The following is a 72,089-nucleotide window of genomic DNA, read 5'->3' on the forward strand; positions in this document are numbered from 1 at the left end:
TCTTGTTAATATAGGATGAATTGAAAAGAGGTGATGTTCCCAAGTCGATACAATGTTGCATGAATGACAAGGGTATTTCGGAAGATAAGAGGCAAGAAAACACATCAATTTATTGATAAAGGAGATGTGGGAAGTGATGAACAAAGACCAAATTAGTAAAGAAATGCTATTTTCTGAAGAATTCATTAGGATTGTGTTAATTTTTTCAAGAACATCACATTGCATGTACCAGCATGGAGATGGGCATGGAATTCAAAATTCTCACATTAAAAATTATATTTCCAAAGTACTCTTTGAGCCTCTCATTATGTAATTAATTTCATAGTGTCTTAACTATTCAATACCTTAAAAAGCATAAAGCTCTGCTTTTCATGATCTAATGGGCACTCTTTGTGACTTCCATCAGATACACATTAGTATGGAAAAAAATATTTGCAATAGGTTGGTCCTTATTTTAGTACTCCCTATAATCCATAATTATTACTCTACGTCTCATATTAATTTATCATTTTCCTTTTTACACATATGTTAAGAAATCATAAATAAGAAGATAGTTTTATCAATTCATCCCTTAAGAACTTCTTGGAAACTTTATAACTAAACAAGTGTAAACACTTTCAAAAAGAATTAATTAAAGGGTAATATGAGAAAAAATCAATTAATACTTTCTTGATTTAGTAAGGTGATCAATTTATATGATACAACTATTTTTAGTATAGTGACCGACTAATATGGAATAGAGGGAGTAAATATTTTTGCCTTTTTTTCATCGTTCAAAATAAGTTAATTGTTCAATGTTCAAGAATAGTTATCAGAAATTTCTTCCATTTTTGTTCTTCATTTACATTTCATAGGTGATAAGTTCAAGAAAAATAATTTTTCATATTTCCATTTCGAAATAAGTGAATTGTGAGGCAATACACACCTATTAAGAAAAAAGGTTTAAGAAATAAATTTAACATCATTTTCCACTTTTGCCTTTTTAGTTATTCACAACTATTCTTGAAATAAATATGAATAAATTAACTCTCTTGAAATTATCACCTAAAAATATAAATTAGAGATAAAAATGGAAGAAATTACCAATAAATCTCTTGAGCTTTGAACAATTAAGTTATTTTGAACTACTTAAAAAAAAAAGACCTAACAGTTCGCTTATTTTAAAATGGAAAGTATATTTATATTTTTTACTTTAATTATTTCTATTTCCAAAACTATTGGACTTTCTCGAATATTATTGTAGCCATTTAATTTAATTTGGCAAGTGGTCGACCCTGTTTTAACTTATCCTAATTCAGTTCAAACCCACCTATTTAGTATTCATTTTATCTCTTTCCCAATTGAACAAGTTGGTACTCAGCTTTCTTTGGTCTTAGGTTCAGTCCTTATTTTAGTCCGTTTCTATTTATTTATTAAATATTTTTTTAATTAATTTTTTTATTTGTTATTTTTGTCAAATTAAGAAAAAATAATTTTTTTATTATTATACCTTCAATTTATTAATATTAAGTTAATATCTTTGAAAAATATGGTGAGTAAATATATTTTGGAACCCATCAATTGATAGAATTAAAATGATAAATTTATTGAATCAATTACTATTTTCTTAATAACTGTGTTAGATCAAAATTTGACAAATAAAAAACAGAGAAAGTATTAAATTTTTGCTTGTATTATAGCCATTTAATTTGGCAAGTGGCGGACCCTATTCTGACTTATTCAAATTCAACCTAACTCATCCGACATTCCTTTAATATACTCCCTTTGTTCCTAATTATTTATTCATTTTTGACTTGACACACATATTAAGAAAATAATTAATGACATAGTGAGTTTATCATTTTACCCCTATTAATTATGAAGTGGATGAAAAGTTCTACATTTTTCAAAGTAATTAGTCATTTAATTGAGGGTATAATAGGTAAAAAAAATTGTCCTTTCATTTCTTGATTTGTCAAAATGGACAAGTAACTAGGGACAACTATAAAAGGAAAAGTGAACAAGTTTTTAGGGACAGAGGGAGTATTTCCTAAAAATTGATTAAGTTGGTCCTTAGATTTTCTTTGATAATAGGTTGGTTCTTATTTTAATAATACGAATCAGTGTTATAATTTTTTTTGCTGGGACTCGTCTTGGTGCTCATTTTGGGGTGAGGCTCTAGTAAAACAATTCGAAACTCAAGTGTAAGGCTTAGTTTTGTAATATTTATGTCTTAAGTGTCCATTTGTGCTCAACGTCCAACGCGTGGGGTTCGCTTAACAGAATATGGAGGATTGATCCTATTCACTGCTAATCGTGCAGTTTTCTCAGCCTAATCTAATTTCACTATTCTATTAGTCAAGGTTTTTGAAGGAAAGTCTACCGAACGTGGGAAAATGGGAGGTTGCGAATTTCTGACCTCCGAGCCAGAACTATCTGGGAGAGAAGCCCATCCCCCACCAATGTGGCCTCGACCCTCTTTTCCAAGAGGCATGTAGTCGTAGGCGGGAACTCTTCTTTTTATCTTATTCTTTGGTCGGTCCAGCTTGTTGTTACATGAGTCTTGCTTCAGCAGATGCATCATATTACTATGTTGATTATCTTGTATACTAATCGAGTCCGCACTCGCCCGAGAACACGTACGTCCTCCCTGTAATTGTCTTGTCTTTGTTATGAGCGATCCGACCTCTAGCCCTTCAATGATGGATTTGTCTTAAAAAAAAACCCGACCTCGGTAGAATTCAAACGGCTGCGTGAAGTTGATGAGCAGGGAAGATGTCTTTTTTCTAGTTGACCGATCTTACACAGATGATGTGTTAAATTCTTTAATTAACATTGTTGACCCTCATCATTCTTGAATAAATGAATGATACTTGATAGTTTCTTAATCTATAGAACTAAGAAGATTGAGAGTAGCTTAAATAACAAGTTGTAGCATAACATCTTTATTACTCCCTCTGTCCCTAATTACTTGTCCATTTTTTCTTTTTTAGTTGTCCCTACTTACTTGTCCATTTTGACAAATCAAGAAAGGACAATTATTTTTTACCTATTATACCCTCAATTAATTACTTTGAAATAGGAAGAATTTCTTGAAAATCTCAAGTTTTTAATTCATCCACTTCATAATTAATAGGGGTAAAATGGTAAACTCACTATGTCAATTATTATTTTCCTAATAGGTGTGTCAATTCAAAAGTAGACAAGTAATTAGGGACATAGGGAGTATTTGGTAACACTGTGAGAGTGATTATATATTACGTAATATTTCTTAAAAAAATACGTAGCAAATTTTACTTTTTCACTTATCATTGGTCTTTATGTTTATGTCATATGTTCTCAAAATTATCATATTTTATCTAGCTATTTGAAAGTAATTTTATTTTTATTCTTGATGGTGTGATGTTTTTATTATAATACTAGTAAGTTTTATGGATTGTGGGGAGGGAGGGGGTAAATTGTATAGTCTGATAATAATATATTTTTAGAAATAGATATTAAATTATTATTTATACTTGTTTACTCATGGTTATATGTTTTGTTTTTTATGATTTTCTTTAATTATGTTTGTAATTATTTCAAATTATTAATATAAATTAAAAGTTTAAATATTCATAGGGCTTACGCCCCACATCTCGATTTATGCTAAGTAAAACGTTCCGCCTTGTAAAACACAGGTACAAACTAAACATTCTAGTGTGATGTAGACATTTTAATTTGGCGAGTTACCCAATTTTGCATGTGCTCTTTTTCCTTTTCAGTAGTTACGGGTCTTGTTTAGATCAAAATTCAAAATAAGGGTTTAATGCCTAAGATTCTTAATTTGATTGCTAAATAAAATTGAGGAACGTCTCTATAAATATCTTTCAAAACATTGAACAACAGAATCAAAACAAATAATAATAATAATAATAATAAATGGAGGCAACAGTATTCAACAACGCAGGGATGTTATTAATGGCCACCTCAAGAAGACCATCTCCAATTCGAGGTCATGATAAGCCATCAGTACTAGTTGTACTATCAAAAGCCTCTCTCTCTCTACTGCTGCCCATATGAAATTACCTCAACATACTATCCGACGTTTAGGTAATTACAAACCTACTACCTGGGATTTTCAATATATTCAATCCCTTAACAATAATTACGCGGTATATTTATTTTATTTTTATGTAGCACACATACATTCTTTTATAACTGCATAATATATATATATATATATATATATATATATATATATATATATATATCAAATGTGTTGTGTATCATTCAGATAATTTTATTAACTTTAATAGGGGGGTAAGTATATGGAGCGGCTTGATGAATTGAAGAAGGAAATGAAGAAGAATTTGATGATGATGGTTGAGGGATCAATACAAGAATTAGGTGCTAAGTTGGAGTGGATTGATAATTTACAAAGGCTTGGAGTGAGTTACCACTTTAACGATGAAATCATGCAAATATTGAAGAGTGTACATGACCAAATTAGTAGTACAGATAATTCATTATACTCTACAGCCTTGAAGTTTAGGCTCTTCAGACAATATGGTTTTCATATCACTCAAGGTACACATATGAGTACGAGGGTTAAACTGTCTAATTTTTTTCATGTGACTAACATTTTTTTTGTGTGTGTGTTGTTAGATATATTCAACAATTTCAAGGACATGAATAATGAGAATGTCAAGCAAAGTATTTGTCATGACACAAAAGGATTGTTAGAATTATATGAAGCATCGTTTCTCTTTACAGAAAATGAAACCTCTTTGAGAAATACGACAAAATCCACATTGACATAGCTAAAGAGTTATATATGTTGATAATAATTGTAATGCAGAAGAGAATATAATGGTGGAATTAGTGGTCCATGCCTTGGAACTTCCAAGACATTGGATGATGCCAAGATCAGAGACAGAGTGGTAGATTAGCATTTACGAGAGAATGTCAAATGCTAATCCTCTTTTGCTAGAGCTTGCTAAATTGGACTTCAACATTGTTCAAGCAACACACCAACAAGATTTGAAAATTCTATCAACGTGAGATATCCTTCAATTCATATATCTTTTTAAGTGAGTTGATAGTATCAAAATTTCAGCGTATAAAAGGTTAAGTTCCTCGTTATATTTATTGTTATGGATGGCTTAAGAGTTAAAACATGTAAAATATAATTTATCAATACATCATATATATTTATTTTCATGTACTCATTCATGTAAAGGTGGTGGAAGAGCACACGTTTGGCAGAGAAGTATTCATTTTCAAGGGATAGACTAGTTGAAGCCTTTTTCTGGTCAGTGGGTTTAGTATTTGAGCCTCAACACAGCCTCTGTCGAAGAATGTTGGCGAAAAATATTTCTTTAATAGTAGTCCTAGATGACATTTATGATGTTTATGGCACTCTTGATGAGTTAGAAATCTTCACTCAGGCCGTTGAAAGGTCAGTTATTAACTTATAATGTTAATAGTTTTTAGTACTAATTCCTTGTCAGCATGTTTTTGCCATGTGGAATTTTGACTTCTTGTAATATAAATTCAGATGGGATATAAAAGCAATGGAGCAGCTTCCAGACTACATGAAAATATGTTACCTTTCACTCTTCAACACTACCAATGAAATGGCCTATCATATTCTCAAACAACAAGGGATTAATGTCCTTCCATACCTCACAAAACAAGTAAAATTACAATCTTTATCAATTCCATTCTTTTATCTTTGAGACAGAATCAGTATTTAAATTTGATCGATTCAACCTTCAAAAGGTTCTTATCATTTAAATTGTTTTACTTTTAAAATTGTGAATCCAGAATTTAATTATATAATTTATGAAACACTATTATATATATTTGAAACAAGTTACTATAAATTAGTGGGCAGATTTATGCAAAGCTTACTTACAAGAAGCAAGATGGTACCACAATGGATATAAGCCAACACTAGAAGAGTACATGAATAATGCATGGATTTCAATTGCAATTCCTTTGGTATTACTCCATGCATTCATCTTTGTCACCAATCCAATAACCTTAGAGGCATTGGAATCCTTAAACAAATTTCCAGACATAATTCGTCGATGTGCTACAATTACTCGTTTCGTTGATGATTTGGGGACATCATCGGTATGTTCTACTACCTTTTTCTCAGATAAAATTCATATGACTTTTTTATTTAATATAACTTAATTTAGATGCGTTTTTTAAAAAAAAAAAAATGTGTTGTTGTTAATTTAGGATGAATTGAAAAGGGGTGATGTTCCCAACTTCGAATTGTGAGGGCGATCCTCCCGGTGAACTGACCGTACCCCAAACCGACACAGGTGAACAAGTAGAGTATACTAGGGCGCTTGAGAGAACCATGTCGAAGGAACTCGACAAAATGACCCCGTAACTTCGGGAGAAGGGGTGCTCTCCTATCTTTTGATTAGGAAAGCGGCACATACCAGGGGTAGCGACTGTTTATTAAAAACACAGGACTCTGCTAAGTGGTAACACGATGTATAGAGTCTGACACCTGCCCGGTGCTGGAAGGTCGGAAGGAGAAGTGTTATAAGCTTTGAATGGAAGCCCCGGTAAACGGCGGCAGTAACTCTAACTGTCCTAGGGTAGCAAGGAAAAGTTGTTACATGAATGAGAAGGGTACTTCGGAAGAAGAGGCAATAAAACACATCAATTTATTGATAAAGGAGATGTGGGAAGTGATGAACAAAGACCGAATTAGGAATGAAGTGCTATTTTCGGAAGAATTCATTAGGATTGTGTTAAATTTTTCAAGAACAACACACTGCATGTACCAGCATGGAGATGGGCATGGAGTTCAAAATTCTCACATTAAAAATTGGATTTCCAAATTACTCTTTCAGCCACTTATTATGTAATAACTAGTATATATATTCGCGCGTTGTGCAGATATTATAAGATATAATAATTTTTAAAATTTAAAAGTAACTAAATACAAATTATTATTGAGTAACAAAAGTACATGTATAATCATATATAGTGTTTTAATTATACATATACAAATAATGCTAATAAAATTTTACCCTAATTTACGTGTAATGGAAGTATATTCTTCAAAGACACTAGACAGTATTCTACAACTTCTCCTTTTTCTAGTATAATGAAGATTAATAGCATATGTGGCGTGTGTTGAATTGATATTTGTGCTAATTAATTAAATTTTATGTTCATAGATCAATCTAAAACCCAGTATTAAAAATATTAACTCTACTTTTAGCTAAAAATCTAAATATAATTTAGAAAGCATGTTGCAACCTTTTTAGCACACTCTTCTCTTGTTCTATCCTGCAAAGTAAGATGATTTTCATTTAATCAGACATAATATCATAAAATAAAGATGTACAAAATAATCAATTTCAATGATCAATTAAAAAAAGATACTATAATTAAATTAATATATACCACATAAAAAAAATTATCCAATTAATATATACCACATAAAAATAAATTATTACAGGGCAAAATAAAATTTGAAAGATGAACAAAACTGATGATCTTCTATTCCTTTGATTTACTATTAGTCTTTCTTTTATTTTATGGATTTTTAGATTTGTTTATCCTTTCTAAATATCTTGTAAATTTTATTCATTAGTAACTACGTTTAACTTAACAATGACAAATAATTTTAGGATTTAACATTAAAAAATTTAAACTAATTGAATATAAATAATTAGATAAAGTTTATAAGTTATAAGCACCACCAAGTATAACATGAAAATAAATATGACAAATCATTTTAAATCAATTCTAATTCAAAATTTCGAAAGCAATAATATCAATTATTATCTTAGATTTAAATATATGAAGAGAGATTTTATATGATGGAATGAAAATCTTAAAATGATTAAAAAATAAAGATCATGAAAAAAATGAAATAATACTTTGCATCATCATCCATTTTTGAAAATCTTCTCAATATGTTAGGGTTCTAAAGAAATAAAAACTACACCACAAATTTAAATTTTGTTGTTTAACTGTTCCTTTATAAATATTTTTTTTCTTCTTTTTTCGTTAATTGTTTTATTTTTATTTATTTTGTATCATGAAATTCTTTAATTTATTTTCTAATCAAATAGTGATGCTTTTTGTTTTTTATAATATTACTTTCTTTTGAAAAAGTTCTGCGTCCAAAAAAAAATTAGATTTTAATAGTTTAAAAGAATCCAATTTGTAAAATAGTAAAAAATAATTCTTTTTAAAAAACCTTTAAAGCAAGGATTTACTATTTTTATTTTTCCAATATTACTTTTTTTTTAAAAATGTCAGCATCCAAAAAAATATTTATAAACGATTTTTTTATCTGTAATATTTTAATAATTTATTTTTTAAAAAAAAGTTGTTGTCTCTGGTCCTACGACTACAATTTGTTTAAACAATAAAATAAAGATAAATAAAAGAGGATTCAAACATGAAACAAACAAATAAAATTAAAAACAAACACAATATTTATTATGAAAATATCAAACAATTAATTGGCAAGTAAAATTATTATGAAAAAGTAAAATTCAAACAATTAACTGGCAAGTTTATCATGCACAGTTGTATTCTACATAAGATTGACCATTGTTGTATAATATTTCATTCCCATTATTATAACAATATACTATTTTGAATAAGTTTCATCTTTAGACCTTGCTTTAAATTTCAAATAGACCCCACATATTCTTGATTTACTTCTTGATAACATGACTCAACCAAATATAAAAAAAGTAATTAGAAGCACTCACTTATACACCTCAGTTTGAATGGAAACATGTCCTGTGACAAACAATCTTTTTTTGTTCATGTCAAATTGGCTTTCAATATGAATCTTGAATTTTAGATAGAAAAAAATATCTAAACGTCAAAGTAAACTTGAAAGAAAGAGGCAATGCCGTATAATTAATTGGAACAATATGGGAGGAAAAACTATAAAGATGCATTTACAATTAAACACTCTATGTCAGTAGAATTACCTTGGTTACTACATTCATTTTGCGTTTTGAGGAGTTCCAAGAAGCCTTCTTAATAACATCCACCTCTGCTACTCACCTCTATTTCATGTCGAAAGTTGCACGAACATTGATGTAGTTAATTAACTAAAAAGAAAAAAGATTTCATAGGATATGAGTTCATGACAAAGTTGAAAAGTTGTAGTTGCCTTGAATTTAAAAGAAAATTTTAAATTTGAAAACTCATACAATAACGAGGGAAGTTGTAACCATCTCCAAAACTGCAAGCATCAATTGAAATTTTAAGTGTTGATCTTTTAATTTATTTTTTTCCATAAAACCATTTAAATATAAAAAAATTTGTATTTTAACTCAAATAAAATAAAAATGCAGATAACTTTCTATGATATAATTTATTAGGATAAAAATATATAGAAAAAATTGTTACTTTTTCCAAATAATTTGGATTAATGATACGCTGAGAAGAGTATTTTTAACGTGTGTTTGTGGTTCCTATTTATACGGTTTTTGTGGTTGTGCTGTCGAAGTAGTTCTTTTTGGCACGGTTGTTGTGAAAAATCCAGAAATATAATATTTTTAAAACAATTTGAAAATTAGATAGATAATTATTTTGGTGTTGACAATTGACATTTGGCGATATATTACAATTGTAAAGGTGTTGACATTTAAATAATTTTAGTTTTACAAATTTGTTTAGACTTAAAACACCCTATTTAGTTTGGATAATTACTTCTTTTTTTTCAAAATAAAAATTAAAACGCACTATTTAGTTAAATGTTTTTTTAATTTTTTTTTATTATTATTATTATTATTATTCTTGTTATTAATATTATTATTAGTTCAATTTTTTTTATCAGTAAAGATAGAACATATAGATTATAGGTTGTGTTTTTCTTAAAACAATAATGATAATAATAACAATAATATTTTTTTATTATTATTATTATTTTTATTTTTATTATTATTATTATTATTATTTGTTTTGCTATAAATAAGGAGGTTGTGAAAAATTAATTTTCCACAAAAAAATTCACACGTTACAACACCAATTTTTAGAATGGTTTTAATATTTTTAACATTTAATTGTGAAAACTTCTTTAAAATTGCTTTAAAAAATAAAAAAAGTATTTTATTAATTGTGATATATATATATAGCAAACTAAAATGAGTGATTAATTGTGAATAGGACACGTGTTTGTTTCAAATTTCCATTTGACACCTGTCAATAGTTGGTTTAATTAATTGTTATTTTAATTATTAAAATGAGTGATTAATTGTGAATAGCACACGTGTTTGTTTAAATTTTTTCATGAATGACGTAAACAGATTGCAAATGGAGTAATTGATATTTTAAAATTTTAAAAATGAAGATTAATTGAGGCGCTGACACGTAAGCGCCATCACCTCTCCTATTATATATATATAGATTTTAATTTTTTTAACATTTAATTGTGAAAACTTCTTTAAAATTGTTTTAAAAAATAAAAAAAAAGTATTTTATTAATTGTCATATATATTACTCCTATTTAGAAGTGAGACTTAGAGGACTAACACTGCATTAAATTACTTGTACAACATGCATAGAATTTTGTACATTAACTTTTGACTGCATTAAATTAGTTGTACAACGTGCAAAAAGAATTGTACAATAACTTTTATAAATGACAATTACAAGGACTAACATTGCAATTATTACTTACTTGGGTCTCATTTTCAAAAAAATTGGTCAAAGTTCCTTCTCTCTCTTACTTTTTAACTTTTTCCCTTTATTTTAACTTTTCCACTTTTTATTTTGTTTTAACCATTATTTCAAATTTTATTATTTTCCGTATCTTTAAATAATTTTAAAAGTATAAAATTTAGCCTAATTCGTCATACTCCTAACATTTGATATTATTTTTCTATCCTATATTAGTTATATAAATTACTAAAAATAATTATTAAAATTATTTATCGATTAACAAAATTAAACTATCATTTTTTTAATTTTCATTACCCTAGCAATTATTTGTTTTAAAGTATAAACAAAATTTGTAAAGTTATAAAAAAAAAAAAATCTTAAAGAGTAAATTAGTAAATTATCATTTTTATTAATAATTTCTTAAAGAATGTGTAAAAAAAAATAAAAAAACTAATACGAAAAGAGTATAAAATCAATTTTTTTTCTCTTCTCAATAGTTTCATAATTTTCTAATTTCGTAAACACTTAAATGTATCTAATATTCTCCAACAAGAAAATATAATAGAAAGACCATCCGTAATCTTCACAAATAATTACATAAGTTTTGTTTCTATTTTCATGTAATCCAAAATCGAAAATCATCCATAAACTCCTACATACATACATACTCTCTCAATTTATATGATATATGTTTATTCTTGAAATTCAAGCTATGTGAAATTTAATTGATATTTTTAAAATATTTGTATTATTATTATATTAACATGATAAGAATTGCAACTTATAGTGTTTGTTCAAAAATATAACCTTCTCACTAAGTTGCAATTCAACCTAAAATATTATTAGTTGCAATTATTGTCATGTTAATATTATAAAAAATATTTTATAGCTTGAATTTCGAGAACAAAAAATAATAAATTAATAGAGAGAATAAAATGAAAAAAATAATTAATTAAACTAAAGTTAAAATTACGTTAAGGGTTAAAAAGAAGCTGAAAAAAGAAGACAATGTCTGATGAGAAAGAAAAAGTAAGAGAAAAGATTAAAATTTAAGGAGAGAAAAAGTAAGAAATTCATATAGGTAAAAAGTAGTCAGTGGGTCCCAGAATATACAAATGGCAGCCAAAGAGGCCCTCATACAACTGACAATAAGTGTGCCTGGTACAAAATAAAATTTTTCTTTATATCTGCATTTCAACATCAGAATTTCAAAGGTCTAAAGACCATCAGAATATTTTACTCTTATTTAGAAATGACAGTTAAAAGGACTAACAGTACATTAAATTAGTTGTACAACGTGCAAAGAATTTTCTACATTAACTTTTAACTTTATTAAATTAGTTGTACACGTGCAAAAAGAATTGTACATTAACTTTATTATTATTACTCATTTTACTCCTTACTAGAGTTGACACTTTAAAGGATGAACACGGCACTACCATGTTGTACACAAAGCATTTCAAATTGTACTATAAAATTAATTGTGCCTCATTAATTGTACACGTGTCTTTCTACATATACAACAACCCACATGAAGAATTACTTTTCTGACTTTTTTCCTCAGTTTCTCTCTATATATTTGTTTTTTTTTCCTATTTTCCTACTTTCCATTCTCCCCTTTTACTCTCTCTTTAGTTAATCTTTGATATTAAATTTTTTATACATCTTTAAAATATTTTGAATTATTAATTATTGTGACTTATAATACTTTGATATTTACGTAGTTTACAAATATATAAATTCCATTTTTAAAAAATTGAAGATACCATGCGCAAATTTTCGATCAAACTTAAACTATTTGATTCTCGAAAAATAAAAAGTGTCACATAAAATGAAACAAACGGAGGATAACTCTCAATTAAATTTATTTCAGTTTTTATTTTCCATTTTTAACATAATTTTCAAGTTGGATTTCTGGGAATTGTATTGTAGACCCATTTAGATTTTACCCTTTTGTTTTAAATTCAAAACAACCCTAAAAAACAAATGGTGATTACAGACAACAAAATTTCAATAATAAAAAATTTAAACGATAAATTCTTCACTATCAGATGACAAAATTTGAAAACCATTAAAAAGAAAAAATGTATAACCATACAGAGATTTAAATAAAAATTTAGAAAGCAATGGAAGAAATCAGTGGTAGGCAAATCAAGAAAATAAAATTTGCCTAAATAGTAGACGTGGTTTGATGAGAAAGAACTATAGTATAGGTATTTATACAAAAGTGAAAGATATTGAATAGCCAATCAGATTGGACCAAGTTTATAGACGCGTGGGGACTTAACACAATTTTTTAATTGGTTCACGGTAGCGAAGATCTCTGTTTGTGATAGTGAACAACAACAATAATAAATATATTTACTGTAGTCTTATAAAGTAGAATCTGAAGATGGTAAAGTGCAAAGAGATCTCATCTCTTCTACTTTAGAGATAAAAAAACTATTTCTCATTAACCCTATTTATCGTTACGATAAAACATTAAAAAATACTACTATATTACTCCTTATTAGAAGTGACACTTTAGAGGACGAACACGGCACTACCAAGTTGTACACAAAGCATTTTAAATAAAAATGAGTTTACGTATTTAAATGATGAAAAATAATAATCTTAATTAGTTAGTTTCCATATCTTAATATATTATTATATTTAAGTTCAGATATCCAGTTACTTTTTGGGACAACTTATATTGGGAAAACAAAAGAATATAAGAAAGTAAATTCAAAAATAAACAAAAAAGAGAATTAACTATGCAAAAAAGATTCAAAAAAATTACACATACAAATTCCTATTTCTTTTAATTTTGCTTGGCTTAAACACAAAAATATTAAAAAGTATATTTCACGTTTTAAATAAATATTACATTCAATATAATAAATTATGTAACATAATAGGAGTTATATTTGTACATTCTTACACTAATAAAGAAATTAATTATAGAAAATGAAGACAATAAAAATAGAGTTATTGAGACAAATATTCTATTATAAGTAAATAGAAAGCAAAGAAATTAACTGTATTTTCAAAATTATAAATTAACGCAATTTTGAAATAACTTGAAAACTCCTGGAAAACAATAAAAATGAAAAATATAAAGACTGCAGCTTCACTTATTAATAAGCAACTTGAAATCTCCTCAAAAACAACAAAAATGAAAATTTTAAAGACTGCAATTTTACACATTAATAAATAATTTATTTTTAATAAAACCAACTGTATTTTCAAAATTATAAATTAACTTTTCATTTTCATGTTCTATCATTTTTGTTAGTAAAAATTGCTCCACCAAACTATGAAAGTATATGTATGTATTTCTTTAAGTAGCATATCAATATCCATCGACTCATTTCATGCTTTTATGTTTTAAAATATTATAGCCCACAAACACAATAAACTACTATTATCAACAAAAAAGTCAGATATGAATTTACATTAACAAATAAATTTTTTGAAGAGTGTTATCAATATAATATAATCAAATTATCTAACAATTACATAGAGGTCTAAAGAGAATAATTTAAAGGGAAAAGGGCTTGATATACCCCTCAGCTTTATCAATTAGAGCTGATATACCCCTCATTATGGTAAACTTTATTATAGATGTCCCAATTTTTTTTCAATACAAAAACTAAATAACAATATAGTGGAAAAAATTTGTGTTAAATTATAATATAGCCACACAAAAAAATTGGTTTTAAAATTTTCTCTTTACAATAATGAACGAAAGAAAAAATTAAAATAAGAATAAGAAACTCAAAAAATGATAATCAAAGACTTCAAAAAATAATTTATGTATAAAAAAGATTAAAATATACCTTGAAATTCGCTAGAAGGATCATATATACCCCTACATGATTTTTTTAAATTTAAAAGTCAAAAATATAAATTTAAAACTATTTTTTTTCACTTCCGTTAAATTAAGGGTATATGTGAGCTCATTTTGTAACGGTAGGGGTATATATGTGAGCCGTTTGTATAACGGTAAGGGTATATATGAGTCACTATCATAACGAGGGTCATATCAGCTCCAAATGACAAAGTTGAGGGTTATATCAGACTCTTTTCCCTAAATTAAATTAAAAAAAATTAAAAACTCAAGATTTATATCTTCACGAACACAAACAAATATTATTAAATATATGATTTCAACAAAGAAAGAGTTGTAAAATCAAATTATGTAAGAATGTCTAACCATTTTCATTATAGATATATCTCCTATAATTTGCAAAATATAATCAAATAAGTAAAAAAATTATCTAGCAAAAGAAGAAAAGGATAAAGAATAAGGACAAAATTACATTTAATCATAAGTCCTCCTACACATATAATTATTTTTGACAAAACATAAATAATCCAAAAGGAAATAATATAATAGAAACATTACTTCTTAAGCACCTAAAAAAATAAAGAATAATCAATCTATATAGCTAAAAATCCATTAATCTCCATCTTTGGATGATTTCATTTCATCCTATATACAAGAGTCAAGAAAAATAATAACAAATTATTAATCCTAAAATGAATCTCCATTTTTATGGTTATAAAGAGAATCATAAAAATAACAAACCAAAATAATTTATCCAAAAGAAACAAAAATATGGTTTGACATATTAGCCTTACTTGCTAATTAAAAGTAATATATGAAATCATATTTCCAAAAGATAATGCACCTTAAAGCTTAAAAATATTGTAACATGTCTACCACTAATTCTCTAATTGAAGATCACTACAATATAACACAAAATTTTAGGGTGATTTTATAGTGTTAATATAACCTTCTACATTAAATAATTAGAGGTTACAAATATGAAGGCTTGAGAGGTTATGAATATGAAAGGTTTGGGAGTTATGAATATTATTAATTCTAATTTAAGAATAGAATTTATATAATTGAAGAGGTATAAGTTAAGAAGATGATTTTGCAAGAAAAAAAATAATTGAAAGAAATAAAAAAAAAATGTCAAGAAATAGAGAGGTGCCACATCACCTTCTCTATTGGCTTCTCAATTATAATCTATTCACTCTCAACTCCTCTACACCTCAACCAGTGTGGCCGTCCTTTCACCTTATATGTGAACCAATCATTGTCTGAATCATTTCCTCCTTTTAAGCCTTATTCTGTAGTCTTATTTTGTACATATATAATTATTGTTGAACATAGATATACAAGTTGGAAGATTGGTATTAAAATCATCAAGTTTGAGCTACATGATGAACATTTCAAGACCAAACATAAGGATATAATATACTAATTTTAAATTGGAAAACTAATATTTATGACAGTGCCATGATGTTTTGGATTGGAAACTGAAATTTAGGATAATAATGTTCTAAATTTTGAACTGAAAAATCCAAACTTAAAATAGCAAAATTGACAATGTTAAGTTTTGATTAATATTTAATACTTTATACTTATAAGTTGCATTTAGAAGTTTTGAAGTGAAAATACATAATTTAGGGATACAATTTCTTCAAATTTGAACTGAAAAATTCAACTCATCTGAAATATTAAACTAACAAAATCAACAAGAGGATATAGAATTATGAATTATGAAATTATCTCACAATACCAAAACTGCCCTTATTTGTCTCATCACATTTTCAGCACAAGGTACAATTATTTTAAGCTGTGTTAGTCCTTTAGAAGTGTCACTTCTAAATAAGGGTAATAAATATATAATATAGGAGTAAAATAATAAAAGAAAAGAAAATTGATGGGTAAAATGTTCTTTAAAATTTGTATAAAATAGAGAAATCTCATACCGTGCTAATTACATCCTATTCCGGAAGTCTTCTTAATTACAATAATTTTGAAATTTTCATTGCTCTCAGATACATTACTCAATTGTTCAATACATAGCAAATGATACATTACTTAAGATTCAGTTGTGTCGGATATATTCCTCTACTGTCGAATACATTGGTCTGTACTCCGTTGTTGTGTCATACATTCCTCTATTGTCGGATACATTGATCTCTACTGATTCTGTTGTGTCAGATACATTCCTCTATTGTTGGATACATTTGTTTCTACTATGTTGTTGTGTTGGATCCATTTCTGTATTGTGGGATACATAACTATATATGAACATGATTCATAATGGGAGGGATGTATCCAAGAGGAGATTTTTGTAATTTTTATAAATGGTAGGAAATTTTACATACATACCACTTGGCTGGAATATTAAAACTTTTATTCAATGACTAAAATATCCCAGCACATAGTACAATTTTTGTGGCGGCGTTCAGGAGTGCACGTGGTTTGCTTACAAACTAAATAACAATACACGTGTCAACAAGGAAAAGATGAAGCCTCATCCCAAACAATTAACTTTGAATCTTCAATTAGAGTAGCTAATGAACTCTGTTTACTAATATTGCAAGTGAAATTCTCATCAATGTCAATAGGAATTTTGAAACGTGAATGAGTTGTTCGTCCTCCTGGAAGTACTATTTGACTCCTCTCTAATTCAAAAACGTTTCATACACTTGCCAATTAGAATTTTTGGATCCTCACTCGCTTAAACAATTGTGTTGCTGAGTGAGGCAAGTGACCGAGAAAAACAGTCAACTTCTACAAATAGACCTGCTTTGGAAAATGATTGATTTCAGATTCTCTAATTTTCAAGCCTTCAAGTACAATTTCACACCCTTTTCAAGCTTTTAAGATTTGTAGGGAACCATAGTGTTCTATTTTGGATGATGTTGTATTAGTATTTAGTAGTTATTCTTAGATAGAAGTTATGCTTTTAGTATCATCTAAATTTCTTCCGTTATTTTTGTATTGTTTGAATTGCAACTTCTGATTTATTAGCAGACTGGCAGACGATACCAAAACACCATAGTTTATCATATTCATAATTACAATTGTGGAATTGAGAGGATGATCATACAATAGTAGACTAATGATGTTTGGAAATAATTTAGGTAATATTCATTTCCTTAATGAGTTATTATCTGTATTTTTGACACACATAATATTTTATGAAGAAGTTTTCACATTCTATGTCATTATGCATGTAGGATAGGTTTTTCTTTACAAATTTCTTGTTCAAATTTTCCTTTAAATAAGTGAAATTCAAGATATATAGTTTAAGAGGAAATGACAATAGGGTTGCGGACGTCTCAACTTCATTTGAAAGTGTGACGCCCCAAAATCTTCAAGCACGCAAGAAGAGAGATGATACATGCAAAGAGTGAAGAAGAGAGAGAAGCACCAGAAAAATTTGTGAATACAAAATGGGGCTACCCGAAAGAAGATGAAGAGAAATAAGGAACTAAAGAGCAAACACGTGTTAAATAGTCACATATGGATCCAAGTATAAACTATAAAGCAGACATTTCTTAGCTTATTGCACAATTTGTATCTTCTACATATGATAAACAATGACATGCTAATCTTATATATCAAAACTGATGAAGCATCTGCTATATCACTCTTCTAAATAAGGGTAATTATTTTGGTTGTATTACATTAGTTAGTATTTGCAGATCATTCAAGTTAGCATCATACTGATGTTTGTTCTACATATTCTAAATATTTCTAATAGTATATAATATATGATATTATCCATCTTCTGCAAAAGGTATCACCCTTGATTCATTAGTATTAATATTTTTACAAGCATAATATTTTGACTATTGGGCCCGTGCTTGCCACGGGCCTCCCCCATCTAGTATATATATATAGCAAACTAAAATGAGTGATTAATTGTGAATAGGACACGTGTTTGTTTCAAATTTTCATTTGACACCTGTCAATAGTTGGTTTAATTATGGTTTCCTGACCTATTGAAACTCTTTCAGCCGATTCGCGGCAACACATTACTTCAGATCAGATTTGTGCCAATTCCTCCATTCACAGAATGCCCTTATCAATCAAACTTTCTCTCTCTTACCGGAACTGCCCTCTGCAGCCCCATCTTCAGCAGCTCCTCAATCTTTCATTTCAAAAATAAAACTTGGATGTCACGGGACTTTCTAACAACTTCGTTCCTTGCGTTTTTTCCATCTTTAGCAGTTCCATATTAATCGGTTTCATTCCGACAGTCGAGATGGTTAGCTTGGGCGCTAATGGTATTTTCTATTTAGAATACCTAGACTAATGACAATCTTCCTTACTTGAATTGGAATCTTAAGCAGCTCAATTCCGATCTTCACTGGTCTGAGACGGCCCTCTGTTCAAGTACCCCTTCTTTTACTCGAGCCTCAGCAGAGCGTTTTTGATCTCATTCGTATTCTAAGGAATTCTAAAGGACTCTTTCATATTGCACCGGTGCTGGAAAAGATTGGACTATTCCCTATCGAGACAACATAAACTCTTCAACGGATCCTCCTTTTTTCAACTAGTAGATCGCCTTTTCTTAAGATTTCGTACTACTACTCAAGTGATATGTGAATTGCTCAGGAGAAGTTTTTCTAACCGGATTGAAATCGTGAGACAGTTCGGTTCTCTAGACCCATCTGCCACCCTGGAGAAGGGGCGCGGTGTTGAAATTGTTGAACCGGAAAATGAGTTGGAAAGGAGTGGAACGAAAGCAGACAAGTGAAGACCAATTAATTGTTATTTTAATTATTAAAATGAGTGATTAATTGTGAATAGCACACGTGTTTGTTTCAATTTTTTCATGAATGACGTAAACAGATTGCAAATGGAGTAATTGATATTTTAAAATTTTAAAAATAGAGATTAATTGAGGCGCTGACACGTAAGCGCTACCACCTCTCCTATTATATATATATATATATATTATTTTTTTTTTATTTTTTTTTATTTTATTTTTTATTTTTTATTTTTTTAACATTCAATTGTGAAAACTTCTATAAAATTGTTTTAAAAAATAATAAAATGTATTTTATTAAAAGTATATATAGCAAACTAAAATGAGTAATTAATTGTGAAAAGGACACGTGTTTGTTTCAAATTTCCATTTGACACCTGTCAATAGTTGATTTAATTAATTGTTATTTTAATTATTAAAATGAGTGATTAATTTTGTGAATAGCACATGTGTTTGTTTCAATTTTTTCATGAATGACGTAAACAGACTGCAAATATATAATTAATTAATTGATATTTTAAAATTTTAAAAATGAAGATTAATTGAGGCGCTGACGCGTAAGTGCTATCACCTCTCCTATTATATATATATATATATATATATATATATATATATATATATTTCATATAATTGGTGTGTGGTAAGTGTACCGTCGATATATACTCAGTGATGGAACAGTAAATATTAATTTGAGAAAATTTTACATATACCAAATAAAAAATTGCTAATTGTATGCTATAGCAAACTTTGTAAAATTGCAGTCCGTAGCAAAATTATAGTTTGCTATGGACTTGTTTTTCTGTATATTCGCTTGTCATTTTTTTTTATTTATACATTTTGATAGTTTAAAAAAGAAAAGGGCGTTAATTTCGGTTAGAAAAAAAAGGAAAAAAATCACTGAAGTCACGCACGTTCTGTTCCATTCGAATTCCCTTCCTTCTTCGTCGTCTTCAAAAGTAAGAACTCCATTGTAACTCCATTCAGAAAGTTGATCAAGCAATTGACGGTACTACACAAACAATCGAGATCATTGGACTGTAGAGATAGCAATAGGAGGTAATTTCATGACGAAAACATACTCTGATTTTGCTTTTTTAGGTCGAAGATGGTGTTCAACATGTATTCAAAATCAGATTTCCTTTTTAACTATCATCAATTTAAGTTGAATGTATATTGAGAGGTGTATATTTTGTTCGAAATAGAGTTTAACACTTATGATTTGTATAGTTAATTTGTAATCTAGAAAAATTTGTGATCTGGAAATTTTCTAGAATAACATGTTGATTATTTTGAATTTTTGATCGGAGATTCGCTCATTTCACAGTAATATTTGTGTTCGGATTTGTATATTTGCTTAGAGTTTATACGTATAGATTTTCAGATATGATTCAGTAAGATATGTATAATACATATATGAAACTATTATGTGTATGTTTTATACAGTGCATCTTTATCATTGATTTTTGATATATGATTGTTATACAAATGCAAAAATTTGTACTCTGTGAAAGTAACAATAACACTGCACTTGTATGAAATTGTATAATTGTGTATAAAGTTATAATTTGTGTATATAATTGTTTATATATAAATGTATATGTAGAATGTGTATATAAACGTTTCTATGAGTATGTAATTGGAATATGTATATATGTGAATAACTGAAGTTGCTAGAATTTGTATAAATATACGTTATGTTTGTTGTTGAAATTCTAAATAGTATAAATGTATATGTATATATAACTCTTTTTTTTATACAGAAATTTGGAAAATGGCTTCATTAGCTATTTTTGTTATGCATTCCGGTAGATGGGACAATGACAATTGTTGCGTTGATTATACAATTGAGGGGGTGATTTTTAAAGAAAGTTCATCGTATAAGGAGTTGTATAATGTTATTGCAATGCAACTCAGTGTTGATACAAATGTGATTAAGCTGAAAATTGAGTATAAGGTTAAAGAAAGCAAAACGCCAATATTGATTCACAACGACATGGGTGTAGTGTATACCATGCTTAAAAAGGTTGCAGATGACTTCAACAAGTATCCAATTTGTATAAGCAAAATGGATAATAGTAGCAATATCACTGAACTGTGTGAAAGTTCAAATCAGGAGAATGATATGGTTACATTAAATTTTAATGATGGTATTGCTGATTTTGAGACTATGCAGCTGTCAATTGGTGAATTGGTAGAGCCGATTTGTGTCTTGGGGTCAGGGAGCTGCAATGGAGTCATTTCAGATCCTTGTAATAACTACGTGGAGATTGACCAAGTGTATAAGAACAAAGCCACTTTGAAATCTGTGATGGAAAATTATGCAATTGAAAATAGATTTCAATATAGAACTGTGAGGTCAAATGCAATCAGGTAACTAGTTTATACAACAAATACATTAGTGTATATGGTGTTTTAGTTATTTGTATATTGATATGTTGTGTTGTATTTGCTGATGTAGTTATACGCTGGAATGTATTTCTGATGAATGTGAGTGATTGATGAAAGCATCAAATATCAGCAAGTCTGGAATGTTTAGGATCCGAGCATTTAATACAGATCATACTTGTTCTTTGAAGGATAAAATGTATTCACAAAAACATGCAACAAGCAAGCTGATTGGTGGGATCGTTAAGCCTAAGCTTGTTGATCACAAGAGAAAATATACACCTTCTGATATTCGGAGTGATGTAAAGATATATTTGGGAGTTGATGTAAATTACTCATTGGCTTGGAGGGCTAAAGAAAAGGCTCTGATTTCATTGAGGGGCACCACAGCTGCATCTTACAGCAAACTTCCAGCATACTTGTATATGATAGATATTACATATCCAGGCTCGCATCTACGTCTAAAGAAAACAGACAAAAATGAGTTCTTGTATCTTTTTGTTGCATTGAATAATTGTATACAAGGCTTTGATCATTGCAGGCCTGTCATAGTTGTTGATGGAAGTCACCTAAGAGGACCGTATAATGGAACATTTGTGGCTGCAAGCACAATGGACGGAGCAGGTATGTTTCATTGTGTTTTTGAATGTATATTTTTGATTTTATGTTAATTTGTATGTAAATAAAAATGTAGGACATATTTTTCCACTGGCCTATGGTATCATAGATTCGAAAAATGACGCAGCTTGGTCTTGATTTTTTGTACAACTAAGGGAGGCTTATGGGGAAAGAAGTAATATGTGTGTAGTCTCCGATAGAAATGAGAGCATCATAAAGGCAGTCACAAAAGTGTATAAAAACGTGCCACATTATGGTTATATGTGGCACATATGGTGTAATGTAGAGAAGAAATTTAGGAAGGCATCAAAGGAGCTAAGTTCTGTGTTTTATACCATGGCAAAGACTTGCAGTAAAGTTGAGTTTGATAGGTTGATGGATACTGTAGAAAAGGTTGATGTAGGTGTCAAAGAGTATTTGGAGCTAGCTGGATATGATAAGTGGTCAAGGTGTCATGCAGAAACTCATCGGGGATGCGCTATGACGTCTAACATTGCAGAGTATAAATGTTGCATTAGTGTCTACACGTGAATTACCAATTTTTAATTTTCTAGAAGAGGTTAGACTGATGTTTGGGAGATGGAATCATGACAACAAACACGAGGCAGCCTGCACATTTACTCTGTTGATTGGAAAATTTCAGAAGATACTGATCGAAAATGAAGCAATGAGCACACGAATAGAGGTATGTTTTATGTATATGTAGTGTTAATTAATCAGTTATGCACACAGATAGAATATATATACAATTGTATAGACTTATACATATAAATAAATCTATTTGTATGACACAGGTTGTGCCGTCAACTGAATATATACAATGTGACTGATGATGGTAGGAGTTTTGTGGTATGTTTAAAGAATAAAACATGCAGTTGTGGAAAGTTTCAATACGAAGAAATACCATGTGAACATGCTTGGGCTGTACTAAAGCGGAAAAGTCTAGTGGCTGATGGATATTGCTCGGATTTGTATAAACCAAAAACGATTTTGAAGATTTATGAGATACCAATTTATCCATTGCCTGATGTAGCAGAATGGGTGATACCAGAATACATAATGTATGATGAAGTCCGGCCTCCAAAATTCAAAAGACCTCCAGGAAGGCCAAAAAATAAACCCCGTTCAAAAACAAAACGTGAATTGCTTGGTCTCAAAGGGAAGCATACGTGTAGCACATGTGGAGTTGCAGGTCACAATAGGTGTTCATGTAGAAACAGACCTCAAGAATTTTAATAAGCTCTTTCGATTATATTTGAGTGTAAAATTCAATTTTATTGATACTTGAATGTTATTCTAAACTGGTTTTGTGTTTAAACTGTATGAGTTGGGTCTTTTTGCAACATTGGCACGTCGGGGAGACTTTATTAAACAAGGTTGCTTTGAAATGACCCTAGGTGTTGTCTTGTTCTGAATAGGAGTGATTGTCTGCCTTGATTTCTTCTTAGGAGGCGACAAACAAGTATCAACTTTTTCTTTTCCCTTGTTATTTATTGGACATGGAGGATCCTGAAAATCATCGTCTAAAGCATTTGCAGCTGTTGTTTATGTTGGAGGTGAATCTGATTGAACATACTCAGGAGGTAATTCAAGAATCTTGAGTTCCATTGGAGTTGGAGTTATATTCTTAAAAACAAGCTGCAAAATATAGACATGTTCATATTGACATATTCATTATACAAAATGTTTACTTAATCAAATGTAAAAACATATACAGTTTATATATACATTAGACAAACTTATATGTATAATTATACAGTTTATAAGCTTATATATACAAATGAGGTTATGTTTATAAAGTTCACATACTTATAGGTATATTTATACATTGTCAAAAACTTGTATAAATAATAATACATGGAGCAAATTTATACATATAGTTTTCTATAGCACAAATTGATACATATATTTATACTTTTATATATTTATACAGTTATATATCTATATTATATTTATACAGATAATATATTATACATAAAATTGTACAGTGCGTACCGGATTGTTGTCGTCTCTGAACATGCCCTTAGCAAAATAGCTTAGACGAGGGAAATCTTTTTTTTTCTTCCAGTTAAGTATCCTAGGGATGTGATGAGATACCTTAACAGCAATTTCCTCATCAAAATTCGAACAACATTCATAAAACCACACTTGCAAAGCAAGTGGGAAACCATACAACCTGAAATACTTCCCATCGTGTTTGATCTTAGTGTGCAAATGCAGAATCAGAAGGTCAAAACCCTTTTTACCCCATGGGTAGTCAATGTATCTGCCCGATTCAACCAAATCAAAGTCTTTCCTATCAATAACAGTACTGGTTGGTTCTTCGGAAAGGATGAATGAATGTATATAGAACAATATAGCAAACTTCACCGCATCATCATCATTATCCCCCCAAACCTTATTATCAAACTTTTCAACCAACTAATTCTAGGTGATGGCTTTTTCGACTCCAAAATACTGAAGAATAATTATGTTTGGTTCTTTGGTATTAAAGACAAAATCCTTCTCATTGTCTGAAAATTTTAACCCAAATATTATAGCAAAGTCACGAATGGTGAATCGCAAAGTGGTACCATTCACATGTATCAGGATTGCATCTTTTGAGCTACCCTCAATTTCTCTCAAAAACATGCACCTAATAAGTTGTGCTTGAACATGACACCTACGAATGCTAGATAATTGGGCAAAACATGTTGTTCCACAAAATTCTTTATACTGTGAACTAGTAAGCTTTGTAGCTAACACTTTCATTACTTCAATATTTGTGTAACACTGCATGTGAGGTATGCGTGTTGGTTCTCTTTTTCCTAAAAACTTAACAGCCTGAAAAAATGCATATATAATTTTACTAAAAATACACACGTATACATAATTAAGACTCAAGTACATATATCAAAATGTATGAAATAGCTTTTAAATGAAAATAACATATATAAGTTTTATAAAGAAAAAATACATTATACAAATTAATTTCAACTGTATAAATGTTTATATTGTATATATAGATAAATTGTTGTACCGCTACGAATACAATAACTATTGATATTATACTTATACAAATAAATTCAAATGTATAATTGTTTACATTGTATATATAGTGAAATACAAATCATTTATGTATGTGTATAAGTTTGTGGAATTGTATATGTCTAAAGGAACATTATACAAATAGGATCCTTATACAAATGAAAAAAACTTATACATAAAACAATGCACAAAACTGTATAAATGTTTATATTGTATATATATTATACATTATACAACCAATTTCAAATGTATAATTGTTTACATTGTATGTATAGTTAAATAGTTCTATTCTATACACTTAACTTTGGATATTAACATAGTGACTATATAAAACTGTATAAACAAACAGTTATAAGACATGAATCAACACAGAAAATATAAGAAAAATATAAAATCGTAACATATACAAAAATAATGATTATACAAATACCTCATCATGCTCCAATAAGCCAGAAACAACAACTTCCTTTCTTTTTGCATTCTCTTCTTTATAATTAGTTGTTTTTTCTTTCCTTTTTTTACTTGACCCAGCAGTAGACTGATTTTCTTACCTCCCTCCACAATTTTGATGTTGGATTGCTTCGATTTTGCACTCATTCCCTCCAATCTGATTGGGTTATTTTTCAATTTGGATTTGATCTCTTGCATTGTGTTGGATTTGGACATTGAACCTGAAACCTCCCCAAAATCCTGAGTTAAACCCAAGGAAAAAGATGGGCTTAGATGGAGATTGGGCATCCATTCTTTGAAGGAAAACTCTGTATGGATTATGAACTGATGTGAAAATAGCTTGAAAAAATTGAAAAAAATAGACAAAAATTTAAAGTAATCGATTGAGATAAGTTTTGGCGGTACTTGAAATTTTTGAAGGGATTTTGAAACCGCGATTGAGAACGTGCTGGTGGAGATTTGAAATTTCAAACTAATTTTGGGGAGAAAATTTGAGAGAAATTGAAGGAAATAAGAGATATAAACTAGAAGAAGATATTGTATAAAGGAAGAGAATAACGTCAACTTTTTTTTTTTACTTATACAAATCGGTGGGGTCCATTAATAGCAAACTGACCGAAACTTTGCTCCTTAAAGGAAATAAATGAAACGGTAGCTACTGTATTTATTTTACATTAAAAGTTTGCCATTATGTACAATTATCCCTATTAATTTTAACTACTCATTTTAATAGTATCAAATATCGTCTGCAGAATACTTTGCCAGTGGGTTAGCCATAAGTAATGGCCCATTACTATTGTATTTGACAAGGAAAGAAAAATAAAAAATAGATATGACGAGATGGTGGTTGTACAGAAATATAATTATAAATGATATTCGTAAAATTATTAGATTTGGGATTGTGACATATCTACAAGTTTGAATAATATTCATTTTAAAAACTAAAACGACTACCAAATATATTTATAAAAGAAATAAAAATAACTCTTGTCAATTAAACGTAGTCATGTGAAACATGAAATATATGTCTTTTTCCTTTAGATTATTGTGTTGTGCTATTTTCTTTCCAGTAGTTGGTTGATCAAATCTAATATCATACGCAAACTAAAGCATCAATGACTAAACAAAATCGACAAAACTGTATAGGTTATATGCATGAAAAGTACAAGTTAGACGCAGAGGTGGATCTAATTAAAATTCTGAGTTTATTAAATTCTAAAAATATAGTTGATGGGTTTCTGAAAATTATTTATACATCACCGAATTTTACAAAAATCTCATAGTGTTAAGAGCTAATTACATTATATCCCTACTATTTTTCAAATTACAAAAATCCCTTAAATTTAGTGAAATCCTGATATATCCTGAAACATCGCGTCTCAGTTTCAGATACATCACTCAACGTCTCGATTTCGAATACATCGCTCAACATCTCGATACATGGTATGCGTCCTGATATATCACGTAAAGTGATGTATTCGAGAATATGAGAGAGTAGAGATTTTTGTAATTTTTTCAAATGATAGGAAATTTTAGAGAATATGAAAAAATAAGTTGTCTATTTAGATAATTTTTCTCATACAATATTAAAAAAGTTGATCGTTAAACATAAATACAGAGTTCGGACTAAAGTTATTGGTAGATATCCATCGAGCTCGCCAGCAAAGCTCTTTCACTCCGCCATCAGCACTTAGGTGTAATACATTACATATTATTTTTTTTCATTTCAACATACTACAAAACACCACACGTAATTCTAACAGCTATATATAGCAAAGTGTTAAGCTCATACATATATGGCTAGTTGACATAAACTGGAAATGGCAATGTTTATTAGCAAACCAAATTTAATTTGGAAATTAGAAGTTCCAAAATCTTGCATTTCGAATGTACCAATTCGACGATCTGGAAATTATCAACCTTCTATTTGGGACTATAATCATATTCAATCACTGAAGAATCATTATCCAGTAACCATTTCTCTCTAGCAACTTATTTAACAACTTATATATTATCTGTATTAATAACATCTTATAATTTATTTTTTAACCCAAATCTATATATGTAGGACGAGAAATTCATGAGACGCCGCAATGAGCTGAAGATGGAAGTGAAGATTATGCTCAGTGATCGTAACATGAAGCAATTGGAGCAGTTGGAGATTATTGATGATTTGCAAAGGCTTGGATTGTCTCATCACTTTGAAGATGAAATATACAGTATTTTGAATAACTTAAGTGACAAAAATAGCAAAAGAGATCACTTGTATGCTAAAGCTCTTGAATTCAGGCTCTTGAGACAACATGGATTTAACATTATTTCACAAGGTCCGTTATCATATCTACTAGTTTTCTCCCTCTCTTCTATTCTATTTTTTTACTATATCCATCTAGTATCCTTCGGCCTGACTAATTCAAATTTACACTTTCATAAATAAAATCTACTAAAAGGAAAGCGTTTTTCTTGGATTATTTGCACCATATGCATGTTGCCTTACTTTTTTCATTCCAAGGCTCGAATCATATGATACAAATTAATAAAACCTTGTTCTGGTTGCAGAAATTTTTGATGGTTTCTATGACAATACAACTGGTTTTGGTGAAATTCATCATAATGAGGACACAAAGGGGATGTTATATTTGTATGAAGCTTCATTTCTTGCCATAGAAGGTGAAAAAGAATTGGAGTTAGCAAGAAATTTGACAGAAAAACACCTAAGAGAATATTTGGCTGATAAAAATAAAAATGATATGGATCAAAATTTGGTTGAATTGGTGCACCATGCCTTGGAGGTTCCACTGCATTGGAGGATGTTGAGATTAGAGACCAAATGGTTTATCAATTATTACAAGAAAAGACAAGACATGATGATCCCTTTCATGCTTGAACTTGCTACCCTTGACTTCAATATTGTTCAAGAAACTCACATTAAAGACCTAAAATATGTGGCAAGGTAATTAAACTCCATGAACCCAACTTCAATTCTAGTTTTTCATGCATTTTTTTAATATAATATTTTGACATATAGGTAATAATTTTCCATAGTTTTAAAATATTTGAATCGTAGTCAAATGTGAATTCTACCGACTCTGCATTATTATATAAAACCATTTCATGATCAAATTAATAGGTGGTGGAAGGAAACATGCTTAGCAGAGAATCTGCCATTTGCTAGAGATAGGTTGGTGGAGAATTTTTTTTTGGACAATTGGAGTAAATTTTCTTCCTCAATATGGATATTTCAGAAGAATTGCCACAAAAGTTAATGCTCTAGTAACCACAATAGATGATATGATGTTTTTGGTACTCTGGATGAACTACAAATATTTACACATGCCATCCAAAGGTAATTAACAATGTCAAAATTTGTTAAAGCATAATTAATTTCTAGCTAATTTTAATTTCTTTCCAAAAAAAATTTAGATGGAATATCAAAGAATTGGATAAACTCCCAGACAATATGAAGATGTGTTATTATGCGCTCGATAACTTTATTAACCAAGTCGCTGCTGATGCTTTTGAAGAGCAAGGCATTTTCATTTTACCATATCTAAGAAATGCGGTAACTTATCCCCTCTCTTTTTTTCGAAAATAAGACAAGTAATTATCATGTATATAAATTAAACTCGATATGCAATATTACATTGTGAATTTAAATTTCAGTGGAGAGATTTGTGCAAATCATACCTGAGAGTAGCAAAGTGGTACCATAGCCAGTATATCCCAAGTATGGAAGAATATATAGACAATGCCTGGATTTCAATATCAGCTCCAGTAATATTAGTACATGCGTATTTCCTCGTTGCCAACCCCGTAAACAAGGAGGCATTGCATTACTTGGAGAATAATTACCATGAAATAATTCGCTGCTCAGCGTTGATTTTGAGGCTTGCCAATGATTTAGGAACATCATCGGTATAATTCAACATGTTATACAAGGTTATCTGCCTAATTATTTTTATTTACCAACACTAGTATTTCCATTGTGTAATGCAGGACGAGTTGAAAAGGGGTGATGTGCCAAAATCAATACAATGTTACATGAACGAAACACAAGCTTCAGAAGAAGAGGCTAGACAATACATCAGAGTTTTAATTAGCCAAACATGGAAGAAATTGAACGAAGCTCATGACCTAGCAGCACACCCCTTCCCTAAGATATTTGTTACGTGTGCTATGAACCTAGCAAGAATGGCACAATGCATGTATCAGCATGGTGATGGCCATGGTGGTAATAACTCCACGACTAAAAATCACATCATGGCGTTGCTCTTTGAATCTGTTCCTCTAGGATACAAACATTCTTCAGCAGAAAAAGAGGACGACTCTATGTTCAACTATAAAGAGAAATTCATGATCTAGGGGTCAGTGAGTTGGGGAATCTTAGTAGCACAATTGGTTGGTTGGTTACCTGAACTTTCACCTTGTTTGTAAGGTTTTGATTCTCCGCCTTGTAATTTCCTCCCCATTTATAGAAAGGGCAGGGGGAGAGAGAGAAGGGTCAGTTGGTGCAGTATGCATAGTACACAATACATTATCAAAAAGAAAACTACAAAAAACTCTCCATCATCATAACTATATATGATTGGGCAGTTGATTCTCATGTTAAGCTATATAATCAACCACAGTGCCATTTTTCTTTTGGAATCTGATAGCCTCAAGTTACGCGTTTCTTTCTAAAAGGAAGGACAACTTTACATGGCTCCTATATCAGAACTATGGAAAGTTTTAACGTTTGACAAATCTCATTTCAGAGTATGGTCCAGAAGGAAAATAACAGCTCACCAACAAATAACCTTTTCAAATTTTGAATCATAGTGGATGAAACGTTTTCCCACTATCCAAAGTGTTTTACATCATAGGATAGGAAACCTACCTATTGAACAAGTTCAAAGTGTCAATATCCATACAACAATAACGTCCAAAAATTTGGACGGTGATCCTTTAATGAGAACAGATATGGATGAATCGATACGGGACTTGTGCCATATTCTTGACTACTAGTGCAACTGATGTCCCAAGAATTACCTTTCTTTGTGTGCTGGGGACTGCTAAATCGTCACTGTGCATGAACCTGGTTCTTTTGAGAATTTGCGCCATTGTTCTTTGTTCTTTTCAACTGAAGCAGAATTCTTAACAAACTCGGAGAGTCCTTGCCTCAAAGCCCCTAAATTTACCCCTTTGCCCACCAATATACTTGTGACACCCATTTCTGAAACCTGAAAAATACTGCTTTAGCTTACTATGTGTATCTCCAGGATTTGCATGTAACATTTATTTGATCTAGACCGACAAGTGATGTAATTATTTGAATCAACTGAATGCTTCAAAAAGTGATTTTACCGCCTGTATGTTCCGATTTTCATCATCAAAAAACAGCATCTCATTGTAGGGCACCGCAGTCTTTCGGTTGATTTTCTGAAAGTGTTCCGTCTTGTGTGTCCAACTGGAGAATATCTCCTGCAACACTAAGCCATTAGCATGATGACCTCACACAGTAAGCAGCATCAGCTAAAAATGAATATAGAGGGCCCAGTCATGGAAGTGAGCATTTTACACAGCTTGTTTGGATGGTTACCTATTTATTGTATCATATTATTATTTTAAATACAATATTTGTTTTGATTGTTACTTAAATTTTATTGTATCGTATTGTTAAATTTGTTGTTGCGTAACGATAAAAGGTTATCATTTTATGCAACAGTCAATTTGGTGTGATCAATTTGTTCTCATCTTGCCCTTATTACTTAACCACCTTATTTTACCCTTTATCCTAATTTATTTTTTTAATAATTCCATCCAACACTGTTTTTTTGTAATATTATAAGCATATTCTTTAGGTTGTTGGTGCAAGGAATTGTGAAATGACAGAAACAATACAATATATGAATTTCCTAAGAGGTCCCTACAGTGATGAGCTTTGTCTCGATACCTTTGAGCTATCATAATTCTTGAGGTTGCATAGCAGTGGCTAAAAGATGATACCTCAACGATTTTGTTGATATAGGTAAGTGGCCCACAAGTGGGTAAGTTGACAAGGAAAGTAGAGAGAATATCAATTGATACAGAGTGTTGATAATAGATAAAGATAAATGTTCTTTATGACCTACTAGTTTTAGACAACTGCTGGTTTACCTGCTATGTTGCTCAAACTCTTCAAAAATGTTGTCGCACCTGTGTCGGATTCTCCTAAATTCATTACTTTAGGAGTATCTTACATGCACCCATAGAGTCCGGGCAACATGTTTACGAGCCTAGATACTTGGGTGCCTCCTTTGGATTTAGTGCCAATCATAAGGTGGAAATGAATCCTATGCTTGTTGCTAGATAGTCATTTCGGCCAAGACACCTCAGTCTGAAATTTTTTTCCTTTTGATATGTGAGAAGAACGTCACCTTGATTACTTCTCAGGAAAAAATAAATATTATAAGTGGAGCCAAGATGTTGATGCCGGTTCTAAAGCTAAAAAGGAAATTTACTTCTCCTTCGAGTTTATTCAGTGCCATAGCTGAATATGGACACGATTTCAAGTAAGTGGGTCAAGTGTGAAACAAAGAAGGTATTATTTGACTTAACAATATTTAAAGAGGTTAAGTTTTTCCACCTACAGTGAAGTTAAATATTTAAGCTCTCCTAGTCCCAAAAGCCAAGATAAACTAAATTCGTCTCAAGTACATTCCCAAACCTATATAGGAGGTGATTAGAAAACCAACTAAACCACCAAGACGGAAAGACCAGCCAATTAGACTAGAATGTGGCGTGCAAATAATTTATGGACCACATAAATCTGAAGATGCCTTCTGAGTCTGGTTTGCCTAGAAAATGTTTAATAAACTAAGTTGGGCTGTAGAAATCAGCATAATTAGTAAATAATTTTACATATATGCAGGGTCAATCTGAAAAGTGAAATTGGCATGAAATAATTGCTATGTTGAAACCTTTCTGAAAAAATGGAACAAGAACTAAAAACTAGCTAACAAAAAGCCCTGAATCAAACTGCAACAGTTTGTTAAAGTTATATAGAAGCCTTTTTGTTTTTACTATACATTTTTGGTCATGAAGGGCTTTTTAAAAGTATCATTCATTTCTATGTGACATTAAACTCTGCATCGCATAACATATGGATAACATAGTTATGGACCTATTTCTTGTGTTTCTCTACTCCAGCGTACTGTCCAACTCCTCAACCATGAAAAAGCACGGTCACAACAAAGTCAGCTACTAACAAGGAGGCACAGATCTAAATGGGCAGCAGAATTAACTAATATCAATAAAATTTGCAGGTTACCATAGAATCAAAGGAACAATAAAACAAGATGCTGAGATTTCTATCATCTCACCTGGGCTACAAACATTGATTTTATCTCCAGTTTTTGAAGGAAGGCGTTTGCTATATCTGGAGTTGGTGATCTTGAGGCAATAGCAACATTCACTCCTTTGTCCTTGAAGGCATGCAAGATACCTTTGGCCTGAGGATACATAGATGGCTTTTCATTTTTGGAACGGCATTCACTGAAAGAATCAAAGTAGACACAAATGGTATTATGAGTAACCAAGAATCCACATACCAAGTTCAAGAAAATAAGAAGCTCTCTTTTGTTTTGGATAGATAATAAGGGTGTTGAAAATATAGAAGCAGTCACTTACTGTTGTAGCCAGCATGTTAACTTGGAAACCAAATGAACGGCCTCCGGACAAAAACATAGAATTCAATCAATTCATACATTCTTGGCTTTAGAAAGTTATGACATGGTATGCTGGTTTCCTAAACTAGAGAGCAGAAAAGTAGGACATAACCTCTACTAAGTATTAGCTCAACTAAAATGCAAAGCGTATCTATAGAAGCCATAACCAGCGACAAATCTAGAATTTAAATTTAATGGTTCAACTTCTAAGACTTTTAGCATTGAACTCGTTGTAATATTAAATTATGTATTCAGGTCTAACATTTGTCAAGACTTTAGTACATTTACCATATATATTTTATATTCTGTCTTGAAAGTTATGTGTTCAGATGATCCCGTTGCAGAGACGCTACATCCTCCCCTGACATAACCCTAGAGTGTTCACCCAAACCTAGTAGCTTTGATTAAACCCTGTCTATATGCTAAAAATTTCGCCAAATAAGTACATATAGTTGACTTGGTAACCAGTTGATCAAATGAACTTGTACTAGATTCCAGAAATCACTCATAGAGTTCAAAACTCAATCCTGCTACCAGAATAAGAAATCAACTACTCCATATCAATATTAAACCTACATATATATTGATATATAAGAAGTTCCAACACAGCGACAGGAAAAGCAAATCAATTACTCTGAAAAAGAAAAGAAGATTCAAAATTGGGCATCAGTTCAAATCCAGGAAAGAGAGAGAGAGAGAGATTGTGTGGTACCAATAAAAGGGCCAAAGGGTATAATCAAGATCGAAGACGACGAGACGAGGAAGAACTTGGAACAATCCCATTATCTCCATTGCTTCATTCTTAACCTTTTCGTCTCCCATCTCTCCTTACCGCGTCCACGCTTTCCCTGCCGCCAACACCCTCTTCTACTTTACTAGATAACTGAAGGCCCCAATATAATTACTTACAAATTTAATATCAATTCTTCATAGAGAAATTTTAAGTGTTTACTATTATTTTATTATTATTTTTAAATAATAAATTTGTTGACAAAAATACTAAATCGAATTTGGTCAATATTTTTTTCCCCAATCAAACTCTTTGCATAAATAAAATAATGTCATAATGTAGATTAATTCAAAAACAAATTTCAGGTATTGTCGGTATTAATTATGGGAATATTTGTTATTTTGGTAATACTCATGATTTAAAATTTAATTTTCTTTTTACTATTGCATAGTGATATAAATTTATAGATTTTAAAAATAATTTATTTTTATATTAAATTGTTATATGTTATTTTCTTAAATGCTTATATTTTTAATTTACTGTTCACAAGTAAAAATTAGAATTAAGAAGCGCATCTCATTATTACATGAAGTTCAACGTGTAATTTATCTTAAATAATAACAGAAAAATTATTAGTAATTAGTATGACACACTATTTTCTTTATATTCTTTTCTCGTGTAGAATGATATAGAGTTAATAGCTTTTTCTAGAATTCATATTAAATTTATATTTTCTTCGTCTTAATTAATTTGTCTTACTTTTTTAAAAAATCTTTTATATATTTAAAAATTATTTAAAATATGTATAAATCACAATAATTAGAAATTTACAATATTTAGATGACATATAAAAAAAATTAGGTTGACTCTCAAAATTCTAACAGTGACAAGTAAACGAAGACACACAAAATAACATATAAAATACTATAAATCACAATAATTAACAATTTAAAATATTTTTAAAGCATATAATAAATTTGGTTGACTTTCAAAATTCTATTAATGTCTCATAAATTTGAACAGAGAAAGTAACATGAATTATTTGAAACTGACATAAAAAATTACTATAAATCACAATAATGAACAACTTAAATATTTAAGAGACATTATAAATCTGGATGATAAAAATTTGATGTGATGTGGCACCTCTCTTTGGCTAGGATTGCCATTTATATTTTTTGTCAATTTTTTCCCCTTAATTTGTTCTTTAAAAAAAATCAGAAAAATAGGTACACTTAACTTTTCTCTTTCCTCATTATTACTACACTATTTATATCTTCCTAAGATTTCTCTTTCTCATTCTTTATTTTCCGGTTTTTTTTTCCAAAATAATTATGCTTTTAAAATTTTCTGAAAATAACTACACTTACATTTTCTCTTTCCTCACTCATTTATATTATACTACTATCTTTTATCTTTTCAAGATTCCTTCTTTTCTTTCTTTATTTAATTTAAAACATTTATAAATATTATTGTAATTAAAATATTACAAATGTAAATGTTATTTATATATATAAAATCAGATATAAGCAAAGTTATTTTTATCTCTCTTTTTTCTCCTTTTTTAATTTTTATTTTTTATTTTACAATTAATTAATATAAGAAATTCATCCTTATAACTCACACCTCTACATATTTATAAATGATATAGTCTTAATTATATTAATAAAATACTCATAACTATCTAATCTTTCATATTCATAACTTTCATTATTTAATTTTGCATATCTTAAAAGATGGGAGAAAACTTTATTTACTTATTTAATTTTTTATAATTAAAAAAATATTTATTCAATTCAATCAATTTTTCACCTCCCTCCATAATTGTCTTCTTTATTAGAGATTTTAATATATATTCATGTCTTCATTCACTTTCAATTTTTATAATTCTTAATTAATTCTATTAATGTGAGGTAATAATATATTAAAAGATGGTATTTTATTTCAATTTCTTTTATGATGTATATTTTTTTAGATTAAATTTGTTCAAGAACATGATTAATGATTGACATTGTATAACTTTGAAAACTGTTTTAAAGTTTGTGACTCAAAAATATAGGTAAAAGTTGATTTTATAACAAGAAATTAAAATGAAAACAAGAACTCTCCTATTACAACTAAATGGTATACTCATGACTTTTTAATTACAGTGATTCAAGATTTTATGGCAATTTTATTGTTTACTCCACTTAAGTTCTTCTAAGAAAATATTAATTTGAACATGCGATTTCACATATTTTTTACCTTTTTATTATAATAATTCAAGATTTCATGACAATTTGTCTACTTTTCTTAAATTCATCTAAAAAAATTTAATTTGACTGTGTGAATGCACATATTTTAACTTTTCGAAACCATCTAAATTTATGTTGGTCTCGCAGTTTCCTATATTTAATGCATATTATGATAAATGTTATAATATGAAGCTTAAGTTAATTTCTTTAGATTTTGTAAGAAGTTTTGTAATGCCTTTTAAATTTATCCAGGTCATATTAGATGTTAGCTTATGCTGACGATATATTGCTCTGTGCTTTCTACTATGTGTTACATGAAATTATAATTTAAATTATTTATTTAACATTTTGGAGAAATACCAAAAAAAAATAAAAATGATTTGGAGTTTAAATGTGCAAAGGAACTGTGACCCTTTTTAGTTTTGAATTCTACTTTTCAAAAATTTCTTATATTATTCTAGGGTAAATAAAGTAGTGTATGGAAAGAAAGTTGATTTTTAAAACCAAGGCACTATCCATTAATCTTTTCCTTTTAACCCATTATTGTGTTATATTCAATTAGTTTCAATTAATTGTATACGAAAGAAAAATTACACTGAACAACCAATGAACTAATAAAATTTCAATGAAAATATTTGTATTTGTAAGTCAAAAATTCGATTAGTGCCACATAAATAAGATAGATGAAGTAACATACATTATTTGAAAATGAGGTAAATAACAATGTAAATTATAATAATTAACAACTTAAAAATTTAAAAGATATATAATAGAATAATTAACAACTTTTAATAGTTGAAACAATTAAAAATTGACCGACTCTCTAAATTCTATTTGTATCACATATGACGTAAATAATATTATGAATCATAATAATTAACAACTTAATAATTTAAAATATATATAATACAAAAATTAATAACTTTTAATATTTAAAACAATTAAAAATTGACTGAATATCCAAATTCAAATATATATATATATATATATTGAAATTGATGTAAATAATATTGTAAATCATAATAATTAACAACTTTAAAATTTAAAAGATATATAATACTATGTTTTTGCTAATACGGAATGTTGTGTCTAGTGTGTATATTTATATATATAATAATAGCCTTTTATATGAAATTAATTGTTTTTCGTAAATATGATGAATATAAATTATTTATGAATTTAAAAAGGAATAACAAAATACAACAATTGAGTAGATTGAATGTTACACTACTTTAAGAAAAAGAAAAAAAAGTACTCTATATGATTTTTTTAATGTTATAAGCTTATTAGTATATTAAAAAAATAAGAAAACTACTGTGATAACTTTGAAGACAATAATGGCCCCTACATTTATAGAAGTCTGTGTGTTTTGTTTTACTCTTCCAATGTGTGGTTAGCCACGTGGCCTTAAGAATATGCTAGAATTTGGGTGGTTTTTCTGAAATTTCAGTATTTCCTATGCACGAAGTACAATTGCTATTAAGCTGTACATTTTGCTTATTTACGAATTTGCCCTTGATCGTCCAAGTCGTCTTCACCTTTCTATATAAAAAAAATTATCTACGCACTATTGCATTTTTTCTTGCGTGCGAGGGTATTGTTGATAATTAAAGCAATTAATTATGACTTATGAGTAATAACGAATATTGTTGATTTAAAATATGTTATCACAAATGTGAGTAACAGATACCCATAAGACATAAGTTACAACACTTTAAAGAATGGAAAAATCTACTTTTTATTTTGAGACAAAAACGTTCCCCGTGGATATGAATATCGTTTTCACAATTCTTTAACACAGGTGTACATGGGTCGGTTCAGTTCGTTTTTATGTATTATCGGTTCGGTTTATTGATTTTCGATTTTTAAATATGTTAAATCAATAACTAAACTAATAAGATATTTTTTATTGGTTTTGGTCTTTAATGGTTCGATTTTCGGTTTAACCAATAAAAAATACTTATAAAGCAAATATATGACTTTTCTAATAAATTTGATGCGAAAACACAATAATGTAACTTTACAAATGCTCATAAAATAGAAACAATAACAAACATGAAAAGAACTACACAAGCGTAACACAAAGAGAAATTAAGAGGAATAGGGTTCTTATTTTAGATTTTAACTTTTTTTATAATGTGAAATTGTAAACTCAAAGTCTTGTGAAGTGTGAATTGAAGGCTAAAGGACAAAGATAGTAACTACTAAGGTATTGAGATTAATATATACAGTAATATTTATGTACAAGTAAAAGTAGTAAATTACTAGTCTTAATGGTTATCGGTTTACCCAATATTAAAAACCAATACTGAACTGATAACCCAATAATTTTTTTTATAAAACCATTAAAAACCTGTTAACCCAATAACAATAAACCAATAACACTTTTATCGGTTCGATTTATCGATCGGTTCAATTTTTACACACCCCTACTAATAAAAACTTAAAATATACTAGTAATCACAGGTTTAAGAAAAAAACATGTTCGACTTCTAAAATTAAGCCAAATTGGACTTCTAAAAGTGACTTTTCTGCTCTTTATATTTGGAGACAACAATAGATTAATAGCCAGAAAATTGGTATGCATACATACTCAGCATCTGAATGTTGCCAAAATTTACTTAATTGTGAACTGGTTCCATTATATACCATCTAAGGTCAGCTTGATAGGAAATAGAAATTCAGGTACCAAATCAAACACCATTGAAAAAAAAGTTTTGTAAAGGTTACTGAATAATGAGTAAAATAATTCGTCCTGCTCTAACACAAAAACGATACGAGGCATGTAAAACAAATAAGGAATGAAGGAATAGACAAACACCTGGTTTAGTACGATATAACTGCTGTTAGGAAAATGGTTTATGTAACTGTACAGATTTTGCAATACATCTAGTGAAAATTTCCGATCTCACATAGGTAAAAAGGCAGGTAAAACACATGAACATCAGGTTTGCTCATTTGAGCTTTCCTTTCCAAGTTTTCTCCTCAATTTCGACAGTGATTTGCCATAGCCATAAACGCCATCTCTATTGCTCAAGCCCTCTCCTGTATCAACAGAGCTTCAAGCTCTTCTCTACGACGCTCCAATTCCTGAAATTATAATCATTAATATGTTTTCAGGAATAGTGAGTAGGAGGAGATAAACAGATGAGTCAATGCATCCACGATGGAAATAGGAGCAGGTCAAGAAACAATTGTTTGATTCAAACTCTAATGATGCAGCTGGAGTTGTGAAAGGGGAAATGGGGGAGAATCCTGCACGTCTTCAGGGATTAGCATATCCGAATATGGAAGGCAGGTATTAAGAGTTTACTATCATTATTTAAAAAAATGAGAAGCATAACCAAAAGCATTGTAATTCTCATGTAATAGCCTTTGGAAAACAACTTTTCACAATGTAATTACGCTATAAACTGAAGGGCAACAAATAAGCAAAGAAGCAAGATTGCTCCCTTGGGGTAGTTGGGGGAGCGGGGACATGGACAGGAGACTTCCAGAGAGGGCAGGGGTGGAGACATGTAACCCCTGCGATTGAGTATCACTTATTCAAAATGTTCTCCAGAACTACTAGTGCCTAATTATGTTGTCCTTCAAAAGCAAGTTTAACTACACATGCTTCACTCAGGAGTCAGGAATACATGCTATATTAGATGTCCTTTTAATTATTACTATAATTATTTTTTCTACTGAAAAGTCTAAGAGTACACTATAACCTTAGTCGAGAAGAGGATACCTAAGTGGTTGAGGTGTAGGAGCAACAACCTGCAGATCCCAAGTCTGAATCTCCACTAAAACAATTTCACCTAGCTTGGACACCACTGCTAATTTCTTTTTTATTTTTAAAGGATATTATCACTTACTGGCTTAACCAGAATGTAATTAGAAAGATTTCTGAAAACCTTTCATCTCCAATATCACTGGCCAAAAAGGCTTTCCAGGAATCCCTGGATCCATATATCCCCTCTTGAACAAATAATTTGCCTCTGATTTAAACCAAAATGGAATGTGTAACACTATTACCTAGCTTGGACACCAGATTCATTAAAAAATAGCACCTACTGGCTGAACCAGCATTTGTTTAGATACGTTTGAGTTTTTGAAGTCCTTGAAGTCTTGTCATTTTAGTCTCTCATACCAATTATTGAGAGGTACTCTTGCAAGCTACAGCTTGTGAATCGAAATTTAATGGTAGAGCTATGGCCCAGTTATAGTTGCTAGTTATATTACACCAGGTGATATTTGCAAAATTGGCTATAAGCATGCACCATTTTAATTTTTTACAACAGAAAACCTCTGAACCAAATCTACTTTCATCCAGTCGTAAGCTTAATCTAGATATGGACCTGACAAGAAGGTTGATGAAAACTCTGGTTCTCTGTCCACCTTTTCTCCTTTTATATCGTCTCTAACGGAGAGTAACGTTAGGGTTTTAAGCTTAATAATTTGGAAAGTTGGATGGTACATACTGTTTGGAGAAAAGATGAGTGGAAGCAGCAGAAAACCAGAGTACCAGAGAAGACACAGAAAAACAAGAACAGATTTAGAGAGTGAGACCCATGTAAGGCCTGGAGAAGCATCACATATCTAACTCTCCCTCTGGTGTTCAGCTTAAGACTGGGCACTGGACCGGAATGGGACCACCGGACCGGAACGAACCGGTACCGGACCGGAACGGGACGGTTTGACCGGGTTGTTGACCGGTACCGGGATGAACCGGACCGGAATTACCGGGATGGAGGCTCAGTTCCGTCCCGTCCCACTATATACCGGGATAGAACCGGGACGAACCGGAATGGACCGGAACGGAATGGAACGGGATAAACGGGATGGCACATATAGCTATTTCAAAAAATAATTATTTTTTTGAGTAATTTTAAATTACGAAAATTCCAATGTTTTTTTTATTTTTCTAAGTTATATTAGTTTATAGTATTTAAGTTTTAAAATTTATAATAATTTTACTTAAGTTTATTTTAAAGATTTTTTTTTTTAATTTTTACATATATAAGTTGTAAGTTAAGTTTAATAAAGTTTTTTTTTTAGTTTTTGAGCTTATGTAGTTATGTTATAAGTTTTAAAGATTTGAATCTTTTGAAGTTTATAAGTTATTAAGTTATACTTATAACTTGCAAGTTAAATAACTTAAGTTTGTAATTTAAAAAAAATTAAATAAACAAAAAAGAAATGCTAATAAAAGTAAATAATGACAAAAATATTATTTTTTATTTTAATTAAAAAGGATTTACCGGAACCGGACCGGGACCGCACCGGACCGGAACGGAACCGGAATGAACCGGGATGAACCGGTACCGGTATACCGGTACCAAATCATGGTACCGTTCCGTTCCGTGTACCGGTTCAATGTATCCCATCCCGTCCCGAATACTACCGGACCGGAACGGACCGGAATGGTACCGGTACAACCCGTTCCGGTGCCCAGCCTTAGTTCAGCTCAAGGTTTGCCTCCAACAGGACAAGCATGTAACAAGATATCATGGATTACCTGCAGATCGTTAATTGCTTGCTCCCTGGATATTTCTTTTGCCTGACGAGCACGTTTGATAAATCCAAAGCACAACAATCCCTACAAGTAACATAAGTCAACAAAAAAACAAAGTTAAAGTTTATTGTACCATATGGTACCCCAAAAATACTCAACAAGATGGATCTTGGTAGCATGTGTGCAGTCAGAAGCAAGCCCTCATGCTCAAATACAAGAAAAATGAAGTTTAAAAAAATGGCACAGAATGCAGGCAATCAAACTACAGGCTGTAATCTTTAGCAGCACTCTGTATATCATGGAGACCTAGTAAACACGCTTAAGATTTACATGGTCATGCAAACAAATGATGTTTTAGACTATCTAGCATAACTTCTGATAGCCTAATTGACAGGTGCCCACTGCTTGCATTCTTGGAAGGAATTCTCCTGTCTGAAAGCTAAAGGCGATCTGTTATACATATTCATATTTACTGCCTCCATGAGAGGTGGGAGTGGACCAAGAGAAGCAAGGCCACACATCATACTCTTCAGGATTGTGTCATACCAAATACAAGCTACAACAGTATGGACCCTGACAGACAAGTGATTGTCATGTAGCAACCTGATGGTTTCCTGAACTTACTGATATTATGTAAATTGCACCACAGGTAAGAAGAAAGTAGCTAGCTATGTTCCGGAGAAGGATGAGGTCATTCCTTTGCCCATAATCTTCAGGATAAGCTCTGGTCATCACTGCAACACTAGAACAAACCAGAAAGAGGGGAGTCAGTTCCCCCCTAAAAACCAACAATTATGTTTAGTCTGATTTTAACAAGCTCAGCAGGCCAAAAGTTTTGCTTACAAGATCTGTAGCATGCCCCTTCCAGCTGAAAACTCCAACACCTACTCAAAGCCATTGAAATTTGGCATCAGTGCTATTGGGATTTATTTATTGTCAAAGGTATCGGGTCAAAATGAGCAAGCGACCAGAAAGAACATGAAAATAATACTGCATACAACATAGAAGGATATTATTCTTAAAGTTTTGCCCCTAAGAACAAGTGGAACCTTTCCAGTTGTTCTATGAGAAGCAAAACTGCTGGAACACTAAAATAATTAAGCTATATCTGGATAATGCGAGACTATAAAGGTTAATGATGTAACTGATGATGAAAAGAACAGAGAGGAAGACAAAAATGGCATAATACGATGGATGGTTCTGAGTATGAATTTGAGCATTAAAGGGACAGAAACTGAAAGGAGGAAAACACCTCTTTTGCTGCAGCAGACAAACAATTGCATCTTAACTAACTGCTAATTATGGGTCAACCAAGGACATTTTTCACATGGTTAGTAGATCCTAGTGCTCCTTATTTTTTATTCCATGTTTTCCCTAAATATCTATCTAAATGAATGATAGTATAGTATGACATTTCTAACATTATATAGCCCAAAAGACCAAACTTGGTTCATCCTTAAACTACTGAATCTCTAAGTGATGCATGTCATTCACACTTCATAGCTATCTTTTCTCTGTGTTAGATAAACTTGGCATTCTTGCTTAATAAATCCAGTCAAACCATAAACTCAACTTTACCCCAAGAACATATTAACAATCTAACTTTTGTTTTTGATAGGTCGTATAATCGATCTAATCTTTGAGCTCCCATACCCTCCTTTTGAGTGTTTGGGTTCATGACTATGTTGAATCAAGGGAAACAATTTGTATGTTCCAGTCCAAAAGTTAATTTCCAGAAAGTAAGCTTGACAATGTGGCAAGAAAAGACAGAATTATAGTATTCTATTTGCAGTTTACCGATGGGTTAGCTCTATTTCCGAATGGGAAACTGAGCTTCTGAATAGCCTAGAGGCAGAAGAAGAACTGGATTATGGAAAACAGAATGATCACTTATGACCAGTTCATGAACAAATTAAGACAAAATAATCTACTCATTAGTCACAAATCATCCTAACAACACAACATGGCTCGCAAATCTTCCAACCTTCGGAGGAAAAAAGCAGACAGAAACTACTTATGCTCACTGTATAAGTCTTTTTTCCTTTTATTCTTTTTGTAAGCATTGGTATTGCCAATAGCATTTGCCTGTAGCACCTTCATTATTGGGTGGCTCCCTAGTCCCTACTATTACTATATGATGTCACTCAATTGTTTGTGTTGTTAAAACTGCAATGATTGATGTTACAAAACTACATTTACATTATCATCAATCGAATCATTACTGCTTGATTTTGTAAATAAAGCAGAACCAAATGCAAACACATACTAGTATCGGCATTGAAATTTGAACAGTTCCAATTACAACGCCTCATTTCAAACACATGTCTAATTGATCAAAATGCCAGCAAAAAACAGAAGGTAAACTAAGACTTCACAACTCACCTTCCAGAACTTGATGAAAAATCCCCATTCAGTCTCCGCAACAACCACAATAACCGCAATCACCACAGCATAACACCGGAAAATTCCATCAAATACCTAGAAAATTTTGCATCAAAACAACAATAAGGTCCGAGTATCGCACTCACTTACACAGACACATTAGCAGAAATACATGGCAGTAGAGGAAGGGCTTACGTCATATTCATGCGTAAAGGATCGGACAGCAGAGTAGACATTAACAACAATGCAGAGAATAGCAGCCAGTGCAGTAACGAAGCTGAACAGTCTACAAGTCACCAGGAACGGATCGGATCCGGTTCGGACACTACCGGGTGAAATTGAACGACCATTGTTAACCCTCTGCGTCTGGGAGCTCACTGTTCCTTCGCCGTCTCTCTCCATTTTCTTTGAATTTCTTCAATCGAACTTCAAAGTGAAAGAGTTTCTCTGGATTATTAATGGAATTGCATTTTCTTTTACTTCGTGCGCACTCGGGAATGAGAATATCGGCGGAGGATTTCAGGTGGTTTTGAATCTCTGCTTTCGAGGTTCTTCACCTGCTTATCAAATATTCGTTCATGACTGACACGTGTCTGTTTTACATAAATGAAAATTGAAGTTAGTTTTTTTTTTTTTTTTTTTTTTTTTTAAATCAGACAAAATGTGATCAGAATTTCTTACCCAAAATAACTCAATTATTATTACTCCTCCCTCTTTCCTATAGTTTCCTTTTTTGAGAATCTAATAACTCAATTATTCAATAAATTTTGACTATTTTTTAAGATGCATGTGTTTCATTATATTGATACACGGATATTTTTCGTATAATTTTTGAATATTTAAATTTTTATTTTAAAATATTAAATTAAATATAATTTAATTTAACTTAGAAAATTAAGCAAATTAACTATCAAAAAAACAACATGATGACTACAAAGGAACTGAGGGAGTAATTACAAAAAATAGTTTTTCCGTCTAAACTTTTTCCAATGATACGGCATTTTTCTTTCTTCTTTGGGCTTCTTTCGGCCATTAATGACTTCTTTTGATCTTCCTTCCTTCATTTATTCTTAAATGTTCAAATCCTTATTAAAGCTCAAATTTAAAATTTGAAATGAGACAAATATGAATCGTTTTGAGTTAATTATATATAAAAGATTCGAAATGTCGAGAGGACTTTATATCTAACTTTTAAACTTTCAGGAGATAATTTTGAATTGATCAAAATTCAAAGATTTCATTAGCCATTTATACAATGTTAGATACATTACATATACATATCATCAATATATTGAAATTCTTTTTTATTGTCCATACGTATTGATAAGTAATCTACCCTTAAAAAATTATTTATATACTGTTTATGAACAATAATTTTTTTACTTGATAAGATTATATAAAAACAGATAAATTAATAATTAGCGCAATTTATGAAATTTTTATATTTACAAAAATAATAATAATAATAATTCTATATCCAAATAAATTTTTACTTCCTTCGTCCCATTTTATGTGAGGTAATTTAACTGGACATGGAATTTAAGAAAGAAATAAGACTTTTAAAACTTGTGGTTCAAAATGAATGATAGAAATTTGCGTAGAACTAAAAAGGAAAGTAAATTACATAAATTGAAACAAAGGGAGTAACTATCTTCAATTGATTTCGCATAATAATTTCACATTGCGTAAAGATTACTTTCCTAACAAGTACTCCATCCGATTAAAAAAAAATGACATCTTTTTCTTTTTAGTCTATTTAAAAAAGAATGACCTCTTTCTTTTTTTGATAACATTTTAATTTCAGTTTTTCACGTGACATGTTTAAGGCCACAAGACTAAAGGGCAATTTTGTACATTTGACATAACTTTAATTTAGGACCACAAGATTCAAAAGTCTTACTATTTATTTTCTTAAACTTCGTCAAATCAAATTAGATCATTCTTTGTGAAACGGAGGGAGTAATAAAAGCTGACGGATGATGTATTAAGTAGGCGTTTGGCCATGCGATACCATATCACGATATGGTGTTGTGAGATGGAATCAGCGTTTGGACATGCGATTTTACGTTTATTCTATCTCATGATTCCATATCATGAGAGGTGATACCATATTCTCCAAAAAACATGATATGGAACTATATGGTGATTCCATATCATGATTTGAGATATTTTAATACAATAATTGATCCATGAGTTTATATTTTGTTAAAACAACCCCACATTTATATCTGCTAACCATTTGTTTCATATGTAAATAAAATTTATAATCACATCATTACTTTTTAAAATTTATTATTCTCACCAATATAAAATTTATTATTACTTTAAATTTGGTGAATATAAATGATAAAGTAGAACTTCATTTGGTGAATATAAATAAGAACGAAGGGAGTAATACTTTTTTGATTTTTCATAATAAATAAAAATGTCTTCATCATACTAAGCATAATATTGATAAAAGACAATTTTCATTGGCGGTGCCGCACTTTCTTAATCTTAGTATTCGCAAAATGTTCGTTCACATGACTAAAGAATATCAAATCCAATGGATTGAGGACTTGGGAAAAATTTGATCAATTAGTTATTAATATTTAGTCAAGTGGACTAGTTATAATTTTTTTGATTAAATTTTATTAGAAGTGTTTTTGACTCAAACTTGTGGTAACTTTTTAAAATTTCGTTATTCTATAATATTTAACTATTGATTTTTCTTGTAAATAGTTCGAAGTCAGTGATGTTTGTTAATTTTTATCTTAGTGTATTTAACTTCTAAGTTAATATTTACTCACTAATGTATGTTTTTTTTCTACTTTATAGGTTATTTGTAAGAGTAGTTGAGAGATATGAGCATATCAACTACAATTTATGTTCAATTTTTTTTATTAAATTAAAGTTGGATGAAACAATTACTTAAGTGGAAAACAAATAACTTTGTAATAATTTATTATGCAATTGTATAATTTTTTGTTTATTTGATAAGATTGAATAAACAATTGGAGTTATTTTAATAGTTTTACAACTTATGAGATTCTTATGTTTATGAGAAAATATACAACATAAAAAATTCATATCGTATGTCCAAACAAACCTTCAATTTCATTTCATGATTTCATATCATGATTCCATATCATGGCCAAACGGGCCCTAAATATCTAAACAAACTACGCTTTAGAAATAAAAAATCAGAACCTTGGGGGTTGAGTGGCAGTGGTAGTGTGTACTAGTGCAATTGGCTTTGTCCAACGTCAGAAAAAATCAACATCCTTATCCCTTTTATTTCCTATTCATCACTCTTTTTTTTTTTTACTTCTTTACCAATTCTTGTTTTTCTATCTTCTTCTTCTTCTTCTGTCGCAAATTCATACTCTTTCTTGCATATTGGAAGAAAAATTAAATCAAGAAACAACGCTGTTATTCTCATATCTTTGCCTTTTTCATGGCGTCGATTGCTCCCCCGCCGACATTTGATGTAAACACTCACAAATTCAACTTCTCAAACCCTAAATTCACTTCCCGATTGAAGCGTTCATCTTCGTCTTTCACTCTTTCAACCTCTCATTCACTTTCTAGGGTTTCCGGTTCCGCTTTCTGTTGCCGTTGCCGGAACGGTACCGGTGATGGTGAGACTGTTGAGCCATCGCCGTCTGTTTCTTCTCAGAACAGCTCATCTTCTTCTTCTTGGAGATGGGATTTGGCGTTTCAAGATGCGGTAAAGAATGCGATGAAAAAGTTGGATGATTATGTGAATTGGTCAAAAGGAGTGGGACTTGATGAGAGGAAGAGTGAAATTGGTGTTGATGATCAAGAATGGGATTGGGAACGATGGAAAAGGCATTTTAGTGAGGTTGAGGAGGAAGAACGATTGGTTTCTGTTTTAAAGGTACAATCTCTGTTTTGATTTGTTTGCATGTTACTGTGTTTCACTGTGAAAGTTATCATTGGTTACGCATGTGTTTTAGAGGGGGTCCGATGAAGGTTTAGATTTGTTGTCTATGAGAATTTTATTAAGATGTGGCAGATGGTGAACTGTATTTAATGTGCATGTTTGTAGTGGTGGTGATTTCATTTTGTAGTTGGATAGCAGCTTGCACATTCATGCTACATGACCTTATTTTGACCATGGTTCAACAATCATCATCTAAGATATATTATTAGGCATTCCTTTTTGGATTGGCGAAGTTCAAATTATTCGTTGATGATATGGTGATTGTAAAGGTGACGCTTTTAAACCTTTCAGATTCTATCAGAGTGAAGCACAGAGTGATTTTTCGTAGTTTACATGATGCACTGAGAGGTGTCATCCATGTATGCCTAAACGTATACACAAGATGAGTGTTGTAAAAATGTGGATGTTAAAATGAATATACAATCATACACTACTAGATTAGAAATCTTAACAGGGTGTAAAATAGCACAATAGAATATAAGATGAGAGATAGTTGCTTGGTATAGTTTTGTCATGTCCTACCAGACCTCCATATGCACCAGTCCTTAGGCTATAGTATGATGACTAAACTTGGTAAAAACAGAATGAAGTAGACCTTAAAACACATTGATGGAGGTTGCACATCTGGGTTGGTATAAGTAGGAAAAGAAGACCAAGAACATGGGAGGTTGCCTTGCTAGCTCTTATTTGGGTTATGGAGGAAGAGAAATAGCAGACCGTTTGAGGGGATTGCAAGTGATTTTATACTGTTGAGGAATAGCGTGTTATCTTTAATTGCCTTTTGGTGCACAAATGAGATTCCTATTTGTGTAGATGACGGAGTGTCTTTCGTAGAGAACCATGTTTTGATGTGGTTTCTCTACTTTGTGGTATATATATATATATATATATATATATATATGGTAACAAGAGCTTTTCCCAATTTCAATAAAGCCACTTAACTTGTAATAACTAGAAAAGCACATTGATGGAGGTTTCAAAAGATTTCTAGTCTCTTGAAATCAATGCAGACTCAGGTAGGACATTATGAAAGTAAATTATATATATACACCCAAGGGTGTTGCCTAATGGTCAATGAAGTGGGAAAGAACCATGAGGTGTCTAGGGTTCAAAATCCAGCCAATGAATAGATATAAATGATAATGTATTGGGATTAAGGTTAGTTGTTATTGTATACTTATATCAGGTCCCCTGTCTTCCAGGAGTTTGGTTAGACTCTTATATTTCAGTATAGATAAGTTGAGATTTATAGAACCTTAATTTAGCTGGCAGAATCTCTCATTTTGTAACTTCCCTATTTAGCTTGTAATTTAGGCATTATTGCTGGAGCTGTCCCTATCTTTTGTATCCTCTTTGCCTCTTAATGAACTTCTTGCTTAATCATTTTTTATTGCTTAGGAACAAAATTATTTAGTATTGGAATGCATAGGAGTCCCAAGTAAAGCGGAATGGATATAGAGGATTCATAAGTCTGAAACCAATTGATTGAGGTGTAGATTGATCACTCATGGGGAATAGCTGAAAGGGCTATCAGAAATTCTTTGTGAATCAAAAATGGTCCCTGAGGTGAATACCATCTCAAATAGGGTTCTTGGTAATTTACTGTGCATTTTTGTTAGGTTTTGGTTAGTTTGTAATATCCTGCCATATCATTTTGTTCTTAACTTGTTTGGACATGCTTCAAGAGGTCTATATTAGATCGCAAACATAAACATTTATGCTTAATCATGATATTTTATATTTTTGCTATTTTAATGGAGCTATTATTTCACCAGTCACAGTTGGTTCATGCTATTAGTAGAGAAGATTATGAAGATGCTGCTAGACTCAAGGTGGCCATTGCTGCTGCAGCTACTAAGGACATTGTTGGAAGAGTGATGTCCCATGTAAATGTAAGATGTATGCTGCTATTTTGGAAGACTCAGTGATATCATCTTCCTTTGCCTTATCAAAATATATATGCATACATATAGAATGTGTGTGTGTGTGTGTGTGTGTGTGTGCGCCTTTGCCTTTTCAATTGTTTAGTCGGAGGTTATTAGTTAACTTGATTTAGACCTTTAAATTGAGTTGAACATGTGACTGGATGTTAGTTGCCTTGGCTATTTAAATTGAGTTGTTCCATTGTGTCAAGCCTCATCATTAAACTGTGGTACAAACTGTGGTCTCTTGTTTTCAAATTTAACATTATGTAGCTTTCTTATCTTGCAATGAAATTTATTACTTCATCTAAAAAAAGTAAATTTCTTTATCTTGACCTTTGGACATCACATATCTGTAAGTTGTAATGAGGCATAGCACTCGTGCTATAGCTAATGATAGACATTTGAGATTTATGAATCCTCGGAGTTGAATTTCATTTGAACAAAAAGAAAGACAAATTACTGCTTAATTTTTTTTAATCAATGCTGAGAATTTAGAATTAACATCTGAAAGTTGAGCACTTATTGCACAAATGTTAGTCTCAGGTTTGAGTATTTGGTTATTATTTTAAGGTCCTTCTGTGCCTAGATGATCTTCTTGTTCATCTTACAATGTTTTATCTCACTGGTCATTGATGCTCACCTTCTGGAGTCTAATGCAGAAAGCCATAGAAGAAGAGCGCTACAGGGATGCAGTATTTATGCGTGATTGTGCTGGTACAGGATTGGTGAGTTCAGTAGCAGGATACCGAGTTTTGTTTGCTATAAAAAGAGTTGTTTTTTGTCTGTTTCTTCAATGTTTCATGTGCTTTACACATTTGGACTGTACATTCATATAAACTTCCCAGTTGGTCGACAAGCAGTCTCTCTTCAAAGTCTTTGAATTCTTTGCGATTCCAACTTTCCTTGGGCTATATCCACCATGGATGTTGGGTTTTCTAGCAAAGTTTCTTGAGAGCATGTAATAGTTTCATATGTGTTGTGGCACATTGGTATTTCTAGTTTGTAACATATTTTGTTATGTTTATGTAGGTTGGATGGTGGGCTGGAACTTCACAAGATGTTAGTGATCCATATGGCCGCATTATTCGTATAAGTGCTGAGCATGGAAGATATGTCGCGAGAAGTTACAGTCCACGGTACACTTATAGGTTTCTGCTGGGTTTTGTTTGAGTTTGCTATTAGCAGATTGAACTTAAAATTCTCTTTCTTAAAAAATATAGAAGAAATGGATCTTTGCCTCATCTCTCTTTTTTTTTTTTTCGTGGGATTAACACAGGATGATTATAGGAAATGGACAATGCCTGTGGACATTCTCAGAGTTCCCGCTTTTTTGGGTTTGGGGGGGGAGGGGGGGGGCGGGGATGATTTGGTGGAAGTACATAAGAAAATTAAAGAAAGAAAAAATAAAATCAATGAAACAAAAAAAAAAAAAAAGGAAAGTAGGATCTTACCTCATTTGAAGAAAGGAAGTCTAGAAACTGAAAACATGCAGCTCCTTCTAAACTCTTTCTTACACCAATTGAAAGAACAGGCTCTTTAGGAAACTATTTTCACTCTATGAACAGCTTCTATTCATCCTCAAACCCCTGTCATTCCTCTTCTCAAATTGACCAAAAAGCACGACATGATATAGTTCACCGACCCTTCCATTGAAGTTTCTGTATATCATTATGCCTTGCCATAAGTTAAGAAGTGGCTTAATTGATTCCATTGTAAATCACTGTATTCTGGAAACTGCTACATGAATAAAATATTTTGACCCATTGTACTATATACTAAAAGATGATTTAGTGGTTCTGTCTTCTCCCCTTTCTTTCAGGTTATGTGTATAGCAGTTTGTATACATTATTAGCTAAGTTGCTTGGACTCCATGCTGGTATCCGACACGATGCAGATCCGTGGACTGGATTCTGCAAATCTAGATTTTTAAGATTTGGGGGTGTGGATCCAATTTAGGGATATGGGTGTTGGGATTCGGCTAAAAAATTCAAAATTATAAAATAGAGCTACTTATAAAGATACTGTAAATTTTGAGAGATATTATGTGGAAAACTTAGATGTATGTTGGATAATTCAATTCAATCTCTCATCCTCCAAGATTAGTGATTGTTAAAAATCAACATGCTATTAATCAATTCAAAATTCATCCCTCTTTTCTATGAGAAAGAAGACAATTATAAATAACAAATATTGACCAAGAGGAAAAGCTAAAAAGGCTTATAGCTATGCCATTTTCCATGTCTTAAAACTTGTTTTATCTTTTATTTTGAGAAATCCAAATCTCAATTTTCACCCCAAATTTGTCCATGGACTGTGGTCAAAGCATCCGATGTGGGTTGACCGAATTCCATACGAATCCCGGACACGTGTCTTGTCTACAGGGGTTTGACAACAAAAATGAAGAGTCCACACAACTTAGCTACTTAGTGCTATTTTGACGTTGAAGTTAGATAAAGGCCTAGTCCAAGTGCTGAGCATTGCCGAACTGAGTCTTGCAGAGTGTGGTATCCTTTTCTATTGTGCCTTATGTCCTAGTTAGTAGCAACAGATACTGTGGGGAGTTTTGCTGTTATAATTGATTTTTCTTCAATGAAGTAAAAGTGAATAAGAACCTTAACTGCCTTTGGGGTATGTTGTTTACTGGGTTCATGTGCTCTACTGACAGCCAGCTTGCTTCGACTGTGGAAGGTGCCCCTCTCTTTGAAATATTCCTTACCGTGGATAATAAAGGCGAATACAGGCAACAGGTATCTTTCTATCTCACATTCTTTCGTTTAACTTGTTGACATCTTCCACCGATGCGGTGTCTAGAAAGATACTGAGTGTCTCGGTTCATGATCTGTTGGTCTCTGAAGATGGGACATTATCATCAGTGGATTGGAATTAAATAGTCAACTGTGATGAAATATTAATAATGGTGAGTTCTTGGGTGAAACCCAATTACGGCAAAATGGACATTGAGGATTATATAGCTCGCCTCAACTATTACTATTTTAATGGGATATTGAGGTGTAGTTCTTGTTTCTTTTTTAGTTAACAGCATTTTGCAATCTGTGGATGAAACTTGATGCAAGTTTTTAGTAATAGACATGAATATCTCCCTAGAATATCATTTCTCAGATGTGATGATGTTGGTGTGGCCCTGGGAAGAGAAAATTTCTTAGTATGTGAACTATTCCCTACATGTAGGCATGCCTTTGCAAATGTCATGGATGGAATGACAGTTCAGCAAAGATTATTTTATGTTGAAGATATTGCACTTGCTAAAAAGAACTGAAAAAAATTTGCACCTCTTTTTTCTGAACTAGAATCTCCTCATCTATGCACTTTTTGTAAGCATGCCAAAATATGAAGATATGAATTTAGTTAAAGATGATTTTAGTCCACTCTCTACAGTAGAGTCCTTTCCTTTCAATAATAATTTAAAAATCTTTGTGATCCATATGATATCAGGCTGTTTACTTGAAGAGAAAGCCAGTTCAGCAAGATTTACCTATTCCTTCTTCAAAGCTACCTGGTGCTTCCAGTAACTTGGACACTCTTGGTCCCACTGAAAACAAAAGTGATATGTTTGATAAGATCTCAGATGCTGAGGAAGATGGTGAAGACAGGGATGATGATTTTGGCTTTCAGAATGCATTGAAAGACATGATTCCAGGGGTACAGGTCAAGGTTTTGAAAGTGACAGCTCCAGGGAAGGTAGATAGAGATCTAATATCAAAGGTCATTGAGCAAATAATGGATGAGGAAGATGAAGATGAAGAAAAGGACTATGATTTGGACAGTGTGGATGATGAAGATGAAATAAAAGTGGAAAGAGATGGAGAGCAGAATGTGATTGAATTGGATACAGACAATGGGGTTAGTGATGGTGAAGAGCAGAGCCAAATTGCAGTTAGGGTGGTTGTTGGTGGTCTCATGCAAAATACCGCAAGTGGTGCACAGCATAAAGATCTGCTTCGAGTACCGGCAAGGCTAGAGAAGAAGGGTCACCTGTCATTTACTTTCAGTATAGAGGAAGATGAGAACAAAAGCAATTCCTCTGGCAGTGGACAATATCCCCCAAATAAAAAGGCTAGGCTCCAAGGTCAACGTAGCTTGGATCATGTGATGGTTGATCTTGCAAAGTTCATCGGCAAGGGGAAAATACCTATGAAGGTTAGAACACTTTTATCTTGTCGTTCAAATTGCTTAGGTTTTATTCTTCTCTTTAATCGTTTTACTGAAACATGCAGGTCCTTAAAGATATGGGAGAGTTGATCAGCCTTACTCTTACTCAGGCACGAAATCGTCAGCCATTGTCAAAATCAACCACCTTTAACCGCATTGAGATTTCACCATCTCCAGACCCACTAAATGGTGATTAATCTTCAATATGTTTCTCTCCTTTTGTTCTCTTTCTGTCTAGATTGCTGATTCTCCTTTTTCTAGTAAATATGCTTGTGCAACTAGTGCATCATCATTGTTATTCTACCCACTCTCATTCTTAAGTTGGTCAATCATTTATGATTTTTATCAGGATTATATATTGGTGCTCATGGTCTGTACACTTCGGAAGTCATCCACTTTAGACGAAGATTTGGTCAGTGGAAAGAAGACGGTAGCCCTAAGGAGTCTTCACGCTTAGAATTTTATGAGTATGTTGAAGCTGTAAAATTAACTGGAGATTCTTATGTGCCAGCTGGTCAGGTAACTTCACTTCGAATCCAAAAGTTGTGCATATAGTCTAACCTGCAGTCACACTTTTTTCTTTTTAAATTAAATTAGGATGTCTGAGATCAACCATTCTGGTTGGAGTGTAGATATCTGAGACTAGGGAAAGATTGGATAAGCTGGAAATAAAAGCATACTTGATTTCTATGCCTAAGTTGCATAGGTGTTTTGCTAATCCTTTGAGTTATGAAGATTGAAAATCTACAGTGAATCATATCCTGCATTTGTGCATTTTAGTATGTTGTAGAAATTTTTCTTGCCTTGCTTTTTTAAAATAGAGAAGGGGTGAGCGTGATGGATTGGTGTTCGACCATTTATGCCTTTCTTTCTAATTTGCAGATAGCATTCCGTGCAAGGATTGGAAAAAAATATCAACTTCCACATAAAGGGATTATTCCAGAAGAATTTGGTGTGGTAAGTGATTCTAGTGATTTTTGGATTGCCTAATATTTCTTGCCATTATTTGTTTTGCCTATCTTTCATTTTGGTGCATATGTTCCGTAGCTCTCGATTTTATGATGTGTGGGTCTATCTCTTACATTTTAGGCCTATGCTATCTCTATTGCCAATGCAGATTGCTCGATATAGGGGACAAGGAAGGCTGGCAGAGCCTGGTTTCCGAAACCCCAGATGGGTTGATGGTGAACTGGTTATCCTAGATGGAAAGGTTTAGAGATCTCCATTTAATGGCACTTTTTGTCTTTTGTTTTGCTGTCTCTTTATTCTCTCAATTTCATTTTCTCAACATATTTATTTCCTGTTGAATTGTGCAGTACATTAAAGGAGGGCCTGTTGTGGGTTTTGTCTACTGGGATCCTGAATATCATTTCTTAGTGTTCTTCCATCGACTTAGGCTGCAGGAGTGAACATCTCTGTAGATACAATCTGCGGCTTTTTGTTCCTGGTTCAGTTCTTTGCAGGTACGCTCTTTCACACTTGTACTTAGCAAATTACACGAATTGACATGCAAAATCTCAAGAAAAACAGCCAAAATCCCCCCCCCCCCCCAAATATTTGGCAGATCGTTCATATTTTAGTCATAAAAACACATGTTAGATGATCAACTATCATTTACTTGACATTCTCTTCAAACATTCAAGTATTGCATAGGTACAACCTTAATTCTCTTCAACCTAAATCACTTTGATCTTAATCTCATAAGATGCGTGCTTCTCTGTACCTTTGCAGTCAACATGATATCTATTACCACGAAACCTTGTTAGTTTGAGCTGAAGAGAAGACTCAAGATTTCGTTTGAATATGGAGTCCTGGGCAACTGACTGTTCTAGTGGCCAGCGTAAAGCCTTTTGCGTTATATGGAACTAACAGCCATTTTTGAGTTGATAGCTCCCAATTTCTCTGGTATACCAAATGGTCAGGCCTACTAGCATTTTGCTAGGGCACTGAGCTTGTGTACATATGCTCTTTATGTTAATTTTCTTTTTCAGCTCTTTTTGTATTATTCTTTTTTCCCTGTGAACATTGTTGTAGTATTTATCTGATAGCACCTTCAAAAAAATTGGAATTTATTCTCTAATAGAATCCAAAGATAGAATGGCGTATTGACAAATGTCTTATGTTGTGATTTCATATTCCCGGGTTCTTGAATTATCTACTGAACTGCAGCTTCTAAGATTTCATGCATTTTGGGGATGAATTGTTTCTTTAATGTTCTTGCTATGAACTGGATAGTTTCTGTGGTGTGCATCACGAAGACGAAAGATATTTATGGTTCATTGACAAACCAGATGCTTTGCACTAATCTGAGATTCTTTAACAGACAACAATTTTCTGTTCAATGCTCTGATGCAATGGTTTATGTCCAATACGAAATCTATAATTTGTGGATAAACTACTATCTATAAAGGCAATGAATGGACACTGCATACATAACATACATCATCTATTGATTACACAAGGCACCAGGTTGAACTTAATATTCTTGCGTTGATCTAGTGGAAACAGCATATCAGAAGTCATTATTTTTGCACATCATGTTGCAGCATTATTGTAACTACTGGAGTACATAAAATGCAGGTCTTTCCAAAGAAAAGATTGGAATATATTTTATGGTTTGTTCAAGTTGTTGAAGGAGACTTCTTTAGCTATTTTGGTACCCCTTCCCTTGGCCATATAAAGTCCCACATGATGCATTAGCTCCTGCAAATCCCAAAAACACTGCATAAGTTGATCAAGATAACAACAATTTTGTTATTTGTTACTTATTAATTACCTGAGGATGTGGTGAAATATCTTTGGTGTTTCTTGCCATAGAGACAGGAAAATCAAAGGTGGCACATCCCTGAGAGTAAACTACTACATCCTCCAAAGGGTTGAGGAAGCCGCGGTTCTTAGCTGATAATGTAGAGCAAACGAAGTCCAGGACACAAATGTCCGTGCACACCCCTACCACCAACAACTTGGTTCAAGTAAACGAAACAGTTAGTCAACATTCTTCAACCACGAAGTTGAAGAAGTTTTAGAGAATTAGCAAAAGAGAGTGTACATACAAGTTGAATTTGGTTGTTCTTCACCCAATCAACAAATACATTAGAGCCATCCTCCTGAAAGGAACCAATATAGCCATCATAACAATCTTTGCGCCTGATTGTAACATTTGGTTCCTCCTCCACCCATCTTAGTGCTGCAATAATTTCTTCATCAGACAAAATCATCCAATAATCCGTTGTTGTTCCATTCAATAAAATTGGAATAATACAGATCCCCTAGGCAACGATGATCACAAATCGAGTAATGGTCCAAAATTTTCTAGTATGAAAGGTTTTGTCCATTTTTATTGCTAATATAGATATGTGTATATATACTTAAAGATGAAAGTTATTGCAAAAAAATAGAAAAGTTTTTCACTATTTCCCGTGCGAATCTGTTTTCCACCACATCAGTGAATTAGTTAGGTGGGAAATTAGTAGGAAAATCTATCTTCTATAGATTCGCCATGGGAATAAAAACCATTATTTCTAACAGTGAAATTAGTACCAGGAACCAAGTTGGATTCATCAGTGCCAGTGATGCAGTGAGAAGGATAAGGGTATTCAAGTTTATCAGGATGATGTGAATCAAGAAAGGCAAGAACTGGCAATTTCTTGTCACAAAACACTCTAGCAAGCCTTGATGATTCATCAATCATTTCACTGATCTGCCTGTTAGGCTCTCTTGGTGCCTATAATTTACAAGAAAAAAATCAACTAATTGTAATTAATAATTAAGTAGTAAAACAGAGAACAAGTTCAATTTTAAGTACCAGATTTCCAGCACCAACAGTACAAAATCCATTGATTATGTCCACAAGAACAAGGCCAGCCTTAACATCTTCAGTGATGACTACTGATTCCTCCTCTATGGGAATTTCATTCTTCAAAAGATCTACTGTTTTTATTACCATCTTTGTTCTTTCTTGCCTATTTTCTTATGGTAGTAGGTAAGGGTGATTGAATGATTGTTGATATTTATAAGATGCTTCATTTCTATTATTAGTCCAATTAATAATATGTTGATATTTTTTTGTAATCAAAGGAAAACTGACTATTCCACTCTGAGTAATAAGCCGACTTAAATTTTACTAACAGATAACTTCTGCTTTTGCATTTAAAGAAATATCTAAATTAGTGTCACTTAATGGTCGATGAACTAAATTTAAAAATTATAATTAGGGATTGTCTAATGGTTAATGAACTGAATTTGAAAATTATAATTCTTTAATATTAGATGATTTTTTTTATTTATCCTTAATTTTGAATTTTGAATTTTAAGAGTGAAATTTCTTAATTTTGAAAGCAAGTTTGGATATATAGAGAATTTTTAAGAGACTTTTCTTAATTTGCTTGAAATCGAGTGATAAGAGGCACGTCATGTGAGACTTTTATTATTGATTAACAGTTAATTTCATGCCCAATAAAGACGGTAATGGAGGATTAACTACTTCTTCATCCTTAATTAAGATTTCGAGTTCAAGTCTCATCAGATACGAAAACTCTTTGGAATGTCCTAGTACCCCAATGCAAGTGAATCCGTCCACTTAATTATTTATGCCTTGATTTATTTATAATTTTATATAATTAATAGGTGAGAGAAATAATATTACTGAGAGAAAATCAATTTGTAATTATCTATTACACCTTTTAAGGGATTTTTTAATTTATCACATGTCGATCCATACCCCACCTTCACGTTACTCTCAAAATATCTTTTTCATAAATATAATAATTTATAATTGACAAGATAAATCTTTCCCTTGATAATCTCATAATTAGTTGATTTCTATTTTGATTATTTTATTATTCCCAAGATAAATATTGATTACTATTCAAATACTTTTTATTTAATAATGACTATTGGGGCCTTTTATTTTATTTTTTTTTAAAAAAAATTATCACCGTATTTTGTAACATGCAATTTTCTCTCTCTTTAATCTATCTTTTTTGCTTTTCTTGATTTTTTTTTAAATTTTAAATTTTGATATTGTTTTTTATTTTTTTTAGAATTAAGAATTTTTTATTTTGAAATTTTGATTTCGTTTTATATTTTAATTAATATGAAACTTGATTTTTTGAGAAAAAAAAATCATTTTACTAAAATTTTGAACTCGTTTTTGGTGTGTATTTCTATATCTAAGATACTATTTTGTGGGTGAAATAAGTATATTTAATTCTGAAATTTGTTGATATATATAGATAATATGAGATCATAAAATCATAAATAAGGAGTTTCTAAGTTTTAGCCTAAATATGATTTTAAAAAATCACACTTAAATACGGAATATAAATTGAAGAGAGGAAAATATAGAACTTGTATTAATTATTGCAGTTTAGACTTTTAATTACATGTTTTGATTTTTGGGTGATGTATATTTCTTTTGCTACAATTTCTGACAACAATATATAATATGCATTGTTTTACAGTCAGATTTATTCTTCCCAGATTTATACCCGTTGGATATCAATTTCATACATTTTTATTTTTTGTCTTTGTTCTAAAATTTCAAGTTGGATACCAAGTTTATATAAATTGAATATAACATTAACTTGTTTTAGATTGTCTAATTTGATTGAAATATCAGTTACATTTTTATATTTTTTCATTTTCAAGTGGGATACCAAATAGATACCAATTGAATACAACATTAACTTGTTTAGGTTGTCTAATTTGGTTGAAAACTCAACTACATGTTGATTTTTCAATTTTCCAATGGAATATCAATTCAATACTAAATTTATACAAATTGGATACAATATTAACTAGTTTTACGTTGGCTATTTCAGTTGAAATCTCAATTATATGTTTTTTTTTTCAATTTTACCACTGGGACGTCAGTTGGATAACAAATGTATACCAATTTCATACTAAGATTTGACTTAATTTTTCCAGTCGATATCAATCGCATACCAACATTACCTATTTTTTTTAGTATACATTTGAAAAATACTGAATACACAAATGATTAACTAGCACACATAATAAATATTCTGAAATTATAATTCATTAACTCAAAATAAAAATAAATTATGTCTTTTTTCAGAAGGGTAATTTGAACATGTCTTCCTGTTGTGTTCCTCCCGACGACATGTACTGCACATAATCTTAGACCTCTTGAATTTCACATCAGCAAACCATTTACAACGTTCAAGTTGTGGTTTCCCTACAGTTCATTTTGAAGCAAACAACAATCATTTATGCTTTGACACTTTTTGAATTGTATATTTTTCTGTTTCATCATAAATTATTGTGTCAGTATTACATCATACAAAAGTACAAATAACTTATACATATGTTGTATCAGTATTCAAATTTCATACCATTTTTATGCATATAAAATTCATACAAAAGTAAAAATACATATGTTATTTTTAAATAATTTCATATGTTATTACAGAATACAAAAGTAAAAACACATATGTTATATCAGTATACAAATTTCATACAATTCTTGTTCACACATTTTTCTTACCTATTTCATGCCAAAAGTTATCAATTATTCATACCAAGATCATGCCACTAGAATACCAAAATGATTTCAACTTAGAATTATTAATTGTCATTTTTTTAATAAACAGTATACCAAATTCATTACATTATTATTCTCAAAATTCATTACAATATAATGCCAAAAAATTAAAATAATCCAATCAAACCAGAAATCGTACCAACAAACCTTATCGATTGTCATACATGCCTAGTAATATTAGTATATAAATTCCAAAGAAAATTGTCTATTTTTTTAATCAGAAATATATCAAAAAATAAAAAATGGGTTAGACAAATAATGAACAAATTCAATGTTCATACCAAAATATAACTTTATACATTTAAAAAAAACCCGTCATAATTCAAATTATTATACACAACAAAAAATTTGAAATAAGTATTCAAATTTCATACAATTATTATGCACACTTTTCATACCTATTTCATGCCATAAGTCGTCACTTTTTCACAGCAAAATCATGCCACTATAATACCAAAATAATACCAATTCTAACTATTAATCGTCATTTATTAGACAAATAGTATATGAAATTCATTCAAATATAATTCTAAAATCATACCAACATGGTATAACCAATATACCAAATTCAAATAAATTTTATGTATTTTTTTAACCAGAAACATACAAAAAAATGAATGTTCAAACCAAAATCTATACCAATTTCAAACAAATTTTATGTAATTTCAAAAGTGAATATTCATACCAAAAACGCAATAATTAAACCTATTATACACAAACAAAATCTGAATTATTTTTTTTCAGAATCACTGTTCATAATTTTTTTTAACGTTTGGCTTGTATTACAATACAAATAAAAAATCACAAAGAACACTAACCTGAAGGATCCCATCTATCACCATGCTTTATTAATACGAATAAGAATCCGTCTATTACAAGACAATAAAAATTATTGAATAAAAACGAATATAAATTAGATGAGAGTGACAGTTTACAAAGAAAATATTGAGAAGAGAGAGAAACCTTCTAACAAAAAAAAAGAAATATGTTTGAACGAATTTTAACTGTTTTGAGCTAAATAAGGAAAACAAATATTCTTTTTTTTTTAAATTAATTTTAACTGATTGAGTAAAAAAAGGAAAACAAATATTCCTATTTTGTTTTGAATCCCCTAAATTTACGACATTATTAATTATCCTTAATGTATTCAAATTAATGATAGTTTAATTGCTGTTTAAAGGTGTTTTCGTTCAGTAATTGTGGTTGCATTTAATGGGTTGTAGTTGTAAATACAATCTTAACTTCGTGTTTTTGGCTTGCTCGAGAGAGAGGTTTTAAAACCAAATTACTGAATCGATGGTCTGTGGGTATTGGGTTCTCATGAGTTCAGCTCGAGAGAGTGAACCCTAAACTCTTTTCAACACATTCAGCTTGAGAGAGTGAATGGACTAAAGTGAATGTTGTGCTTAATTGTTGCTTATTGGTGTTCGAGAGAAACCAATTTGATTCGGGGTAAATTGTTCGAGAGAAAGTTTATCCCCACTAAAGTCTAGTTTAATCACTGATTCACAGCTGTTTACTATTAATTGCAATTACCCATTGTCTATCTTAGCTCATAATCCTATCACATCCCAAAAATTTCGTCTCCATAATTGTTATTTTCGTGTTATTCGCTGTTTTAGTTGATAATTGAAACCAACCCCCTCTGATATTTGACACTTATGTCACCTATAATTTAAACCATGGTTTTATTCGTAAATGTTTTTAGCTATGATTGACTTGAGCATATTTTTACTTGCCTATTGATTCTCAATTACGAACCACTCCCTTGGGACTTGACCCCAACTTACTAGTTGGGTTATATTACTACTTTACGATCGTTGGCACTTAGTATTGGATGAAGTGTCCACATGATTCAACTTGATATACATGATTATATGAGATAACTTTGTTAGTAGAAGATAATAGATAATCCGTTGAATTAATTAAGATACACATAGATTGATCGAATATTATATACAATATTTTTTTAAAAAGGCAAAAATCATAAAAGCACTAGGGACAACAGATAGTAGAAACAATTTTAATTAGATAATTAGTTGAGGGCAAAAAATGCATTTATTTTTAATATTTTTCTTATTTTTTTTTGTTTCAATTTATTTAGCGTTATTTTATTATTAATTTATTTAAAAGAAGGACATAGTTATATATTCAAAAACAATTAACTTTAAATATATATTATTTTTTACTGTTTTATGAATTCTTTTACTAAGAGTAATGTTTCTCTAAAATCAACTCTCCTCCATAACAGGCACCTAACAACTACAAGGCGTAAAGACAAAAAGAATATTTTTCATGTGTCATAAACATGTAGAATCATGAAGATCATAGAACAAGATTCTGAAAATTTTGATTCTTCTATGGAAATTAGAATACAAATTAGGGATATTCTTGTTAGAAATAAATATTTTCTTCACCGCGAATCATTGAGAAATTTGTGCTATAGATTATGATTTTTTCCATTCATTTTTCACCGATTCAACTCATTGAAAAAATGTACGATAGAAAAACAGATTATTACTGAAATAGTGAAAAACTTCCATATAAAATATTAAGTATAATTTTATTTTTTTTCCACTAATTCAATTAAAATATTTATGAAAATAGTCATTAATACTTTGTTGATAAGAAATTCAGTGAACGTCAACAGAGTTATATATCCCTATGATGTTCTTAGAAGTTATTGATACAAACAAACCTAATGAACGTAACAGGCACATAAGAGATGAGGTTAAGTAATAAATCACATTTATCAAATGAGATTTTTTTTAAAAAAGTGTGTAAGATGAATGGTATACCCATCTATTTAGTTGTCCCTGTAACTAAAAATACTTGGTCCAAAATATTTATTATTAGTAATATTTTAGAAATATAAGACAAAATTAATTGTTCTGTTCTTATTTTATTTTTCCTGATATTAATTGTTTTTGTTCTTAAAAACCACTCCTCCATAGTACAGATACCTACAGCTACATGGCTTAATTAAAAAAAAACCCAAAGATTACTATTACTATAACAAAAATACCATTTAGCGACAATATATATACACATTAACAAAGAGTGTTAATTTTTTTATCGGCATTAGTTGATTGTCATTGGATCCAATGTTGCTAATAGGGGCATATACAAAGAGAGCTAAACATATTTAACGGCAATTAAACTATTGTCGTTAATTAATTATCGCTAAAGATCATTATCATCATAAATATTTAATTTAGAAATGCTGTGCACGATGTGTTAGAATCCTGAAAATATTCCTCTTTGGATAATACAGATTAGTGATGTTATTCTTGTTGATTCCTATGATGTTCTTTCTAATATGTCTATTAACAACGTTATTATTTTTGTTTCCATCAGGTGATTATGAAAGGTTAATTAACAAGCTTAAATAATTCTTAAATAGATTAATTATACTATGATTAAGCCGTGGATCGCGCGCGGAACAGTTTAGACGTGAAAATATTTTGTTTAACATTATATATAATCATTTTTATTATTTTTGACAACCTTTATATATCAGTATTTTTATTATTTTTGAAAACCTTTATATATCAGCATTTTTATTATTTTTGACAACCTTTATATGTCATCATTTTTATTATTTTGACAACCTTTATATATCATCATTTTTATTATTTTTGACAACCTTTATATATCATAATTATTCATAAATTATTTTAACCCAAATGTGCAATTTTGGCCAAAAGATTATAAGAAATGATAATTACTTTTCGAGGGCTTTTTATAAAATAATTAATGTTGCTTTTAAATATTTTTTTTATTTATTACTTTGATATATTATATTTAAAAAAATATTTATTATTTATAGCTATTATACCAGGTATAAAAAGTGAATTATATATGCCATACATATATATTATAAATGTATTATATTTGTTTTGATAATAAAAAGAAATGCACTGCGTATTAAAAACGAAATATGCATGTAATAGAGATGTATTACACTATGTACAAAAGTAAATTTCTCATGCAATATAGATGTATTATAAATTTCTTAAAATGTACCCTATCTATTAAAATTGAATTATACTTATATTAAAATTATACAACTATAAATAATAAATATTTTCTAAATATGATATATTTAGTTAGGTTTCCCTAATAATTACGTGAGATTTACGTGAAAAATTCATAAATGTGCTAGTCATATTAGTGAGTTAATATCTCATATAGTCACTCAACTTTGAATTGTTCACTTAGAAAGTCACTCAACTTTGTTTTATAACTCAAAAGTCACTCAACTATTGATGTTTCACTTAGAAAGTCACTCAACTATTGACATTTCACTTAGAAAGTCACTCAATCAACTTAAATATTTCTTTTCATAAAATTTTATTGTAATTTAATTTTTATGTTAAACTACTTTTTTAAAGAAATAATAAGATATTTATTTTAATTATTTTGTTAATCCAAATTATTTAATTATATTTTTTTTGGAAAACGTATCGTAGCAATTGACCCAAAAAAAAACTTTTTCCGTTTTATCAATTATATAACTGGAGTTAAATATGTTAAAAAATTATCCAAAAAAGAAGAAGAAGTTGGAATTGATAAGAAGGGTAAAAAGAAAAATTATACTTCAAAAAAATTCAATAAAATAATTAAAATAAGCATCTTATTATTTTATTTTATTTTAAAATAAAATAATTTTTTTTTTTTTTTTTTTTTTTTTTTTGTATTTTACAAAATTTAATGAAAAAATTAATTTAAATTAGTTGGGTGACCTTTTAAGTAAAATATCAATAGTTACGTGACTTTTTAAGAAAACTATTAATAGCTGAGTGACTTTTGAGTTATAAAACAAAGTTGAGTGACTTTCGAAGTAAACAACTCAAAGTTGAGTGACTTTCTAAGTTTACTATTAAAAATTGAGTGATCATATGAGATATTAACTCTCATATTAGTAGAAATATGTGACTTACAAGAAACTAATATAAAACGGATCTAATGGACGTAACAAGGAAGACAACGCTATAGCAATAAATCATATATTATGAGGCACAAATTAAAATTAAAGGCTGAGAAAAGGGTCCAATAAAATTTTAGGTTTACACCTCTATCAACAATTGTGTTAGGACTCTATCAGTTGAGGTAAATTCTCAATTTTTTACCAACTTCCTCGAATGGGAAAAAAACAAACCAGGGATTCCCTTCAACAACTTAAATTATGCTTTTTAAAATAAAATTAATACGATAATTAGCTTTAAACATATTATTTTTTAAATTGCATGAAAGTCAAATAACGTGTCTTTGTTGTATAACGCACGACTCGTTTGTTCTGTTTTTTCTATTGTCCACTTAATTATGAGGGAGATTAAGTTTGTCAACAGATTTTAAAAAAGAGATTAGGAGGAACGTCTTTCATCAAATGACAGCGTTGTTCTATGACCGGAAACCTACCGATGCACATGATTGACATCAAAACGTACAAGCAAAATAATGCAAATTAATATAAGATAATCATTCCATCACTATTGGGAAAAAAATAATAATACAGAAATATTGAGTTCTGCAAGAATCTTCGACAGCTTGTTCCTTTGATATTCCCACTTTCTACTCAAAGTTGTGGGAACATTAACCTACTCTTTGGGCTTGATAGGGTGTCAACGCCCAGACTAATGGATCGCGTCCCTGTTCTGGCCTATGAAATGATGCCTAGCCCACACTGTCCAATGGACTTGGACCTTAACTGATTTCACGTCATGGGTCGAGTTCAAGTTGCCCAAGACCAACTGGTATTCAAAAAATTTAGAACTGTAAGCTCTAAGAAATTGCCAGGGTACATTTACAGGCAATTTGCACACCTAGGTTCAACACTGAAGTGGGCAAAGTCAGATGTTTCAGCTTTCTATGAGCTTGCCAACCATACTTGTAATCTCCAACTACAATGAACACGCAACTTCAAAAACAGAGGGTGAATGACTTTCAAAAAAACGTTTTTTACTAGTATTATTTAAAAAAAAATAATAATAAAATGTTATAACCTGAAATATTTATTGTTACAACTTGAAAATTTTATTATATTATCATAACTTGAAAATCTTAGTCTTATATATGTCATTTATAAAATTTTCACTTAAAAGTAATGACACTTTATTTAAATAATAGTAACAAAATTGATCATTAACAGTAGCCGTTACCACCGTGTGGCTATTGGACCCACCAGATGCTATTATCAGTTGATTTCTTGTGTTGAATTCAAATTTTTTTGTTCAATAATTGTTAGGATAATTTAAGTAACCTCCTCTCATATTTCACCTAATAACATTAATCTCCCATTATTTTTCTTGTTTTGATTTTTTGTAACAATACTTTTATCTATTTATTATTAATTTTAAATTTTATACGTAAACTACTTTACTTTTTCTAATATATTTTTATTAGTTAATTTTATAAATATTTATTTAAGAAACTAAGAACAAAAAATTGATTGGCTCCATAGTATTTCTTCTTCTGCAAACATCTACTTCGTCCTTTTTCTCCTCTTCACACTCCAAATCTTGAAAATTTAAATTATTTGGGAATATAAAAAAGAAAGATTATATTAAGGTGACTTTATCAAAATAATATAATTATTATTTGTCTATAATTCATGAATAAATCAATGGCAATGTATTAACGGAACAAAGATAAAATGCACAAATATCTTGATTTTTCCGTACATGAAGTCAAAAATCTTAGAAGATAATTACTGGAAGAATTGGGAACAAAACCCATATTTCCATGTAAGGAGGATTTTTGGTTACTGGGTTTAAGGTTTTCGATTCTTAAATAATTGATTAAAGAAGATAAACATAATATTGATTAAATAAAAGACTATATTACTAGGGGTAAATTTGTCAAATTAGAATGTTTTCACATTAATAATAAATAGATTAAAAATATTGTTACAAAAATATTAAAATAAGAAAGATAATCGTAATATCATCCATCACGAAAAATATTAGTATTATTAAAGTAAGCGTGAGGGGAGATTTTTGAAATCATCAAGTAATTTTTTTGAAAGCAACTTAACAAATAATACATCGGAGAAAATGGTCAAAAGCCCTCTTAATTTATAGCCGGATTTCCAACTACACACTCATACTTTACAGGGGGTCCTATTACCTCCCTGAATTTTATAAAACTGGAATTATTACCTCCCTGAATGCTTACTTGGCAAAGTGAGTGTATTTCACTCTCTTTGAGAGAGTGAGCAGCCAAAACAATATTAAAATTTTGTTTAAATATCTCTTTTCAATAAATATATTTATTTTAAATTATTTTTTGTTCTTATTTGTTTTCTTTCTTTTTTATAGCAATATAAATCATATATCTCCATCTTTCACCATTTCTAAGCCATTGTTGTCACCACCATCTCCATCAAGCGTATCATTATTGATTTCAAATAAATTTTCAAACTCATGTAAAACTCTTGCAAAAATCAATTAACCTAAATCAATTGTAGATAAATTACATATATTTATATCACCCCAAAATACTTTAGATTTGATTTGAGAAAAATCAACCTGGGTTTACTTTTTATTAAAAATAATAATAAAAAAATAATATAATATATTAATTCACTCGATGAATTCTTTGGGTACAAAGTGCACATTCTCTTACAGATAATTTTCAAATGTATACAAAAGTGCACATTTTACAGATGAACACATTGTGACTCCAACCATTTGACAACGATGTGCTTAATCTCTCCATGGAGTTCAAGGATTCTTTAACATTCCTCCCAGATTCGTTGACCCATTAAATGTTCGTATCTTCACCTCATTTGGGAGGCAGCACTAGAAACTGCAGAATGGGGAACACCAATTTTCTTCTTTCTTGCCTTTTAAGAACTAGCAACTTGGGGATCTGGGTTTACTTCAAATTCAATTCTTTTTACTAATAGATTCTTTAATTATCAATCTCAAATCTCAGTCAATCAACTATATCTCAGAAATTGTCGCGATCAATCTCATTAATTTATCAATCGTCGGTGAATCAGGCTTTTCCTCTTCAAAATTGCCGTCGCCATCAATGATGATGTGAAAGACATCGTAAGCTACTCCTCATCATCTTCCTCGAGAGCTTCGGTGACCTCCATTAATGGCAATATTCTGCCCTATTCGTCCTCTCTCCCCTATTCCTTCATTTTTTTAGTTTGTTTTTTAGGTTTTCAGAGCAATGTCCAAATATCTCGGAACGAGCTCTGCAATCTTCATTCACCTATCTTCCTCAAAGAGTCGGTTCATTATTTACCTATCTTCTTCAAAGACCTTGTTTGGATGGATTTATGGTGTTCTAGTAATGATGAAAATGGTGAAAGTGTTTTGGTGATGGAAGGGATTGGTGAAAATATAAAAGAAAAGGCTAAAGAAATATAAAAAATGAGAAAAATATATATTTGATGAATTTTCCACGTGTCAAATGCGTGAAATTCACATACCACCATAGATCTGGTTATGGTTTTTTAAGGGTATAATTATTTCATTTTAAAACAGTTCAGGGGGTGATAGAACTTCCGTAAAGTTTAAGTGTATAATTAGAAATCCAAATATACATTGAGGGGGCATTTGGCCATTTTCTCTAATACATCGACTAATGCTACAAAAGCTCTTGAATATGGGGTTCATATGAAGCATTTATCAAATGACATGTTAAATATTCTTTTCAATTTAAAATAATTGATGTTTTAACTTTTTAAAGATAATTTAAAATAATTAATATTTTAAAAAATTATCTCGACACATTTCTAATTCAATGTACCGTAGTCCCATGTTAATTAGTGAGTACTTTCTCTATTTCATATTAAATAAATTTTTGGAGGGGTTTAAACTAATTAAATTGTTCTAAGTTCAAAATAGTTGTTTGGTTTTTTTTTTAGATATATAAAAAATTATAAAAGAACAAATTACATTAATCAAAACTTAATAAAAACAGAGAAGGTTGAAGTACTACTCGCCTTTTAACTTAGTTCATTTCAGATTAATTAATTTTTAGGTAGGTCAATGACAAATTATTTATTAATTCAACCAATTTATATATATGTTGATTTTGTTACAAATCCACTTAATTGTGTGGATGTTTCTCTTAATCTATCCTAACGTAATGTATCCATTTAGTATATTAATTAAATATTATAGTAACGTATTGTCAAATGTTGTAAAAGGATGATTTAAACATCCTATAAAAGGTAGTCTTCATCCTTAGGAATTACACACTTGAAGAGTATTAAATAATATTCTCCCCTCTATACTTCTCATCACAATTTGTCTTCCTTACTTGTTTAGTATTATTATATTTTGCTCTCATTTTACAACACGTTATCAGCACGAATCTCTAACCAATTAAGATCTACTTAATTCGGAATTATCTTTTTCCCTAAAAAGTTAATCAATTTTCTTTCCGAGTCAGGTATACATTTATATGTTTATAATATATCTAATAGGACTTACATAAGTCTTTGATCAACGATTTAATTACTGCATATATAACTTGCTTTAGGTATTTGTATGATACTTTACTAGGCATAATAATCAATATGTTTCAGGTTTATATTTTTATGTTGTTTATATGCTAGTAACTTATAACTCTAAATTAAATACTAGGATATATGATAACATGCTAGTTAGAATAATCGTAAGTATTTTAATTTCTTGTCATAAATTTATGATAAATATTGGTGTGTCATAAAGAATAATAGTATTATATTAAATATGACTTAAAATCTTACGGTAGCTTTGGCGTTAATAACTATTGAACTAGTAATAGATATAGTAAAATAATTAATTAGAATATATATTAAATTTATTGTTTCATACTTTATGAGTTTACATGCTTTTGTAACATCCCATATTCATGCATATGATATATTTTATACTAATTCTTAATCATTTGAAATATTAATTTATCTTTCATTATAAAGAAATCAAAATCATGTTATTAACTCAACTATTTTATGATAGTTTTCATCATGTCGAATTTATCAAAGCTTGAATTTGTGGCACTTGACATTTCTGGAAAGAACTATTTGTCATGGGTACTTGATGCTGAAATTCACCTTACCACTAAGGGTCTTGGTGATTGTATAATCGAAGGAAATAAGGCATCAAGTCAGGATAAAGCAAAAACTATGATTTTCCTTCGTTATCATCTTGATGAAAGCCTGAAGGTTGAATACTTAACAATGAAAGATCCACTTGAATTGTGGATAGGTTTGAAAGGGAGGTATGACCACCTCAAGGCAACGGTATTGCCAAGGGCTCGTTATGAGTGGATGCACTTACGATTTCAAGATCATAAAACCGTAATTGAGTATTGTTGACACCCAATTTTGACCGACCTTTAACCTTTTTGGGAATGCTATTCGATTAAATATATATTTTTAAAAATATATTTCGAGTTTAAAATTTTAATTGATTTTGTCTAAAATTGTACATTTTAGTATATGTGCTTTATAAAATTATCATAAATATTATTAAGATATTTTAAAAATTATTAGTAAAACTAAAAATAATTACTTTATTTAAATATTTTAAAATCTTAGATGTGTTTAATTATATAAAAATATTATGATAATTGTAGTATTTTAATTGAATAGCATTTCTTAAATTTCCTTTAAATCATTTAAATGTTAGTCTATTCTATTCTAATTCATTTCAATTCTAGCCATTCCAATTCCAATTTTATTTCAATTATAGCCACCTTTCATTTCAATTCTAGCCAATACTTATTTCAATTTTGGCCATTCCAATTCAACTCTCAAGACCTTTTTATTTTTAATCCTAACCGTTCATCTTTCAAATTAAATCTCAGCCTTACATCTTATTGAAATCAACGGACCAGATCTAATCTCCCAACCTTCCTATTTTACTCCTAAAAAAGACCTAAACCCTAGATTGATTTTCACTCTCCTCCTCTCCAACTCTCAAGCCACCGCCCTCTCTCTCTTTTCTTATCCGGCGGAGGAGCAGCAGCAACCAGCAGGCGCTGGCTGCCTCCGTTCCTTTTTGGTGGACAGCAGCTCGATGAGGCAGCCTGACAGCGCTACGGAGGCAGCGAGGCAGCAGCAGCCTGCTCTTCCCCTTCATTTCTCCGGCGAGCAGCAGTGGCGGACACCAGCCAACCAGCAGCTCCAACCGACTCCAACCAGCAGCCAGGCAAACCAGTGCAGGCAGCAGCGCCGATCAGCAACCATCTACTGGCGAAGAGAGCAGCAGCGACCAGCGAGGAGCAACAGCAGCCGACGAAAACTCCAGCGAAAACCAGAAACTCCGGCCAGC

The 72,089-nt window shown here is 30.6% G+C and overlaps 6 protein-coding genes and 3 pseudogenes across 7 annotated transcripts; 6 read left to right on the forward strand and 3 right to left on the reverse strand.

Annotated features, from left to right (window-relative positions):
• Positions 1-313, forward strand: part of LOC125816290 ((R)-linalool synthase TPS5, chloroplastic-like) — a 2,608-nt pseudogene extending 2,295 nt beyond the window's left edge.
• A 3,721-nt stretch (positions 314-4,034) lies between these two features.
• Positions 4,035-19,178, forward strand: LOC125815023 ((R)-linalool synthase TPS5, chloroplastic-like; annotated as a pseudogene).
• Positions 19,179-21,688: 2,510 nt separating this feature from the next.
• LOC125815024 (uncharacterized) lies at positions 21,689-22,596 on the forward strand. Its single transcript, XM_049494435.1, has 3 exons — positions 21,689-22,199; positions 22,384-22,532; positions 22,582-22,596. Exons 1-3 carry the CDS (start codon positions 21,689-21,691, stop codon positions 22,594-22,596), a joined length of 675 nt encoding a protein of 224 aa, XP_049350392.1.
• Positions 22,597-22,673: 77 nt separating this feature from the next.
• On the forward strand, positions 22,674-23,429 carry LOC125815025 (uncharacterized; annotated as a pseudogene).
• Positions 23,430-27,481: 4,052 nt separating this feature from the next.
• On the forward strand, positions 27,482-30,032 carry LOC125815026 (terpineol synthase, chloroplastic-like; the record flags this gene model as incomplete). Its single annotated transcript, XM_049494437.1, is given in 9 exon segments — positions 27,482-27,640; positions 27,739-27,997; positions 28,230-28,623; positions 28,801-28,864; positions 28,866-28,956; positions 28,959-29,016; positions 29,094-29,232; positions 29,334-29,585; positions 29,667-30,032. Coding segments are annotated over 9 exon segments (1,782 nt in total), but the record flags the coding sequence as incomplete, so codon positions are not given.
• LOC125816061 (uncharacterized) lies at positions 29,127-34,230 on the reverse strand. 2 transcript variants are annotated; one of them, XM_049495654.1, is made up of 5 exons: positions 34,068-34,213; positions 33,011-33,182; positions 31,014-31,130; positions 30,698-30,889; positions 29,127-29,480 (listed from the first exon to the last, which is right to left on the reverse strand). In XM_049495654.1, the coding sequence occupies exons 1-4, from the start codon at positions 34,175-34,177 to the stop codon at positions 30,722-30,724; spliced, it is 567 nt and encodes a 188-aa protein (XP_049351611.1). In that variant the 5' UTR covers positions 34,178-34,213; the 3' UTR covers positions 29,127-29,480; positions 30,698-30,721. The 2 variants fall into 2 exon arrangements, with proteins under 2 accessions (XP_049351611.1, XP_049351610.1); XM_049495653.1 differs by lacking the exon at positions 29,127-29,480 and having other exon boundaries at positions 30,452-30,889; positions 34,068-34,230.
• A 4,914-nt stretch (positions 34,231-39,144) lies between these two features.
• On the reverse strand, positions 39,145-44,748 carry LOC125815673 (uncharacterized). Its single transcript, XM_049495202.1, has 6 exons — positions 44,397-44,748; positions 44,202-44,297; positions 42,663-42,703; positions 42,444-42,561; positions 41,823-41,903; positions 39,145-39,409 (listed from the first exon to the last, which is right to left on the reverse strand). Exons 1-6 carry the CDS (start codon positions 44,601-44,603, stop codon positions 39,353-39,355), a joined length of 600 nt encoding a protein of 199 aa, XP_049351159.1. The 5' UTR covers positions 44,604-44,748; the 3' UTR covers positions 39,145-39,352.
• A 2,708-nt stretch (positions 44,749-47,456) lies between these two features.
• Positions 47,457-55,694, forward strand: LOC125816255 (protein EXECUTER 1, chloroplastic). The gene is made up of 11 exons (XM_049495839.1): positions 47,457-48,081; positions 49,923-50,039; positions 50,732-50,797; positions 51,102-51,208; positions 52,738-52,819; positions 53,526-54,230; positions 54,308-54,431; positions 54,592-54,761; positions 55,125-55,199; positions 55,360-55,452; positions 55,559-55,694. The coding sequence occupies exons 1-11, from the start codon at positions 47,638-47,640 to the stop codon at positions 55,649-55,651; spliced, it is 2,076 nt and encodes a 691-aa protein (XP_049351796.1). The 5' UTR covers positions 47,457-47,637; the 3' UTR covers positions 55,652-55,694.
• A 1,018-nt stretch (positions 55,695-56,712) lies between these two features.
• Positions 56,713-58,245, reverse strand: LOC125816262 (nicotinamidase 1-like). Its single transcript, XM_049495847.1, has 5 exons — positions 58,048-58,245; positions 57,783-57,966; positions 57,296-57,429; positions 57,019-57,204; positions 56,713-56,945 (listed from the first exon to the last, which is right to left on the reverse strand). The coding sequence occupies exons 1-5, from the start codon at positions 58,186-58,188 to the stop codon at positions 56,853-56,855; spliced, it is 738 nt and encodes a 245-aa protein (XP_049351804.1). The 5' UTR covers positions 58,189-58,245; the 3' UTR covers positions 56,713-56,852.
• Between the last annotated feature and the right edge of the window lie 13,844 nt (positions 58,246-72,089).

This window comes from Solanum verrucosum, unplaced genomic scaffold (assembly GCF_900185275.1).
Source record: "Solanum verrucosum unplaced genomic scaffold, falcon-dt-bn FXZP01000261.1, whole genome shotgun sequence".
In the NCBI taxonomy this organism is placed as follows: Eukaryota; Viridiplantae; Streptophyta; class Magnoliopsida; order Solanales; family Solanaceae; genus Solanum; species Solanum verrucosum.

What these genes read in the sequence shown, in the direction of transcription:
- LOC125816262 (XM_049495847.1), bottom strand. Translation starts at nt 58,188, where the DNA reads ATGGTAATAAAAACAGTAGATCTTTTGAAGAATGAAATTCCCATAGAG. An exon ending in CTGTTGGTGCTGGAAATCTG is followed by an intron (nt 57,967 to 58,047) that starts GTACTTAAAATT and finishes TGTAAATTATAG; the next exon opens with GCACCAAGAGAGCCTAACAG. An exon ending in ATATTTCACCACATCCTCAG is followed by an intron (nt 56,946 to 57,018) that starts GTAATTAATAAG and finishes TGGGATTTGCAG; the next exon opens with GAGCTAATGCATCATGTGGG.
- LOC125815024 (XM_049494435.1), top strand. Translation starts at nt 21,689, where the DNA reads ATGAAAGCATCAAATATCAGCAAGTCTGGAATGTTTAGGATCCGAGCA. An exon ending in AAGCACAATGGACGGAGCAG is followed by an intron (nt 22,200 to 22,383) that starts GTATGTTTCATT and finishes ATATGTGTGTAG; the next exon opens with TCTCCGATAGAAATGAGAGC.
- LOC125816061 (XM_049495654.1), bottom strand. Translation starts at nt 34,177, where the DNA reads ATGGGAGACGAAAAGGTTAAGAATGAAGCAATGGAGATAATGGGATTG. An exon ending in ACCCTTTGGCCCTTTTATTG is followed by an intron (nt 33,183 to 34,067) that starts GTACCACACAAT and finishes TGATTCTTTCAG; the next exon opens with TGAATGCCGTTCCAAAAATG. An exon ending in AATCAATGTTTGTAGCCCAG is followed by an intron (nt 31,131 to 33,010) that starts GTGAGATGATAG and finishes TTAGTGTTGCAG; the next exon opens with GAGATATTCTCCAGTTGGAC.
- LOC125815673 (XM_049495202.1), bottom strand. Translation starts at nt 44,603, where the DNA reads ATGGAGAGAGACGGCGAAGGAACAGTGAGCTCCCAGACGCAGAGGGTT. An exon ending in CCTTTACGCATGAATATGAC is followed by an intron (nt 44,298 to 44,396) that starts GTAAGCCCTTCC and finishes AAAATTTTCTAG; the next exon opens with GTATTTGATGGAATTTTCCG. An exon ending in TTTTCATCAAGTTCTGGAAG is followed by an intron (nt 42,704 to 44,201) that starts GTGAGTTGTGAA and finishes GGCTTTGAGTAG; the next exon opens with GTGTTGGAGTTTTCAGCTGG.
- LOC125816255 (XM_049495839.1), top strand. Translation starts at nt 47,638, where the DNA reads ATGGCGTCGATTGCTCCCCCGCCGACATTTGATGTAAACACTCACAAA. An exon ending in GATTGGTTTCTGTTTTAAAG is followed by an intron (nt 48,082 to 49,922) that starts GTACAATCTCTG and finishes TTATTTCACCAG; the next exon opens with TCACAGTTGGTTCATGCTAT. An exon ending in CTTATGTGCCAGCTGGTCAG is followed by an intron (nt 54,762 to 55,124) that starts GTAACTTCACTT and finishes TCTAATTTGCAG; the next exon opens with ATAGCATTCCGTGCAAGGAT.